The sequence below is a fragment of the Megalobrama amblycephala genome, linkage group LG7 (assembly GCF_018812025.1).
Source record: "Megalobrama amblycephala isolate DHTTF-2021 linkage group LG7, ASM1881202v1, whole genome shotgun sequence".
In the NCBI taxonomy this organism is placed as follows: domain Eukaryota; kingdom Metazoa; phylum Chordata; class Actinopteri; order Cypriniformes; family Xenocyprididae; genus Megalobrama; species Megalobrama amblycephala.
Window position 1 is genome coordinate 36,434,139 of NC_063050.1, and position 72,089 is coordinate 36,506,227.

The following is a 72,089-nucleotide window of genomic DNA, read 5'->3' on the forward strand; positions in this document are numbered from 1 at the left end:
TATCTGATCAATCTGATTTTTGTTTATTAGGTTTAGGTTTTTTAGTTTATTTGCACAAATATAAAATATATACAATAAACAACAAAAGTGCAATCCATATACTGTGCAGGGAGAGGCAAAAAAAACATATTTATACAATTTTTCCAATAAAATATAATGATTAACTGTACATTTGTTTTTGTGAATTGTCTGGACATTCCTATAGGCATAATGGTTTTTATACTGTACAAACCGTATTTTCTATCGCCCTACACCAACCCTACACCTAAACCTATCCATCACAGGAAACTGCACATTTTTACTTTCTCAAAAACAAACAAACAAACAAACAAACAAACAAAAACAACTCATTCTGTATGATTTATAAGTCTTTTGAAAAATGGGGACATGGGGTAATGTCCTCATAAGTCACCCTCTCCTAATACCTATGTCACAGGGGCGGAGCCAGGGGGTGGCCAGGGGTGGCCGTGGCCACCCCTTTGGCCACCCCGCTCACCCCTGTCTACTTTTGTTGTTGTTGTTGCTGACAAGAATTGCGTTTATTTAAATGCAGAATCGTCTCTTTAAGACCACAACTTCGCCTCAGCGCCAGGTGCAAGTCAAACGCTCGCGGAAACGATACAGGTGCCAAATGAGCTTCAGCAGAACAACAGTGAACGGCGAACATTATATATATCTATAGCTTACGTAAATGTTTCTGAACTGGTGGGTTGCAAGACCGCGCGCACTTTTCAATCATGTGCAAATATGACGCGCTGTATATTACTCTCTATAAATGCAACGTCGTAGTTCTGTTATCTATTAAGTCATGAAATAACCAAAAAAGGCGATTAAAGCTGCGTTAAAACTCCATGCATTTAGGCCTATATATGCGTCACATGTCTCCGGACTAAAATATTCTGCTATGTGAGATCACAATATAAGGCACAAGCTTATATGTAATTTTTTAATGCATAAATAAATGTGAGAACTGTGCATTTGTACTCGAAGATGCTAATTGTGCGTTAATTTATAAAGTACGAATAAAAATGTATCACATTTAAATGCATAATTAATTTTACATTCTGGCATTTATGTGCTGTTGACTTCCACATCAGCAAATTTGAATTCAAAAGAGAACACTTTTTTTCTTTTTCTTTGTAGGCCTACTGAGTTTAATTTTAAGTATGATAGAACTGTTGCAATTATTTATTTTGACAATATAGAAAGTTAAACATTTAGTGTTTATTTTTTTGGTTATTTTTTGAAACAGACAAACTCAGAATTGTCGAAGAGTTCATTGATTATACATAAAATTCAGTGAAGGTTGAATAATCTTTGAAGTACAGTATGTAGTTATCTGTCTCATCCATGAAAATGCAACAATGGAGAACAAGCTATTGGGGGTTCTGAGAACCAGAACTGACTGAACAAGTTGAAATTTAGCTATAGTATGAGCCCCTTTATTAATATGCCTGCAAGTGAGGAATGATTAAAAAAAAAAGGTTAAATTCACTCAGCATTCCATGATCTCAATTACAAGTAGGCTAAAAGAACTGTATTCAGTTGTGTTGTAGGCACAGTCCAGTAGCTACATTATAATCAGACGAATGTTTAAATAATGAAGATTTCTGTGCCACCCCAGACTAGCCACCCCTATGAAAAAATCCTGGCTCCGCCACTGCTATGTCATACCCATGTCATTATACAAATTTGTGTCCTGATATGTCACAAAAACACGCACACACACACACACACACACACACACACACACACACACACATACACTTTTTATCCTTTGAGATGGTATGTTTCTGAGCAAAAGTGTTTAAATGGTGGTGTATCAGGTGAATTGTATGCAAGGTCAGGTCCAGTTTAATTGAAGATTATTTTCTTATTTACTCAAGCACAGTCAGAGCTAAATACCCTGAATCAAAAAAGAGCAGACATTGTCAAACCCTGGGGTTCAGTGCTTCATGCAATTAGAGACTTATCCCTGACAGCAATTCCAATTATTTCACAGCTAAGCAAGAACTGGATGGAACACTCAAGCTTGTAGCTTCTCACTTAGACACTACATGAAGAGTAACAACAATTCTGGAAAAAAGTACATTAACAAAATTAGGATTATTAGCAGGATTACATTTTTGGCAAAATAAATGAGGAATCTTGGTATGCATGGCAATTCTCTGTTCTGCTTCAAATGCCCCTTCTTTCTTTGTCACTTACGCCCATGAGTTTTAGTGAATTTAGATATCAGTAGACAAATTAGTTTAGTCTCAATTTTTCCCGGGCCGCCGAGAAGGTCAGGCTCATGTGGAATCCTCCGCCATGCCCCGGCCCCTGTAAATTCTTGTCAGGACTGACGGAGAAAGCTTACAGAGCCTGCGGACAAGCTGCCTTCACCCTGCACGCCATGGCCCTTTTGCAGGTTTACCAGGCAAAAGCATTAATGGACATGCCCCAGGGGGGTCTTGATCAGCAGCTGCTCGGGGAGCTGCGTGCCGCCACTGACCTCACCCTCCGGGCGACTAAGGTGATGGCGCGCTCTGTTGGTCAAGCGATGGCCATGCTTGTGGTCCAGCAGCTCCATCAGTGGCTGACCCTGCCCGACATGAGGGAGACCTATAAATATCGGTTCCTGGACTCCCCCGTGTCGCAGGGCGGCCTATTCGGCGACGCGGTAGAGAGCGGTCCGCTGCCGCCTCCACCCCGCCGCCGGCTGCACAGCCTCAGTCTGCCCGTTGCCGAGGGCGCCCACCTGCATCATCCTCCGCCCCTGCTAAGTCGGCTAAGCAGCAGCCCACACCTGCCAAACAGCGGGGAGCTGGTCACGGACACGGTGCCCAGCCCGCTCAAGCCAAGCCAGGTGGCACGATCCTGAGACGGGTGACCTGGAGGGGAAGGATTCTGCTCTTCGGGAGAGAGTTCCAGCATCTCTCCCACCTCCAGAGGGGGCCGGGGGGAATCTGTATGTTTATCTGTTCCGCCGCTGGCTCTCCGGAGTCCAGTGGAACCCACTTCTCCACAAAAAGAGCAGTTTTCCAATCCTCCAGGTCACAAGAGGGCGCGGTTGGCAGTGTGCGAGGCCCTGCCTTGCCACTCGCAGCCCCCTCTCACATCGCCACCAGGTTCCAGTGTGATGGTCGAGGCCGCCTCCCATGTGCCGTCTCCCATGCACACTGCCACCTCGCGGAGTCTGACCCCACTTCGGGCTGCGATGCCGTCCGAGTCGGGTCCCAGCACTCTGCCTCGCTGCCCCACCCCTGGTATGTCTGTGGTGTCTTTGGTCCCACTGGCTCAGTGTCTGGAAGCCTGGATAGCGCTCCCCAGCCCGTCCCGCTGGCTCATTCGCACTATCAGACTTGGCTATGCGATTCAGTTCGCACGGCGTCCCCCTCACTCAGGTGTCACTGGACAATGCACCTGTTCTCCGGGCGGAGATTGCTGTCCTCCTGGCGAAGGATGCAATCGAGCCGGTCCCTCCAGCCGATATGAAGACAGGGTTTTACAGCCCCTACTTCATTGTACCCAAGAAGGGCAGTGGGCTACGGCCAATCCTGGATCTGCATGTCCTGAATCGTTTCCTTCACAGGCTGCCGTTCAAGATGCTTACGTAGAAGCGCATGTTCGAATGCATCCATCCCCAGGATTGATTTGCAGCGATCGACCTGAAGGACGCGTACTTTCATGTCTCGATTCTGCCTCGTCACAGACCCTTTCTACGGTTTGCGTTTGAGGGTCAGGCATATCAGTACAAAGTCCTACCCTTCAGGCTGGCCCTGTTGCCTCACGTCTTTACGAAAGTTGCGGAGGCGGCCATTGTTCCGCTAAAGGAACAGGGCGTTCGCATCCTCAACTACCTCAACGACTGGCTCATCCTGGCCAGCTCGCGAGAGCAGTTGTGTGAACGCAAGGACATGGTCTTAGCTCACCTCAGCTGGTTGGGTCTTCGGGTCAACTGGGACAAGAGCTAACTCGCCTCCGGGCAGAGGATCTCTTATCTTGGTATGAAACTGGACTCGGTCGCCCAGACAGCGCACCTCACAGAGGAGCGCGTCCAGTCAGTGTTAAACTGCCTGTGTACGCTCAAGCGCAGGACAACGGCCCCACTGAAACTCTTTCAGAGGCTCCTGGGGCATATGGCATTCCCAGCCGCAGTCACACCGCTCGGATTGCTTGTCACACCGCTCGGATATGAGGCCGTTTCAACACTGGCCCGGTCCCGAGATGGGCGTGGCAGCGCGGTACATTCCGTGTCCCCGTGACACTGAACTGCCGTCGCAGACAAGCATGTACTGGTCCACTCGGACAGCACCATGGCCCTTAGGAACATCAACCACCAGGGTGGTCTATGCTCCCGCCGCATGTCGCAACTCGCCCACCATCTCTTGCTATGGAGTCAGAAGCATCTGAGGTCGCTTCGTGCCATTCATGTCCTAGTCGTGCTCGCGACAGCCCCTCCCTGGCCCATTCCTCTGAGGAAGGACCTTCTGACCTTCTGTGGCACCCGCGTCCCGACCTGTGGAACCTCCACGTGTGGTCCCTGAATGGGATGCGGAGGTTCTGAGTGATCTCCCGCAAGCGGTCGTAGACACTATCACTTCCGCTAGAGCTCCTTCTACGAGGAACCTCTATGCATTGAAGTGCAACCTGTTCGTTGAATGGTGCTCCTCTCACTGAGAGGACCCCCGATCGGTCGGTCCTGCGCTCTCTTTCCTGCAAGAGGGCTTGGAGCAAAGGCTGTCTCCCTCCACCCTCAAAGTGTATGTTGCCGCCATCGCCGCACATCACTATGCAGTCGATGGTAAGTCTTTGGGGAAGCACGATCTGATCGTCAGGTTCCTGAGGGGGACGAGGAGACTAAATCCGCCTTGCCCTTCCTCTATACCCTCTTGGGATCTCACCCTGGTACTTACATCTCTCCAGGGTCATCCCTTCGAGCCTTTGCAATCAGTAGAGTTAAAAGTACTGTCCCTTAAGCCCGTCCTCCGGGTTGCATTGGCCTCGCTCAAGAGGGTATGGGACTTGCATGCATTTTCGGTTGACGAATCGTGCCTGGAATTCGTGCCTGTTACGGTCCTGAAAAAAAAGGGAAGGGAAAGGCTGTCTCCAAGCAGAGGATGGCCCACTGGATAGTGGATGCCATCGCCCTGGCGTATGAATCCCAGGGCGTGCCTTGCCTGCTCGGGTTGAGAGCCCACTCCACCAGAGGAGTGGCCTCTTCCTGGGCGCTGACGCATGGCGCCTCGCTGACAGATATCTGTAGAACTACGGGCTGGGCGACACCTAACACATTCGCTAGATTCTATAGCCTTTGTGTAGAACCGGTATCTTCCCGTGTACTCGCTTCCACCAGCCGGTAGACGCAAAGTGCCTGTTCTAAGTGTCAGCTTGCAATGCCACTCCCACCCCCTGGGCTGGATACATGCATCCTTTATTCCAGTCGAGTTCCCCGCTTGGCGAACCCTGTCGAGTTCCTCTGCCTCCCCTTTCGACTCGGACATTGCGAAGTGTCTGATGCCAGGCCAACGTCCGTCACCGACGTTGAGGTTGTCTGGGTTCCATATGTCGTGACCCCTCCACATGAGTGGTCCCATATGTATATTGTCCACGGTTAACTTCCCACAGTGAGCCCGTGTCTTCACCTGTCAGATGAGTCTCCCCTTTATCCAGGTGGAGCCATCCCAGGGACTCCATATACGTACTGCCCACGGCCAGTCCATATGTGTATTCTCCACGTAAACTCCTCCCCCGCAGGGTAGGTAGTGGTCTCCGCAGCTTCCCCTAGTTTGCTTCCCCAGTGTAGTCTAGTTTACTTAGTGGATATTTTGGAACGGCAGTAGACTCTTGGCTCTCTCGCCCCCTTCCCCGTCCCATTGGTGTGAAGGAGGGAATGGAGACGTATGTCCCGTCACCACCGTTTCTGTACCCTCACTGTAGTGCAAACTAGGTTGTCTCCTCAGCGAAAAACAGAGTGCGATTGTACCTGCTTCCTATTTATATACACCTGACAGAGGCGTTGCGCATTATGCAAATATCGCACGCCAATTCCATTGGCCTGTTTTAGTTCTCTCAAAGCTGATAGGGCTCTCTAGCGATATCCCAATTCATCGGTCACGTTCGACGTACGTCAGTAGTGACCGATGAATAGGGATCCCAAATAAACCGTTCCGAAATACCCACTAAGTAAAATAGTCTACACTAGGGAAGCGAAGACACTTAGAACAGGCACTTCGTGTCTACCAGCTGTTGGAAGCGAGTACACGGGAAGATAATGGTTCTACAGGAAGGCTATAGAATCTAGCGAAGGTGTTAGGTGTCGCCCAGCCCGCAGTTCTACAGATATCTGTCAGCGAGGTGCCATGCACCGGCGCCTAGGAAGAGGCCACTCCTCTGGTGGAGTGGGCTCTCGATCCGAGCGGGCAAGGCACGCCCTGGGATTCACTACTGACGTACATCTCCATTCCCTCCTTCAGGGAACGAGGGTTACATATGTAACCAAGACATTTGCATTGTCCTTAAGAGACTGGAGTAACAAACTTCATCCATCCAGATGTAATGCCACAGAAAATTTCATAACTTAAACAGTCCTAACTTCCTGTCTCTTTATAATGTAAGGGTGGTCTGCCTACAGTGCAGTACTGTAGGCACATAGGTAGAACATTATTATTATTATTATTATTTATTTATTTATTGCTTTGGTGCAATTTTCACAAGCAATTGGTAAATTTTCAAACCTTTTAGTACTAATATCACAGCAGATCATCATGTGCACTTTTTTCAAACATTTCAGCATGTTTTCAATTGTGTTAGTACAATATACAAAATCACAAAGTATCCTTTTCACAACACAAAATAAGTGTTTCATTTTTATAAATGTTTAATTCACAGAAACTGCCTTTCATAATGCTATTACTATCAAACTTTTGATTTTCATCTCTTCTCGTTCAGTCTAATACTTTTGATTATTTAATCCAACTGATCTTAATGGTTAATCAATGAATCATTTGGTACACCTATAGATTTCAAATGTAATGAATTCTTTTTATATTATAATTATTAAATTTATCTTAGATGATAACCACAATTTTCGAAGTGTATGTGTGTGGTCCTAGTAAACCCTGCATTGTGAACCAAATGTCCCCACAAGGATGGTAATAGCATTTTTTTGTTTTTTTGTTTGTCTTTTTTTTCCTGTTATGGGTAGGTTTAGAGTTTAGAGACAGAATACATTTTATTTAGTATAAAAATCTTTATGTCTTTGGAAAGTCCCCATAAAACATGGTAACCCAATTTGTGTGTGTGTGTGTGTGTGTGTGTGTGTGTGTGTGTGTGTGTGTGTGTGTGTGTGTGCGTGCGTGCGTGCGTGCGTGTGTGTGTTACTTTTTTTTTTTTTAATTCCTTACTTTAAATTTTCTTGCTTTAAATGTACATGTAAATGTACATGTTTTAAACAGATATTGCCTTTGGTGCATGACTTATTTTTCATGTATGACATATTTTACATTTTAGAATTGTCCTCTCTGTCTTTTATTTAAAATTTCAATAAAACTCTAACCTTTCAAAATAATTTAAAGAAAAAAATATTATCATAAAACAAACAAACAAACAAAAAAGTATGTGTATTCCATAATTATTGACACCCCTTCATTTAATACTTTGTGCATCTACTTCACAGTGGAGATGAAATACTTTTCTACATGGCATCTTTCTATCCCCACTTATCCCACCTCTGGTGTTTGTTTCCAAAAAGCTCTATTTTGGTCTCATCTAACCATAAAACCCAATCCCACTGAAAGTTACAGTAACTCCTGGCTAGGTTGATGACACCAAGGGATTGGGTTATACTTTATTTCTATTGAAGGCTGTGGATTTACAATCCCTCTTCTTGTATTATATAATAAATTGAAAATCATGTTCTGATATTTATGTTACAGGCAATGTCTGTATTTGGTATCTGAGAGGTGACTGAGGGTCTGACCCATGCCAGGAATGCATTATCAGTGTTTACTCAATTAGCCCGGCTTCCAGAATAAATATGTCCTTGTATTGTGAGTAATTAATTTACTCATACAACCACATCACGAGTCATGTTTTGAAAGAGAATTGTCAGTTTGAACTTTATTCTAATTCATTGTATTCTACTCTTCTCAAAGCTGTATGAGACATGTAAAGACAAATGTGTCTAAGGTCATGAAGGTCAATTAAGCACTACATATATCCACTAACACATATGCCTACCTAGCATGTGTAATTTTTTTAGGATTTATAGCACCATTTATCACTATATGTTAAACTATGACAGTGAATCATGTGAAAGTTTATATCAGTGCTCTTTGTGGATGTGGTTTTCATGTTCTGTTCCAGTGAAGTCCTGACAAAACTCAAGCTTGAAGGGAAAAGATATGTTTTATCTAATTGTGTTTGCAGGGGTTGTTTATTATTATCAGAGGCATGTGACCATGCCAAAGGAATAGTCTCCAGGAGAGTTTAACAGCGACCCAGATGACAGGTCCAAATGCAGTCCTCTTGGGCTGCCAGTTTGAGGACACACAACAGGAACAAGTGCAACTGGCAATGGAAGGCATTAACTGGTTTCATCACCAACTGGCAACCTGGAGTGTCTAAATACTATTGGGCAAATTGGCAGTGTTCAGGATAACACAGACCAAATCAAAAACAGACATTCCAACACAGAACACACATTTAAAATTAGAATAACTGTCTGTACCATTGTTTTTCTGAGAAACAAGTATGTGAACTTAGAATTGGTCCTAAATATCTGCAAACATATTGCGGTATTTGCAGTCAAAAAAAAAAAAAAAAACGATATACAGCTCCTTTAAAGCAGGGATAACTATAATTGTCTTACAGGTATGCTTAACTGTAATAGATAAATTTATCATATACTTTAAATTAAAGTAAATTAAATGTATCACCTACTGTCGTTCCAACTCTTTCTGTCACAGGCATCTCCAATCATCCTCACCATCTGAACGTTCACAGTGTGTTTGAATTTGCTGTGTTGATGTTTTTCCAACCTTGCCCTTTTTCTTGCTTTCTTTTTCAAGTCTTCCAGGTAAGTGTTCTTTCTCTACAGGTAAGTAGTCACATGGAAACAATACATCTCTGTGCAGTATTCTTGCTTTTCCTTTCCCGTTTTCAGGTCAAACTTAATATACTGGACAATCCTGTACTTCTTCTGGGTGACGACATGAACTTGTTCCTAAAATGATCAAAGCTTCCCAGGTCCACATTTCTCCTTGAAGTTACGGACAAGTACTCCCAGGGATCAGCTCAGCTCTGTGCACTTTCTTATCATACAAGCTTTTCCTCTTTCCTTCTCTTTGTGGATAACTCTTGAGGCTACCTTGTAAGCTTCCATCATTCTCTTTCTCCAGTCCTCAGCATAGTGATGGTATGAGGAGCTTTGGTCCTTCACTGATACATCGAACATAATATCAATGGGCAATCTGGGAGTACAGCCAAACGGGATTTAATAGGGTGAAAACCCCGTTGCCTCACTTTTTATACAGTTGTACACATTTACTGCCTTTGCAAGTGACGTCTTCCAGTTGGCTTTGGTGGTCTCAGGCAAGGTCCTAAGCATTGACAGCAAAGTTTGGTTAAACCACTCAATTTGACTATTCCCCTGCGAGTGATATAGTGTCGTATGGGAGCCTTGCAAACCACTGTACTCATGCAACTTTGCAAACAGCTTGTCAAATTCCTTGCCTTGATCAGAGTGCAGTTTCGTCACACATGCATATGCCCGAGCGAAGTGTGTAAAGTAGTCCATCACAAATAAAAAATATATTCCTAACCTCCTTTACACATTGCCAGATGCAGAAAATCAGTAGAGACCAGCTCAAAAGGATATGTGGTGGTGATGTTAGTCAGAGGAGCTCGAGTCACCTTGTTTGGACGTTTGCTTCTCAAGCAACTACAAACAAGCGTGACATAGTGTTCTACTTCTCTTTGCATGTGGGGCCAATAAAACCAATCTGTGATCAAGTTCAGCACCCTTTCTGCCCCTAGGTGACCCATGTCTTGATGTAACTCTTTATAAACAATGGGATCTACAAGGCAATACCAACTGGTGATGAGTTGCTGTTTTCCGGAACAAGCGACCATGCTCATCTAGGTATTTTCTAGCTCGTTCCCTCATCAGTCCCTGAACCTCTTTACCCTAGCTTCTGTTCATAGGCCTTGGTTTGGATTTGAGGTACGCCAAGACTTCTCTGATTTCAGGGTCTTCCTCTTGGCATTTTTCTCAGAAATTCCTTGGGAAATTGAGCAACTTCTCCTCCTATTCTCTCGACAACACTGTTTCAATGGTAAGTGGACACAACCATGGTCCTCACTCACTCTGTACCATTGCTGATAATGACGTCAGGGTGCACTTTGGAACAGGTTTTCATGTGCTGTTTCATCTGCAGTGGCATACGCAACAGGCCATTAGCATCCCCATTCGACTTTCCTGGGTGGAATTTGATGGTGAATCGAAAGTCAGCAAGTTCAGCTACCCATCAGTACGTTGTGGCATTTAGCTTGGCTGTTGACATCACATATGTGAGAGGGTTATTGTCCATGTACGCAATGAATGATGGGGCATGATAGACATAGTTCCTCACATATGGCCTACTTTGTGGCCAAAAAAACTCCAAATTTCCCAAGTTAAGAAGGTAGTTTTTCTTGGGAGGGGTTGGGGTTCTTGATCTGGACACTTTCACCACTAATTTGCCTCTTTGTCTTTGATACAGCACTGCACCAAGGCCTTCCTGTGAAGCGTCGAAGTGGAGTACAAAGGGTTCATTTAGATCTGAATATCCCAGCACTGGTGGATTGGATAAGTAATCACAGAGGACGTTTTGATGTTCATCTGTCCATGTGACAATGTGACAATGCAAGCTGTCCTTGGCAATTTTTCCCCTTGCACTTCCACTTCCACTTTGGTTGTACTTTCCCCTTTGGTGTCTTCATTTCGGCGAGCAGCATGTGAAGAGGTGTGGCCTTGTGAGAAAAGTTCTCAACGTATGACTGGTACTAGGAGAAAAATCCAACTGTCTTAGGGGTCCTCTCCTTCAGCGCTTGGACTGAAGCAATGTCAGCCATGTCCATCATGTACCTGTCTTTGGTCACCAGCCTCCCTAGGAATTAGAGGTCTGCAAGCCCGGCTGAGTCCATTCGGGCCGGGCTTGGGCCATTTTTTTTTTTAAGATCGGGCTTGGGTCGGACTCAGGCTCATTTAGCTTCTCTCATTTTATTGTGCCCATATAGTATGCACAGAGCACACATAGACTACTGTATGAAATAGTGTTAAATTATTATATTATTTTATTATATATAATATTACATATTATATTCGATTATACATCGCATTGCCTAAGCAACGCATATACGCACACATGATACAGGTGACAGTTGACCATGCAGAGCATCAGGGAGAAGTTGGAGCGTGGGGAGTTATTAAAAGTTCCCAATCCTTCGGGAAAAGCTGCATTTTGGAAGAGTTTTGATTTGATTACCACGAAAAACAATGAGCCAATTGGTCCAATTGGTCATGTGCAGAATCTGCAAACATATCCTTGCATATGACAGCAAAAAAACAGGAACATCTCATCTACAATGGCATATCGATCGCGGCTGCGCTACAGCTAACTCTGCTAGCACAAGCAGATAGTTATCAATGTCCAAGTTCTTCTTGAAGCCAGTGCCACCTTATACCCGATCCCAAGTCACCGAGAAGTGTGTGGATTTCTGTTGCGAAGACATACGGCCATTCCAAATGGTGGCTGGAGGATGATTTATAAAGTTAGCCCAGGAACTAATAAACATCAGAGCAGCCTATGGTCGCCTGTCTGCTGAAAAGTTGCTGCCTGACCCCATGACTATTTCCCGCATGTTAGGTTTTTGCTCCTAATTCGTGCCTCATCCCAGACCTCTTAATTGGCAATTGAATGAGCAATCACTCAGCGCTGAGGGAGAATATAATCTCATTTTATTGATAAGAAAAGAGAGAATATATAGAAAGAGTACAAGGGGTGTAGTATAGGTTCAGCCAATGAGAGAGAGAATACATCATATGTGATACATATAGAAAAACAAGTCTAAATATGGTCATCTCCCGGTTAACTATCCAGGAGTTCCTTGCTATCCCAAAGACCTTCTCCTATGCTTTGTAATACAAAAAGCAAGGGACCATTCCCTGTCTCCCATTCTATCCTAGTAGAGCCTTGTTCCTTATATGGGAATGGTTCCGGTACATAAAGAAAACCATATGTGAAAACATAGGATAGCTTCAACCGAGGACAAAGGAGCCTCTGTCCACTTTCCTTCAATGCTGAGACTAACATAAAATCTATCACCGCAGATGCCAGGAAAAGGCAACAACGAAAAGAGAAGCGATTGTTGCTGTGATAAAAGAGGTGATGCATTCAATTAATGTTAGGATGACCACAGACATGTGGACTGATGACTACCACAAGGTCAGTTACATGGCGATCACATGTCACTTCATAACATAAGATTTCAAGTTAAAGTGTAATGTACTCACCACTGCCATGTTCCCTCACGATGAGGCCAAAACAGCTGAAAATATTCGCAAGGAATTGCAGAAGCAGCTTGTGTCAGTTCTCAAGTTTGAGCCCTCTGTAATGAGCAAGGCGGTGTGGGTAACAGATCAAGGTTCGAATATCGTTGCTGCATTACAACCATACCGGCGCTTAGACTGTCAGGGCCACATCTACAACACGGTCCTCCGACATGCTTTGGACATCACCGAGCTGTCAGTAACAGTCCCAGAGGTTGCTGGAACGTTGCTGGCTGTAAAAAAAGTAGTCCGGTTCGTGAAAAGCCAGTTATCTAAGACCGTTCTGCAAATGGGAGAGACACGTTACAGCACTGTATTTCTCACGCTCAAGTCTGTCTGTCTGTCGTGATCTTTTCGTCGACTGAGAAACCAAAGACTGTTACTGAGTTTTTGAAATGAGCGCATGCGTAAGAACAACCCCCCTCCTTCACAGCTCATTTCAAGAGAACGCCTCCCAAAACTCGTGCACGAGTATTGGAACACGAGTGTTTACCACCGGCATTCGCTGTGTTGTGTTTGTGGATTCATTATGTCGGACTCACCGCAGGTAACTCATAATCTGCAGTTGTTTCTCCTGTCTCCTGAAAAAAACATTGCATGCGGCGCCTGTGGAGTGTGGAAAGTTACTGGAGCACGCAGCCGCGCTCATCTCTCACAAGGAACGTCATGGCAGTGATTGACAAGCCAGAGGGCCAATCGTTTACGCGATGATCGCGTAAACGATTGGCTAATGTTTTTAAGGCCCTACCTCGTGCACAGATGATGTATATTAATATTATTACTTTCAGTGCACCTAATAAATAGTCTTTTATCAGTTAGTAAAGACAGTTTCAAGTAATACTGCAAAAATGTATAAAACAAAACATCCTTTAAAGTGGTATTGATGTTGATCTTGGTTCGGGTCGGGTTCGGGCTGAAAAATTGCAGACATTGTCGGGCTGGGGCTGGGTTAGGGCTTGAACACCACGGGCCTGCGCCGGGTTAGGGCTGGAATTTTTGGCCCGTGCAGGGCTCTACTAGGAATCATATGTTATTTTGGAACACTTCACATTTTCAAGGTATTAGCTTGACACCATGTTTCTGATAACACTGCAACGCTTTTTTAATCTTTTGTCCTGAAGATGATTCTCAAATGACTTTGAATATCTTAAATGTCTTTGAATGAAGTTATGATCTAAATATGGTCGACATACCTCATCATGCAGTTCTCTCTGGCACACCTCCATGCTCACTTGGAATTTGGCAGGTGCATTTGACAATCCAACCCTCACCCATTCATATAATCCCATATATTATGAAGGTGGTGAGAGGTCGGCTGGATTCCTCTACAAACCCCTGGTGATAAGATTTGCCTTGGTCAAGGACCGAAAACCAGGTGCTGCCTGCCAAGCTGTCAAGCATGCAAGAATGTCCTTTATATGGGGGATAGGGTGTCTATATGGAATGGATTTCTTGTTTAACTCCTGGTAGTCACAGCAGAGGCAGAGAGTTCCATCTTTCTTATGCAAGCAGACTACAGGTAAAGAGTGTGGTGACTTGGATTTAGTAAGCCATCCCTTGTTCAACAGATCCTCCAGGTATTCTTTAACCTCTTTGCGCAGTGGCTTTGGGACAGACATGTACGTGTGCTTCACGGGTGTGGCATTGAGGCAAATTTTTAGCTGGAGAGATGGAATACATCCCACATCGCTGTCAACACCACTCTCCTCCCTTAAAAGATGCTTCACTTTCTGCTGCTGTTCGGGTGTTAGATGATCGACACAGACAGGAGGGTCCCATAAGTCTTCCTTTTGCATCGCTAACATCGCATCAACATTTTCTGTAGATTGGGTGATTCGTTCACTGTCTTTATTGAACAGGCTTTGGGTGCTGTATGCAGCAGTCTCCTGCTGGGCTATAACCGGCCTCTCATCTCAGCGGGGTAGATGGCTTTTACTCACTGTATATGGCCCAGAACTGCCCGTGGAGGAAGGTTGATGTCATGAACAGTATCATTAATCACAGCAATGCAGATACGTGAACAGGTCACTCTCTGGAGGTGGATAATGTTTTCCTCCACCCTCAATCCATCTGGCCACTTCGCTCACTCATCCGGCAAAAAAAGAGCATCTTGGTCAGATAATAAAGGGCTCGTTTTGATGCAACAAACTCTAGCCTGTTTGGCTGGAATTTTTTTTACTGACCTTCCAGCTTTTGCTACTCCATCACTGCACCTGTCGTCTTGGCTTCTCACTAAGTTCAGCAATCATCTGCTTTCTTGCAGGTACAGGACAGTGCAGTACTCATGACTTTGGTCATTGTTTTGTTCACATGTTTGTGCAGCTTATGAGTGAGCACACTTAGTCACTGTTGAATTGCCTGAGGCAATTCGAGGGCAAGAGAGTGAACCTACTGAAATTATTTTAGAGGCTCCTGGGGCATATGGCATCTACAGCCGTAGCCCTGGTCTGTTATTATTGTGTTCTGGTAGCATAATGTGGGCAGCCACACTGAAAAAGCCACAACCATTTACACTGAAATGCATACCTGGAGTTTTCAAACTAAAATGGGGTCTGCAGCTTTTCGAAAGTCTCCATTTTCAAGTGTTGAAAATGCAGTAGTGTAAAGAACAGGCATAACCATTGAAAGTTATGTATTTTAAAATGAAAGCGCACTAGTGTTATATATTTATAGTGTTATCAGATTTTTCATGCTATAGTTAACAAATATGTGAAAATTTTGAATAAAAAGGCAAAATTAAATAAAAGCACTTCATCAGTCATACAGTGCTATTGTGTCACATGACAAGCAATGACGCATGGAAACAATAAAGTGATATATTCTAAATAATGGTTGCCTTGATTAATTCACGCTGGGGGGTCAATCAGAATATTTTAAACTTACAGTATGTGTGAAAGGGTTAAATGACCTAAACCACCCACTCTATCAAAATTTTTCCCCCTTCCATCTGGCTGTAGGTATAGATTACCCATGTGTAGAAAGGCCAGCTATAGTAAGAGTTTTGTTTCTGTAGCTATATGAGCTTTAAATACATAGGAAATCTGCCATTGATATCATCTTATGCTTTTTGCTTTTTTGTGATATGTCTGTGATTGTTTTGATTGTATTATAATAAGTTGATATGTTTACATGTTTCTTTTTGTTTTGTGTTGTGTTGTGTTTGAGCTATGTATGCATCTATGGTGAAAACAATTTTCCTCTTGAGGACAAATAAATGATCATTATTATCATTAACAGCCTCCAGACCATTTTAATTAATTTTTTACCATCATGATCTTTGGGAAAAGGTAAGTTATTATTTTCTTCCATTGTAGTGTTAGGTCTTTCAACTTCTTGCGTTGTTTCATTGACATGTCTTTCCCTTTCCAGAGTATCACCAAACCGCTCCTGACTAGGACCTTCAGCATTGGGTACTACTTCTTTATGACTGTTGTCTCAGTTCTTGGTTGGTTCACTCTTCACAGGAATAGACACTCTCCTTTCTTGGGGAACAGATCTCAGATTATGAGATTTTGGTAGCCTCCAAAGTTCTTCAAGGAACTGTAAAGGTATATATGTGTCAACATCCTCAGAATCTGAAGATCCTCATCCTCCTCATAATTGCCTTCCACAGGTATATCAGCTGTTCCTGCATCACTGTGATGAGTTTTGCAATGTGTCTGGGATCTTGTTGCTGGTCTCTGGGGTCCTTTCTTTTCATTTTTCTCCTCTGGCATTTTTACCAGGTATCCAAAAGGCAAAAGATAATTTTTATGCACTGTCTGGACATTTCCCTTTGCCTCTCAGGTTTTACTTGGTAGGCAGGCAAGTTTGGCATATTACTGATGACCACATATGGCAAGGAACTCCATTTGTTTCCCAGTTTGTTCTTTCCTGGACTCCTAGATTTCTTATCAGAACTCGATCACCTTCTTCAAGCATTTGATCTCGTACTCTCTTATCATGAAGTCTTGTGTTCTTCTGATGACTTTTGTCTGCGGCCTCTGAGGCTACTTGATAGGCAGGCTCTTTTTATGTCTGTTCTCTGCTTAGACACATATTGCTGGTAATTTTCTGCTTCACCTTCTCATGAAACAGAGAAACAGATATCAATTTGCTTCCCGCTCAAACATGAGGACATATAGGGGAATATCCGGTTGCATTTTTTCTTGTGCAATTATAAGCATGCACTAGTTGACTGACATGCTGGCTCCACTTTTGTTTCTGGGACTTGTCATGAGTCCCAAGCATTGACAGCAAAGTTCTGTTGAATCATTCTGGCTGCGCTTCACCCTGGGGATGGTATGGAGTCATGATTTTTGAACATCTTCAGCAGCTCATGGATTAACTTGCTTTTAAAGGTGTGTCCCTGATCCATGTGTATATGCACCAGTAATCCGTAATGAATAAAATACTTTTCACATAAAACTTTGGCTACCATGAGAGCTTTCTGGTCTTTAGTTGGAAAAGCTTGGGCATGCCTTGTGTAATGATCAGTGACTACAAGAATGTTAAACACTCCTTTGGAATCAGGCTCCAATGGCAGGACATTAATAAAAACAAGATCCATAGGACCATTGTTGGTGATATGCTTCAACGGTGCAACTCTTTGGGGTTATGTCTTACACTTTCCACAGTTCTTCACTTCTTCCACAGTCCTGACAACTTCGGCCAATAGAAACAATCTTTTATTAACACAATGGTCTTCTCTTCTCCTAAATGTCCAGTTTCATCATGCAGTGACTGTAAGACCATGTTGTATCTCTACCACCTGGAATAATAGACCTCTCTTTACGACAAGTTTGCATACTTCTTTCTGATGATAACAACAACTGCCCTTTCAACACACTTACTTGAGAAATAGCAGGGATTTCTTCCTGAGCTTTCATTAAGTCTTGGGAACTCAACTACTCAAGTAAACCAATGTCCAGTCTGTTGGAAATGTATAGCATTCAGATATGAATTCAGATGACACTCCCAGCTGCTCTATAAACTTTTGAATATTCACTGTCTTGCAAAGTGCTTTAATACCAGAAGGTGGCATTTCTTTCCTGCCTTCTTGTTCTTCTTCATTTGAAAAGACATTGTGAGACAGGGCATCTGCATCAATGTTGCTTTTCCCAGGTCTATATTGTACACTGAAATTAAATGTGGACAGTGCAGCTAACCACCTGTGATCAGCTGCATTGAATTTCACAGTGGTAAGTATATAAGTAAGTAGGTTGTTGTCTGTTCTTACTGTAAATCTTTCACCATACAAGTAATCAGGAAACTTGTCTACAACTGCCCACTTGAGTGCTAAAAACTCTAGTTGGTGGACAGGGTAATGCTGTTTGGATGCCTTCAGCTTCTGGCTGGCAAATTCCACAGCCCTTAACCCTTATGGGTACTCTTGGTTTAAAACGGCTCCCAAACCATTCAGGCTGGCGTCTACATGCAGAATGTGGGACTTCCGGAATGACTCTGTACATTCTTCCATTCATTCATCTGTACATTCATCTGTAACCAAAAACTTCAAACTCTTTGTAGTACATCCCTTTGTTCTTTAATGCTTTCTTACCATACTGAGGAGAATGATATCCCTTGATAAGTTCAGTAAGGGGTCTGACTATAGCAGAATAATTAACTTTGAAGCGTCTGTAGTACCCACAGAATCCTGAAGGATTTCAAATCAGTGGGTTGCTTCCAAATTGTTACCGCTTCAATTTTAGCTGGACCTGTGGCAATGCCTTTCTCGGATATTATGTGTCTCACATATTTTACCTAAGTTTGACAGAACTGGTACTTGTTGAGTACGATTTTTAATCCACTTTCTTCAAGTCTATCTAGGACGTTTAGCAGATTTTCCTCATATTCCTCCAGTGCTTTACCAAACACAATGTGATTGTCCAAGTACACTCCAAGTACACAAGTACTTCCAGCAAATTCATGTCCCCTAAGGCCTTTTCCAGTAATTTCTGGAGTGTGGCAGGTGCTCCAGAGATTTCTTGCGGCATCCTCTCAAACTGATAGAAACCAAGGGGGCATTTAAAAGCTTCCTTGTCCTGCCTCCACCATCTTGATCTAATAATACCCACTCTGTAGGTCTAAAACGGAGAACCACTTTGCTGCTCATAAGACAATCTAAATCTTCTTGAACTGAGTGTTCATTGAGTGTTCTTTAGTTAATATACATGTGCACAGTTCCATTCTTCTTCCTGCCCACCACAATGGGGGAAGCAGTGGACTTTTGGACTCTTTGAAGATTCCAGTGGCCAAGAACTCATGAGATAGTGGCATATGTCATCCATATCAGCAGGTGTAAGACTACGGGATCTCTCTGGAAATGGTGTTGTGTTCCACTCTTTTGGCGGATCCCATGTCCCATTCATGGAGTGAAAAGACTTTTGGCCTCTTAGACAGTTTAGATGGATCTAGGTGATCAACTTCTGTGGTCTATCCTTATGCAGTCACAGTACCAACAGGAATATTTCTTTCATACATTCCTTAACAGAACTGGAAATCTGTTCACTTGGATGGCTGATGAAGGAATGATAGTAGGCTTCACTAACACCTTAGCAGGACTACTTGAACTTGACTGTTGATCAACAACTAGGATACTCTTGACAATAGATTGCATCACCTTGACTTTGCAGGTAGCTTGACAGTCACTTCTTGGTGGGATAATGAGTGGATGTAGCCATGATAAGGGTAACTGGTGTAGCGAATTAACTCAAAGGGGAAATATTAATAATTATTCATAACTCATTATGATTATTAATTATGATTAATTATGAATATGTAGCTACATTAAGATTAACCAATTAACTGATTTACATATTCATAATTAATCATAATTATTAATCATAATGAGTTATGAATAATTATTAATATTTCCCCTTTGAGTTAATTCGCTACACTGGAATCACTTAAGCTGTAGGACAGATGCACTCAGCGCTTGTCATATATCACAACTATGCAGTGTTTTCAGCCACATAATGTTTTTTTTTTTAAGGTTTCAGACATTTAAATACACATAAGCACCAGTAAAACAATACATTTAGAGTTTGTAAAATACACACTGATGTCAGACATCAGTGGAAGCAGCAATAACAATCCATTCAAATATAATTACTGATGTTTATTCATATCAGACACACATAGTGGGCCTAAGTTCACCAGCCATTTACTTGCATGTATTTCGACAGAAACTGATGACTTGCTGTAAATTTGACTGACAGGACTCTGTGAACTGCGGCCAAACTATGATGGCGGCACACCCATCTCACATTATAAATCAAGATAAAGATCATTTATAAAGGTTTTTAAACAACAAAACACACTCACTTACACATATTTGAGAATCATAATATCAGATAGGTGATGAAATGGTAAGCAAGTTTGTGAATATTTTAAATAAAAAGGAAAAACCAAATAATAACAATACATCTGTCATACTGTGTTATTATGGCTGCGGTCTGTTACGTGACAAGCATGACACGTCGCCATGGAAACAATAAGGGCAAACGTTCTAAAATAACGGTCGACTAAAAAAAACTCACTCTGGGGGGGTCAGCCATAATATTTTAAACTTAAATCTGAAAGGGTTAAATAATCAGGATTATTGTGTAAAATATCCTTTAATACAAACTATAAGCTACGCAATCTTCTTCTTCCGCTCCTTCTCATGTCTTATCTTTCCTCTCTTCCCAAGCCACACCCTTTTTTGTCATCAACTGCATGTTACGTGAGCACGTAAACAAAACATTAAATATTAAATAATATTAAAACTATATACATATACATTAAATCACTGTAAAGGCACAGAATAAATAAAATAAACATAATATAATTAAAAATATTACAATCGTCTTTAGACACTTACTATAAGTGACTTTGCAACTACATGTCAAATAACTCTCATTAATTTACAACATTTCCACTAACTCATTAGAGTATTAGTAGACTGTTAGGTTAGGGTTAGGGTTAGTAGAATAAGTTGACATATAGTTGCAAAGTTACTTATAGTCAGTAAGTCTGTTGGGGGTCCATCAAAATAAAGTGTTAGCAGATATTAGGCAGACAGGCTTAATGTCTTAATCAGTCTCTTAATGACTGATAGTTGAGATGTAGTTGCAAAGTTACTTATAGTTAGCAGAATGTCTGAAGTGGTCTATCAAAATAAAGTGTTACGAGGAGTTTTTATGGCAACCTTCCTAAACAAGGTGAGGCTATATAGGTGAGGTCTGATCAAAGTTTTTATTTTCTGACCCCAAGACCAAATTAGCATCTGCATCCTGGTTTTCCAACTTCGATCCTTACATATTGTTTGACCACTTGAACTTAATTACTGTGTGTGGGGCCAATATAATTATTTCCTAGAAAATGGAAATAAACATTTGAACCACTGTTTTCTTATAGCCATTTCCTGATTTATGCAGCTCAGCAACCTTTTGTCACACATCATTACTGTTTTCTCTGGTCTTCCCATAATGATATCCCAAACAAATATATGTCAGTTCAATTTTTTCTCATTAGAATATGTACCAATAATTTTAGAGAAAAACATTTTATTTATTCCACATTAATATTTTCATAATTATACTTGTATTAATGGTTACATTTTTTAACATAAGAGGAGAAACTTTAATCTGTGCCACTCAGTATGACAGTGACATCACTATCATATCACCGTGATTTAGAATTATTACCACATCGCATTGAGGCTGAGAGAATCTTTTGGCTTTTGATTTCAAGCTTCAAATCTTTTGCTTGCTACACTAATGATGGTGTAGCTATTCCAGTTTACACATTAGCACAAGCCCTTTAACCTGACTATGTCAGTCCCATTTCCACAGAGATAATAAAGCCATCAAAGCATGCAAACATGCTTGTGCTGTGTCTCCATGATGAGCATGCAGTGAGGAGACAACTTTCCAGGCAGACTTGTTACTGATCTTAAAAGGCAAAGGCAACAACAGAACAGTGTGAGGCCAAATTACTGTGTCCTCACAGCAGTCATTTTAGTGTGGTAAATATGTTTCTATGAAGTTTCACACTGATATTAACATTGTTGAAAGGTTAATTGGGAATGATTTTAACTGGGAATGATTTTAGTTATAGGAACACCTTTTTACTTCAGAGTAGGGTTTAACCCAGCACAATAGGAACTAACTGTGATGTAAGTGCATGTTGATCAGCCAACACATGTGAAATACATTCACCTGCCATTTTTAAAAAGCAATGCACAGTAAACACAGTTTGTAGCCTTTACTCCATATATTTAGCCTATATATTTACTTCACGAACATGGAAAACAGTGATAGATGGACCAATGCTGACGTCCTGGCACTTCTCAACCTGTATGCTAAGGAGAAAATCCAACACGACTTTGAAGGGACCAAGCGAAACATGATATTTATATATATATTTCCAACCTGATCTCATGGCAATTCGTACATATTTTATGAGGTGGCTAATTCGTACGAATTCATGCAACCTCACTCATACGAGTTCATACATTTTTGCTAAATTGTACGTATTTTACAAGTTTACAAATTTGTATGAAATCATACGAATGACCTACCCCAAACCTCGCCCCTAAACCTACCCGTCACTGGGGTTTAGACAAATCGTACGAATTCATACGTGTTGTTACGGTGGGTATGTTGTTACTGGAGAGATGAAGCGTTCACGGAGATCCACAAACAATAGACTTTAATGAATATAGAACAGTGTAACATAATACACCATAAACACAACAAAGAACGGACAGGGAGTGAAGGGAGTGAGTCCATTATAAAGGCAGTGATGATGATTGAGTCCAGGTGAAGATGATGAGTGCTGATGGGGAGAAGACAAGGGAAGTGAGTGCAGGTGTGGAAACAGGAGGATCATGGGAGATGGAGTCCAGCAGACGAGGGAACTGTGACAGTACCTCCCCCTCCCGGTAGGCGCGTCCTCGCGCCGTAGATGGAACAACCGGGAGGGAGGGGTGGGTGCCCAGGTGCAGGGAGAGGAGCGGATGGACACTGAGGTCTCCAGGGCGGATCAGAGGTCGTGGACGACCATGGCGGGTCAGGGGTCTTGGCAGGCCACGGCGGGTCAGGGGCCGTGGGGCCGTGGGCGGCCACGGAGGGTCAGAGGCCGTGGGCGGCCACGGAGGGCAGCAGTAGGAGCTGGCTCGGCGGCTGAGACTGGAGATACTGGCTCGGCGGCTGAGACTGGAGATACTGGCTCGGCGGCTGAGACTGGAGATACTGGCTCGGCGGCTGAGACTGGAGATACTGGCTCGGCGGCTGAGACTGGAGATACTGGCTCGGCGGCTGAGACTGGAGATACTGGCTCGGCGGCTGAGACTGGAGATACTGGCTCGGCGGCTGAGACTGGAGATACTGGCTCGGCGGCTGAGACTGGAGATACTGGCTCGGCGGCGGGTTGAAGAGGGGTCCAATCCATCCCCTCATACATAATTAAAATCCCCACTGGCACCGGAGTGGGTTTAGCGGAGACTGGATAGGGCTCGCCGGAGACTGGAGAGGGCTTGGCCTTTTTCCTCTTCCTCCTCTTCTTCTGTCCTCTGGACCCAGCGGAAGTATGTGGGTCCAGCAGGACACAGGGGAACAATTCACTGGAGGGGTATGTGGAGGAGGACGGAGGCTGACGAACTGGCCAGGCCGCCCGTGTTTCTGGGGAGACTGGACGAGATAAGCACGGAAAATCCTGAACCTCTTCGACAATGAATTTGGAGCCATTTAAATACTAAATTAAATTAATAGTATCATTTAAGGAAACGTAATAGTCAGGTTCATCAAAACAGATTGTGCTCTCGTCCAGTCCGTCCAAAAACAGGGCGTTTAAACGAGCGTCTGACCAATTCGTCATATAAGCTAGCTCTACAAACTCCTCCACATACCTCTCCAGTGAACGTCCATACTGGAGGAGCCCAATTAGGCGGTCTGCCACCAACATAGGTGCGGGAGGCATGGGAGAAGCTGGAGCCTGGGAGATGAAGAATGGGTCCATCTTGTTGGGTGGATCTCCAGCGGTTTGGTCCGTTCTTCTGTTACGGTGGGTATGTGCTGGAGAGATGAAGCGTTCACGGAGATCCACAAACAATAGACTTTAATGACTATAGAACAGCGTAACACATAATACACCATAAACACAACAGAGAACAGACAGGGAGTGAAGGGAGTGAGTCCACTATAAAGGCAGTGATGATGATTGAGTCCAGGTGAAGATGATGAGTGCTGATGGGAAGAAGACGAGGGAAGTGAGTGCAGGTGTGGAAACAGGAGGATCATGGGAGATGGAGTCCAGGAGACGAGGGAACTGTGACACGTGTGAGGTCGTATGAATTCATACGAATTGGTCATGAGATAGCGTTGGTATTTCTGCTCAGCCAACATTGGGCATCACCACACGACAAACTCTATAACACTTTTTCGCAAACCACAAAAACTAGCCCGACAGACGCTCAGCAACGGCCCGATGGCAGACCATTGGCTTGGTGTTACTTTATATAGACTAAAAGAAATGGCTTTGAAACAATTTTCACTCAGATTGGTACATATTTGTTATATTAAACAAATAATTACCCACAAAACTGCGAGTAACACACTCAAATGTGAAATTTTTAAAAGACTGAAATAGTATTTTCTTGGGTCTATGTATGTGTGTTAATCAAATGTGAATGTTAATATATAAAGTGAATAAAAGCCTAAATTAAATCTGTTTGTCATATAAAGGATCATGTTTCTTCAGAAGACTTTAATTAAAATGACCGATTCATATGGAATACTTCTCCAATGTCTTTATGTACTTTTTGAAGCTTGAACATTTTAATTGTGTAGACTTATATTTTTATTAATATTAATATTATTGTTCAGTGTTAATTCATGTTCATATTCATTCATATTCATTATACATTAATGTGGAATAATATAGCTTTAAAAAAAATAGTAAACTGTAAAAAATGTTTTTTTTTAGAAAAACAGTTAGATTATTGAAGTATCAAATAAATTATTGGAGTATCAAATAATCGTAAACAGAAGCTGAAACATGCATTTTTGAGAGAACTATCCCTTTATGTAACATTTTAATGTTGTTGTAAAGTGTTACAGATGTCAGTGCTTCAAAAGAAAAATACAATAAATATTAATTATATTGCAGTTAATATGCAAAATCCTGGTATTTGTGTATTCATTCTTTGCAGCTTCAGTAGCCTCACACATAACATAAACGAGTAAACTGTTGCCCAATGTGTCATTATGTTTTGTAAACTGTGATACCATACAGGTAATATGTTATGTTACATGAAAATGTTATATGAAGAGACCAGAGACACAAAAATCTGACAGGTTTCAGCAGTTAAGCACAATTCATGCAGGCAGATCTGCTGTCTGATGCAACTCCCTAAGATAATGACATACTATATTTGGATTCACTCATGGCTTTTACAAGAAATATTCAGATGTGAATGGCTTAAAATAATTTGGTACTATATATATAAATATACAGTAATAATACCTAATTGTAATTTAGAATAATGGTCCGTCATTAATAGGTAACTATGCAGGTAGTAATGCAGTAATGTAGGACAAATGAGTAGCACTACATTAACACTTCAGCTATTACTATTAATTCATATGGAAACAAGCTTAACTAATCAAGTAATATCAAGTTTAGAACTAAGATAGTTCCTTATGTAGCGTCTGGACCAATCAGACACACAATTATTCATTATATTTAATGAATAATCCAGAAAACTTTCCCTCAAAAGTTCTGGGAACACATCCCCCAAAATTGCAACACACAGGCAGAACCAGGCGTCCTGTTATAGGACACAGGAACACTGATAAGAACCTTTTTATGATCAGAAAGAATTTGCAGAGGCTTGAGACTCTGACTCAATTCTTTCTAAGAAGGACAAATAAACCCTTTTAATTCTATATATTCTATTTATAACCACTTGAGAAATGTATAAACATGTATCCAATTTTCCCATCTCATGATTTTCCTTTTATAGGGTTTGGCCTATGTATTAATTTTCTCTTTTGAACTCTTTTGGTATTAATGTTTCAGAGTTGCATACTATGGTTAACTAAAATCACATGGGTAGCATGTTTGGTATTGATGGACTCTACTTCCGTTTCCTATTCAGTAATTAATGTTACATATTGCTAACTCTGCGACACATTAGTATTATAAGAATCTAGAAGGTTCTTCTCTCATTCATCCAATCCGATGTCTTATGCTAATATCCTGCCAAAGGGACAAAGACTTGTAAAGTTCCCTCTGAGGGGACAACTCCTTATTGGCTCAGACACCTCAAGAGGTTGTGACATCTTCACTTTAAAATTACTGATCACATGATCACAGCCCCCTTCCCTTCTTTTACTGAAAAATGCTGATGTGAAGATGATGCTGTGCTAGAAGCTTCTAAGGAACCCCAAGTTTGTGCCAGGCTTCGGCCTTGTCCTTCCATTCACCAAAGATCCTCTGAATCCAACTGGTTCTCTCTCATCAAGACAACATCAGCAAAGATCAACTGGAGCCTCAACAAATTGCATTAGGACAGTTCAATTTAAATGGGCGAGACATGCAAGTATCAAATTTGATACATTAACAATGAGACCAGGCTGAGCAGACTGGACTGGAGCAATGGCTTCATTTACACTGTAATAATAATTAACAGTATAACTGTTTTACTGCTTTTTTTTATTATTAAATAAATGCAGCCTTGCTGAGCATAAGAGATTTCTTTCAAAATCATTAAAAAAATCTTACAGACCTCAAACTTTTAAATGATGTAATAATAAAGTATTGTGGATGCACACATAAAAAGAAAAAAGGAGGTAAGATAAGATAATCATTTAAGGTAAGATAAGAAAAACATTTGCTACCAGGCACAATGCATGTTATCATTGCAGGACATTAAGTTTCTAAAGTAAGAAAAGTTTATTTTGTTTTATGTTTTTATCGTTTCTCCTATGTCTTTTCCTTTCTCCCTGATGTGCCACTCAACACAGCACTGTTCTGTCTTCCGCTTCTCTGCGTAATGTGCAGGGGTCAATGACAGCATTGAGGAATGTTCAGTGATCCAGAGAGAAAGATGGTATTGCACAGAGGAAATCTTTGGTTACTAAGTGTACGACTGACCAATAACCAGACCTTTGGTTGCCGTTAACTGCAAGGGCAACATTGTGTTTGTGTGTGTGAGAGAAAGAGAGCATCAGTGAGAAGAGATCTGCCAACAGACTGGTGGATAATCTGAAGACACTTTCACGAATATGGGTTGAGTGTAGCATTAATTAAAGGTGAGGAGTGGTGCAGGTGACAGAGAGCAGATTTAACTCTTTCTCTTTTTTTTAGGACAAAGGTGTGCAAAGTAAGGTACTGAGGGCATCTTAACAGCCTGTTATTTGTGCCCTCATGACCTTTTTCACTCTTTATTAAATATTTTGGATTTTTTTTCTTTTTCAAAATTAAACTTTAGAGCAGCGAGAGATGTGTATGAAAAAGGACAGAAAGAGATGGAGGGAGGGAGAGAGAGAGAGAGAGAGAGAGAGAAGAATAAGAATCCCCCCTCCCCTCGAGAGTGAGCACCTGTGTCATTGTTATGCTTGTTGCCTAGTAACAACATTCTTCACCGCCCACCACAGAAAGAGTGGAAGCCATGCATGAAGACAGGAACAAAGAATCTCATATTTCATGGACATTTAAAAAGAGTTTATGTTGGGGATGTGACTGCATGGTGTCTGCATTCATGTTTTAAATGTTTATGACTGTTATATATATTTTTTTATATATATATTTTTATATATATATATATATTTATATTTTTATACTTTAGCAATAAATAGATAAAATAAACATTTACAAAATAAATTTCCCACTTACCTAGACTTTCCTGCCCCCTCAGTCAAGATGAATGCGAAAAAGGATTTTAATAATGAAATAAAACAGACTATTTAAAAAACTCACAAGTACCATGTACATAGGCTTTCTAGCACAAATTTAAGGCTACTGTAGCAACATTTTAGTTAAGAACAGTTTCTCAAAGTCATATTTTGATTGGCACATTGGAACTTCCCGCACAACAAAGAATGCAGCTAAAGGTAAGATGGAATATTTAGAGAGCAAGATAACTGTTCGTAGTTAGTTGATTATTTCACTATATTGTTATTGTTTGTCACGGGTTGCAGTTCAGGCTGTTCTTTCTAACTTAACATAAAATTATGCATCTGTTAAATGGGTCACAATTAGTGTGTGTTACATGTTAGTGAAGCAGTTGCTGCGCCCCAATTCGCCTACTTATACTACGCTCTAAAACTATGTACTGTTTTTGTGAAGAAAAAGTACATACTTTTGAGTGTGTAGCAGAAGAGTATGCAAGCTTTGGGACATACTACTTCATCATAATTGCATCTTTAACGGATGTTCTGTCTCTTAGTTATGCAACCTGTAACCGTTTACAGTTTTTTTTATTCGCTTTGGTACTATTTTCACAAGTAAGGTGTACATTTTTAAAACTAATCTCACAACAGATAATCAAATCACTTTTTCAAACATTTCAGCATATTTTCAATTGTTTTAGTACAATACACAAAATCAGAAAGTATCCTTTTCACAACACAAAATAAGTATTTCATCCATATAAATGTTTCAGTCGCAGTAACTGCCTTTCATAATGCTATTACTATCAAACTTTTCATTTGCATCTCTTTTTGTTCAGTTTAATACATCTGTCTATTATTTAATCCAACCGAACAATGGTTAATCAATGGATCATTTGGTACACTTATAGATTTCTATAGACATTGATTCTATAGGCATAGTTTCAATAGAAATTATTTGCAATTTCCGATATGGATAATCAAATGTAATGAATTATAAGCAATTTATCTTAGACTTTCAATTTTCAAAGTGTGCGTGTGGTCCTGCAACACTGCATTGTTAACCAAATGTCCCAACAAGGATAATACCAGTTTTTTTATTCGCTTTGGTACTATTTTCACAAGTAAGGTGTACATTTTCAAAACTCTTAGTACAAAAATCCAAACTGATCACACTTGTAGCGCAGCTAGTCATTCTTTCAAAACTTGATGGAATGCTTTCAGTCAGTTGCACATGTTTTCAGTCCACATAATCATTGTTTCAAACACAAGATTATTGTAATATGTAATGGGAACATTTGGTTTAATCACCGAAACACAACAGTATGATCTTCTTTCAGTTTAGTACTTTTAACAATCAGTTCATCCAACAGCAAACAATGCAAGATACATGTTTCAAATCACCCTTTATGCTGAAATAATTATCATTATCATAGTTATCACAGGCTACAGATGCCACATTAGAAAAAAGACGTACATTACCTAAATTACATAATTGTCATAAAATCCATAACGTTTGTAATAATATCTATTCAGTATGCTATCAAAAGGTTTGATAAAGTATGACACAGTCATGAGGTTTTACAATTTTTTTTCAGTTGCTAACGTACTTTTGTCCAATCTGTAGTCACATTTTCAAAACTCTAAACACATTTAGCAGAACATCCGTCTGTTGTGGCCATACCATTAACACAATTCATGTCGTTTTCACACAAAATTCAGTCAATTAACACGTTTCTTAAATGCTTACATTTTCTTTTCATATAAGCTTACCCCATACAAAAATCACGGATCTTTCTCATCTAATTTGCAAATGCTTAAACACAGCAAGTCAGAAATGAAGACCTAATGTTCCAATCATTAAATATAGGATGAAACCTATACTTTTGCAACAACAGCAGTACAGGAAAAGGACTGGAAAATAAATATAAAACAAATACTGAAACAATTGATAAGCATTTTTAATTAGCAGATCACTTAAATAGTGAGAAATAGCAGATTCCAATCTCAGTTGGAGGAATAGTCAGGTGTTGAATTTATTTTCATTATATGGACATACAGTAAAATAGGACTCTTTGAATCGGATTTGTTCAGTGTGTATGAAGAACAACACAGAGGAGCAGAGAGAAAATAATATCTGGGTAAGGGAGAGGAATAGATGAAGGAGGAAAGGAGAAGTTGAATCAGGACAAGGGAGAAGAAGAGGTATAGGAGAGGAGGAAGAATGTGTGCTGGACTGTGCATCTGTGCATGGTTTTCACCCTTACATGTGGAACCTATGAAAGCTTATTTCTGCCATGAATAGAAAAAAAAAAAAAAAAAGGTAATTGTGACTTTTTATATTACAATTCTTACTTTTTTTCTCTCAATTCCTAGTTTATATCTCACAATTCTGAGGGAAAAAAAGTAAGAATTGTGAGATGTAAACTTAAAATTGCAAAATAAAAAAATATTTTTGATAAAAAGTCAAAAAAATTACCTTTTATGCTTTTTGATTCTGTGGTGGAAAAAAGCTTCCATAATAACCAAAGACCATGTATGTTGGATTTGTTGCTGATCAATGGCAGCAATTTCAGGTTTTCATTTCAGTAAAAGCTTTATACTCCAACAATTCCACTACCACTGTTCCATATTTACAAAATATGTGATCTGCATAGGGCACTAGCTACCAAGGGGACACCATCAACACCCTCTATGGGGGCAACATCAACACCACACACCCAACCCCAGAAAGAGATTTCAACCAAGGGGGCAACTTAAGTTCTGCATATATGGGGACTCATTTGACCAGTAGCTGCCCTGAGCAATTCTGTTACTTTCTTCTTCTCTTTTTCTACTGTACATTCTATAAAATAATGACTCACTTCTGTTGCCAAGAATGCACACATTCAACACTCAACCAAAAATATAGAATGGCTTACATGCAATATACTTTTACTGCAGTAAAAGGAAAGTGAATTTTAAAAATTATGAATTTCATATTTTCTGTTGGTTGAACTGAAACATGACAAGTAAATGCAGTTTCCCTTTCGAAGGGAACTCAACTCTGCGTTGCTACGCTTTGGGGAACGTCACACGTGACTCGGTGTCTGAAAAACCAACTATCCAACAACGCCAATGCTCATTGGCCGGCGACAGCCTATGACATCATAGGGGCACGACCCGGATGTATAAAAGCGCGCCCGCGGGAGCAGTCATTATCTTTTCGTCTTTCAGGGACTGCCTGTGTCTTGCCACTGTCTGATTTCTCTAATTTCGAAACTGTGAGTATCTTGAAAACTATGTCTGAGGGCAAAGGTTTTAGGAAGTGTGCGGATCCTTGTCCGAGGTTTCTGACCCCGGAGGATCCTCACACCCTATGTGTGTTTTGTCTGGGTGAAGAGCACGCACGGTCGGCGTTTGAGGACACTGGCTGTGAGCTGTGTGAGCATTTTCCCATGAGAACGCTCCGTTCCCGCCTGACGCTCTTCTCGAGGGGAGAGACGTCTACACCTGTGCCTGGAGGATCTGGTCCTGCTCGTGCTGAGGCAGAGCGGCGGCTGCATTCATGGGGGTCGCTGGTGGAGCTCGCCGCTAAGTTTGAGAGAGGTGTCACAGTCTCTCAACCTCAAGCAGTGGCTGGCGGGGATGAGCTTCTGGATGACGATGATGCCATCTCCTTGACATTAACTTGAATCCAGGAGCGAGTGCTCTTCTGGCTGAGAGCCCCCGAGAGCAGGAGATGGCGTTGGAAGAGGGAGAAGTGACTGAGGTTGCCTCTTTCTCTTCCAAGCCTCCCTGTCCAGCATATGTGGAATTATTGGAGGTTGTGGAACGCGCTGCGGGCAGGCTGCAGCTGCCATGGCAGCGTGTCAGGAAAGAGCCCGTTCGTGGCAGATTGGACGAACGGTTTCTCTCCGACCACAACCCTATAATTCCTGTGAGCCTTCCATTCCTTCCCGACCTACATGTTGAGGTGGGGAAGGCGTGGAAGAACCCATACTCGGCCAGGATTCATTTACATCAGCGGGGGAATTTCGCTGATGTGGAGGAATTGGGCCAGCATGGGTATGTGTCGATGCCCCCCATTGACGAGACGTTTGCTAACTATCTCGCCACAGGTAGCGCGCCGACACTGAAGGCTCCGGTTCTGCCGTCTAAACCCCTTAAGATGACATCCCGTTTGAACGGCAGAGCATATGCTGCTGCGGGCCAGGCTGGTGCTGCTTTGCACACAATGGCGGTGTTGCAAGCGTACCAGGCTGACCTGCTGAAGGACCTGGATCAGGGGCAGGGTTTGTCCCCTGATGCGGTGGCTGAGCTGCGCCAAACCACGGATTTGGCTCTCCGTGCCACTAAGCAAACGGCCGCCTCGATTGGAAGATCGATGGCGGCTATGGTGGCTACGGAGAGGCACCTTTGGTTGACCATGGCGGACATCGGGGAGAAAGAGAAGGGCTCTCTCCTCGATGCCCCGGTCTCGCCATCTGAACTTTTCGGCGGTTCCGTTGAGGCGGTCGTTGGAAAGTTTAGGGAGGCGAGGGCGCGCTCAGCAGCATTTAAGAAGTGCATACCGCTCAGGTCCGATTCTGGGCCCAGACAACCGGGAGGCTCTGGTCCGCCTCGAGCCGCTCGAGCACCTCCTCCACCTCGGAGTAAGTCTCAGAAGCGGCGGGATGCGAAGAAAAGGAGAGGTGATTTGAGAGAGGTGATCAATCAGCGGCGTGATCAACGCCACTGATTGCTCCCCTCTCTTGGCGAGGGAGGATTTGGTACTTTCCTTCGCCGCTTTTCTTCGTCCTCCCGGGATATGTTTTTAATTCTAATCTGTGCGCGTTCAGGATAACACCTTTGAACAGTCAGGCCGGTGGCCGGCCCATGATGAAACTTTTTCTGAAGGCCCGCCTTCTGGCTTGATAGTGAAAAGGTTCGCAGGCTTATGGAACCGGGGATATCTTTCTTCTCCTATGAAAGAACGTGGAAGGAATCTCTGGTCTTCGAGCCGCGGGAAGGTAAGACAAGGTCTGATTTAATCGCTTAAATGTTCGACCTTGTTTTTATTCCTGTATTGTTTCCTGAATGTGTAACAGTAAATATGTTAGGGTTTTTTTGGGCAAAAAACTGGAGTGTTGAGACTGACTGAGCGAGCCACAGAATGGCTGCTGTTCAGTTTTCTCTCTGTATGTTCTGCCGTTCAACTATTGTCAGTATAGTTTGAGCTGGCGCTCATCACTTCTGTTTATGCGTTTGTGGCAGTCCTAACCGGCCGCCCAGCGCGATGGCTGTGATCTTTGCTGTATTTCTTATCTGAAATTTCGAGGTAGAGATCAGGCTTATTATAGCGCCTGTTATTTTGAATAGGCCTTGTATATTGTTTGGCCAGGCTAGAACTAAGTGTATGTATGGTGTATGTATAAATATTCCCCATATGTATTTTAGTTTTTGGCCTTCTCCTGAGGGAGCGGCTGAATTTTTTGCCCAGATTATCCCATTGCTTATGTAGGTGCAACGATGAGTGTAACAGCTAGGTTTTAAACTGCTTTGTTAGAGACCTGATGCTGTTTCTCAGGTGGTAAGCCCTTATCTTTGCGTAGATAAGGTTATGCTATTAATATTGCTAGGCCCCACTCTCCAGAACATTCATGCTGAGAGGAAAGAATATTTTCTTCCGAGCCACTTGATATTTTCAAGTTTGAGTTGACTTGCCAGCTTTTTAGCTTTGTCCTCTAAGGCTTGGAACAGATTTGAGAATCTGTAGCAATGATTTTATTTTTTCTCTCTGTCAAATAGCATGTATTTCAAAGTTTCCTTTGAGTTCTAGACGTTTGCCCTACGTTTGGTATGTGAGCTTGATATGCTGCCACAGGTTGGCACCCGCTTATTATGGTAGGCCTTCTTAAAAAGCGGCCTCTATGTAAGTGCTGGTGAATCCTTTCCCCAGGGTTACTGAGTGCATCACCTGTTGGATTGCATACTCAGGGTAGCTAGATCACTTTTTGAGAAAAGTTAGTATCTGTCAGCTCCCTTTCAGTTATCTGTTTATCAGCTATATTGCATATAACGGTGATTGTAGGCTAGACTGTTCAGCCTCCTTCTAGTTAGCAATAGTTTTATACTCCTGTATAATAGATTTCAGTCTGCTCACATACTGTTTTGGATTTTACACTGCTTCAGGCCCTGCAGCATGTTGTTTGAGGTAGCAGGCTCAACTAGCCTCCCTTAAGCCATGTTGGTTATGTATGGTTCCCTTTAGTCACATAACTTAGGGTACTTTGCCTGTTTGGAAAGTGTAGCCTAGCACAGGTAGCAGTTAGCTTCCCATAGTTATTTGGGTTAGAGCTGGTTCCCTGTAGCTTGGTTCCCTGGAAATTCACGAACTGAAGCCATGTGTCATTGAATCGGTAGGTAGGTCCTTTTTAGTTTACATGTTGGCACAGATTGTGTTTTTCTGTGCGGCTTAGGATGAGATGACAGTAGTGAAACCTTACTGAGGTTTGGTTTAGCCTATTGTTGCCTCTCTGAGTCGATGATTCTAGTTGAGCTAAGAGCCACCTAGCGCCTAGGTTGGATCTTTAGGCTCCTGGAAACGGCCACGAGACTTACGCCATGTGTCCTGGAGGATGCTAAGCCTGCGGGCCGCCTTTTTTGGTCACATTGGTGTTTGTTGTGGGTGTATTTCTCTCTGAGAACTAGTCATATACACTTTCGCTGGCCAGGGGCCCAAGTGGTAGATTCAACCCCCTCTTTTGCAGGTTGTTTACCTGGCTTGGGACCTAAACACTACCACGAGCTGATGCCACGTGTTTGTTGAGGTTATAGGCCTTCCAGGCCTTCCTTAATACGTGTTGGCGTACGCTGTACTCCTCTTGTTTAAAGAGTAAAAAGTGTTTTTCACTGAGTACACTGCTTGTCGGATTGTGTTGGGTGGATTATTAAGGAGCACTGTGCAGCTTTCCTTGGCTGCCAAGGAAGTTATCTGTCTTTGTATGTTAGACAGGTGTTCAGAAAGGCGTTTTACCATAAAACGGGTCGTTTTCTGGAGTGTACTTCTGTTGTCATGTTGTAAGTCCCTCCCGGGCCTCCATGATTATGTGCTCTTGGCATAGTCTACCTGTTAGGTGAGCTCTGCGCTTCCCCCTTAGGGTTGGGTTTGTAATAGTGCTTAGCTCCCTAAGCTGATTATGATGGTTGGGCCTTCATCAGGCCCCATCTTAAGAATCAGCCCCAGGCAGGTTTGTGCTCCCCTTTCAGGGTTTTCAGCGCACAGCCTCCTCAGTGTGTTAATTAAGCACTGGGTAGATCCTAGGTAAGCGGATTATCTCCCCTCGATATGAGGGTTCATAGCATTCAGCTGAGTTCTGCTCTCCAGGATGCCCGTCTCTACGCGTGGGTCTGAGCTGGTTTCTGCCTTTCTGCAGTCACTCTTACCTATTTTCTTCTTCAAGAATGCATTCTAGAGGCTCTGTATTCAGACAGGGTTGGCCTGGACTAAGTCTGTTCCCCTAGAAGACCAGGTCGGCCGCCCTGGTGGCAATGAGGGTGACCGTTCCCCTCAAGAGTGGCTGGCCGAGGTTCCCTTTGGTTCCTTGGCCACATTCCCTTAAAAGGACCACTTTTCCTTCGGGAAAGTGAGTCCTGGACGCCTTAGCGATTTCTTTAGGCTCTATTTGTTAAAAGAGAAAGGTAGAAGCCTTTTGGAAGTTCAGCTTGGGCTGTTGGCCAAAGGGAATGCTGTCACCGACAGCCTGGTGTGACCCGAGGGGGAGTTGCTGAGCAGTTCGAGGACTGCTTTGAGACCTTTGTTTCAGCCATATTTTTGGCAGGCACTCTCCTCAATCATGGCGGCGTTGGTATATCGTTCCCCAAAGCGTGGCAACGCAGAGTTGAGTTCCCTTCGAAAGGGAACGTCTCAGGTTACTCATGTAACCATGGTTCCCTGAGAACAGGGAACGAGACTCTGCGTTTTCCTTGCCATGTTTCAGGCGGCCTGCTGGGCAGTCCCTTCAAGACGATGGATAATGACTGCTCCCGCGGGCGCGGTTTTATACATCCGGGTCGCGCCCCTATGACGTCATAGGCTGTCGCCGGCCAATGAGCATTGGCGTTGTTGGATAGTTGGTTTTTCAGACACAGAGTCACGTGTGACTTTCCCCAAAGCTTGGCAACGCAGAGTCTCGTTCCCTGTTCTCAGGGAACCATGGTTACATGAGTAACCTGAGACGTTTCGTAATGCCATCAACTGTTAGTATTTTGACAGTCATTGCACAATGATTGACTATATGTTCATGTTAGATAGAAAACTAGTGCTGTGTTTTGACAGAACGACTCAATTTTGAATCAGGTTTGCTGTATTTTGATAGAGTTAGTTTGTGTTGAAAAAGGTTTTTAGCATTTTGAAATGCAGAGTTTGTGTTTATTTAACAAAATATGGTTTTGGACAGAAAATTAACTATTTGGCTAATTGTGTGATGTAGGTGTGTTGCTGTGTTAAGAGTTTAGAAAAAGTACTTTACAGTTTTTTTTATTCGCTTTGGTACTATTTTCACAAGTAAGGTGTACATTTTCAAAACTCTTAGTACAAAAATCCAAACTGATCACACTTGTAACACAGCTAGTCATTCTTTCAAAACCTGATGGAATGCTTTCAGTCAGTTGCACATGTTTTTAGTCCACATAATCATTGTTTCAAACACAAGATTATTGTAATATGTAATGTGTATTGAGACTTGTCAATAGCACGCTAAACTAAACTTCAAAACACAAATGGTTTGGTTCTGAACATGCTGCGGATGTTAATCACTAGTGCTATTGACTATTTCCAATACCAGGTCATTCGGCTGTATTAATCACTTCTTTAAATCTTTGTATTGATTTGTAATCATAATAGCCATCCGCTATTAATTTTTATTAGTATTATTTCTTTCATCTATGTGATTTATTTACATTTTTCCTTTCTCCTCATGTGGTTTAATTTCCCCAATAGGACCACAAGTATCTAGACATACTTTCCTTCTTGATTTTGTTAATTTACAACAGTTGTTTCAATTTTACACTGTGTGCAGAATTATTAGGCAAGTTGATTTTCTGATCATATTTTTTTCCCAAGCACATTTTACCAATTCCAATCCACATCAATCTTAATAACTACTATTAATATTGTTTTTAATCATTTATAAGTGATATATAATTGTTCATGAAGGCTGGAAATGAAAAATGCCTTATATTCAGGTGTGCAGAATTATTAGGCAGGTTTTCTTTTACAGGCAAAATGAGCCAAAAAAGAGATTTAACTCAGACTGAAAAGTCAAAAATTATTAAATACTCATGAGAAGGACGCAATACTAATGCAATACTAGAAATTGCAAAGTTAAAGCATGACCAAGGGATAGCAAAATGCTCATTGGGTCAGCGGGGTCAGACAAAAACAGGTGGAAAAGAAAAGACACATGTTAACTGCAAAAGAATTAAGAATTAAGGCGAAGAATTAAGTGTGAAACCATCAGGAACCCTTTAGTCTCCAGCGCCACCATTTTCCAGAACTGCAACCTACCTGGAGTCTCCAGAAGTGCAAGGTGTTAGGATCTCAGAGACTTAGGTTAGCTAAAGAATCCTAAAAAATGACCCGCACTTAATAAGAATCACAAGCTGAAGTGTTATAAAATACATGAAGACTGGGTTTTTATAGGGCTTATAGACAGACAGCTTGAGAGTGACTCCTGAAGGACCAGCACCACATCCTCTTGAACCAGTTTATCCAGAATCTGGCAGTAAGGTGTTTGAGTTCACTTTTAGTCCATCTCTTATCCTGAAATGTCTGTCTTGCAGAGATGGACTAAAAATGATCTTCCAAAACTTACTGCCAGATTCTGGAAGATAAATTCTTCAAAGAGTGGTTCAAGAGGATGTGGTGCTGGTCCTTCAGGAGTCACTCTCAAGCTGTCTGTCTATAAGGCCTATAAAAACCCAGTCTTCATGTATTTTATAACACTTCAGCTTGTGATTCTTATCAAGTGCGGGTCATTTTTTAGGATTCTTTAGCTAACCTAAGTCTCTGAGATCCTGAGACCTTGCACTTCTGGAGACTCCAGGTAGGTTGCAGTTCTGGAAAATGGTGGCGCTGGAGACTAAAGGGTTCCTGATGGTTTCACACTTAATTCTTCACCTTAATTCTTAATTATTTTGCAGTTAACATGTGTCTTTTCTTTTCCACCTGTTTTTGTCTGACCCCGCTGACCCAATGAGCATTTTGCTGTCCCTTGGTCATGCTTTAACTTTGCAATTTCTAGTATTGCATTAGTATTGCGTCCTTCTCATGAGTATTTAATAATTTTTGACTTTTCAGTCTGAGTTAAATCTCTTTTTTGGCTCATTTTGCCTGTAAAAGAAAACCTGCCTAATAATTCTGCACACCTGAATATAAGGCATTTTTCATTTCCAGCCTTCATGAACAATTATATATCACTTATAAATGATTAAAAACAATATTAATAGTAGTTATTAAGATTGATGTGGATTGGAATTGGTAAAATGTGCTTGGAAAAAAAAATATGATCAGAAAATCAACTTGCCTAATAATTCTGTACACAGTGTATGAGCCAGTTACAAAAGTAATCTGAACGATTGCTATGGCATAATTTTGAGCACCACTAATGAACACAATCCAATGGGAAGCTCTCCTCCTCCTCTCCCTTTCTCTCTTCCATTCGTTCAGAAGTCGAGCCCGTTGTGAGCCATCAGTACGTTCTGATAAATAATTTGACATTAAGAACCATCTTAAGTCATTTATTAAACCTAGCTTTATACACCTGGCTGCTCACTGTGCCTTTAGCCCTAAATTCTGTTTGATCGTGCAGTAGTCTCTTGCCCTTACTCTCACCACAAGCGTGCCTAAATGTTGCAGATGCTCAGCCTAACTGCCCAAATGGCAGACCGAAAGGACTGGCTAGGTGTGGTGAGGAACACCCTCTTAACCAGGGCTGCTGATCACTTACAGCATCAGAGCCAAAAGCAACTGGACAAAGATGGGAGAGAAGTAAAGGCACAAATAGTCACTGTTAAAAATAGAAAATTCTGAACTCTAGGACAAAGATGACAGGATCAGGACCTGTGAACGTCCTCTGGATGTGTCCAGACCTGGGACTGAAGCTCTGACCCAGCAGCTGGACAACACCAAAGATGAACTTGACATGGCCCAAAGAGAACTGAGACTCTCTTGCCTGCAGCAGAAGAACCTCCCCCAGCCAAGCACAGAGGTACAGAGAGGGGAGCCAAAGCCTTCTGCTTGACACCTCATCAGCCAATTTCCTGAAATCCTCTAAAGCTACAGAAGGAGAAGGATTAATTCAGACAGACCCAGGCACCAGACCTACCACAGGGAGAAGCCATGGATGGAAACATCCTCTTCCTGCAGACACCGCATGATCTCCAACAGCAGGTAGCACAAGGGCGACTGGACATGCCTGCATCGAACCTGTAGGAGCTTCTAACGCTAGTAAGGAGCCCCATGAACAGTACTTACTTGAGAAGTACTCAGAAGCACAAGCTTCTGACCACTCACACAAGACAACTCAGACCTGCTCAAGTCGGCGCCGCCACCAGAGCAGAGGGACACAGCAAACTTCAGACTCCTTTGGACTGAGAGCAGAGGTAACAAACGCTTCTGTCATCAACCCTAGGTCAGTCTGAAACACTCTTCACACTACAAATCCCATAAACTCTTCCTGCAACCACCTGCTTCATGGGTGTCCGAATGACAGGTGACAATGTCATGGCACCTGCAACCTCGACACCTGCTGAGCAAGCTCAAAGACCTGAACCTTGCCACCAGCAAACGTCTCGCCCGCACTAACTGACTTTAGGGTGACAGGTGACACACCGTCAAGGCACTGGATGCGTTGATTCCTGCAGCACCAGCTCAGAGAACTTAGCTTGCCCACGGTCTGCATCAACGACCACCACTCCAGGAGACACATACAACCAGGGCCCATCACAGCCTTCCAACCTTGTGTGTCAGTGATGTGTCTGATCTTTCTGCACCTTCAATGTCGCTCACTGTTGCCATAAGAGAGACAACAACGAGCGAAAGGGGGGAAATTATGTAATGACTGAGACAAATCAGACACAATTATTTGTTAGTTCACCAATAGTTTTAAGCTCACTCTGGGATTTGACTGTCCCCATCCCCCGGGAAGTTTTCAGTTACAAGTTTATTGCGCTGAGGAATGTGGTTGCCGCATGGAGAGCAGAGAAGAGACAGAAAATCTGCATCTTCCCTGCATTTTCCACACAGAACACAGACTCTATGGCATTAATGTATAGACAGACTGTGCTATAAATGAATCCTTCTCAGGAAATGGTATCCATTATTACTGTTGTTGTATTGTACTCATTGTATTTACATGTTTGATGATTGTTAAATGTTATGACCTGCACGGTAACTTCAATTATGTCATGTTTGGTGTCTATGCATTCGTGTTGAGCAGATTTAAATGTCTGTGTATGAGGTATGTCCATACCTGCACAACACATAAGTGTTATAAGGATCTTTAATAGTACTTCTTCAAAGCTCAACCAGTTTAATCTTGCTCGGTCATAAAAGCCCCACCAAGGGGAGGTGTGTGTCACCCGGAAATACAACGACCTCATTGGCCCCATCATTCCTAAGAGGTGGGCTTTGACCAGAGGTTAAAAACGATTGAAAAGGGCCACTCCTTCTCTTTTTCTCCTTGCTTCTGAATGACCGAATCGATCTCCTTGCGGCCGGCCTAGGCCAGGCCTGCAAGGCCTGTAGGCCTCGGCCTACAAACGAGCCATGTGCTCATCCCACATGGAAAAGACTGGCAATAACTTCGGACTGAATCACCCAAGATCTCTCCTCAGATGGCAGAGCCGATGCTCCTCAGCCTAAGGGCATCTTGCAAGTATCGTACATTTTAACACTAAACAGCGAGTTAGTATTAATTTGTAAGACTTACCTTGCTATTGCTGAAGAAACTGATGATTCCTTTCCAGATTGCCTTTGACATTTCATGTAGCTCTAGTAACAGCATCTCTTCCAGTTCAACTCTATCATTACTCATTCTGACTTGCGTGTGTGTGTGTGTGTGTGTGACCCTTTATGTATGTTATGTTATGTGTTTGTTAGTTTAGTTATGTGTTTGTGAGTTAGTTAATAAAGATTGTGCACAATACACGTTTGGTTCTGACTCTGTCTGCTAATGAATTGCCTCTTAAGTGATAGATCCGGACTACGTGCTCTGAGTAGTACAGTACAATAAGAAATATTATTTTTCCATAACTTGGAAATTGACATTTCTTAGAATTAATAAACAATCAACACTGAGCGTTCACTGGACGAACAGGTTAACTGATTGTAATGTTAATTTTAATGTAGCTACGTCCAGTTAATCTGATTAACGGATTTGCATATTCATAATTAATCATAATTAATAATCATAATGAGTTATGAATAATTATTAATATTTCCCCTTTGAGTTAATTTTCGCTACAAATGAGAACATTTGGTTTAATCACCGAAACACAACAGTATGATTTTCTTTCAGTTTAGTACTTTAAACAATCAGTTCATCCAACAGCAAACAATGCAAGATACATGTTTCAAATCACCTTGATGCTGAAATAATTACAGTTACACGGGATACAGATGCCACATTAGAAAATACACTTACATTACCTAAATTACATAATTGACAAAAAAAAATCCATAATGTTTGTAATAATATCTATTCAGTGTGTTATCAAAAGGTGTGAAGTATGACACAGTCATGAGGTTTTGTGTAGAGCAGAGTGTGCTGACAATACAGTAAATGTTCTCGCTGTACCATATGACTGAATCTATACTGTAGTTGATCTTTACAGATGAAGGGTGAGTTACAATAATGAGGCAGTCTCTCTAATACCATAATGCCTCTAATCAGTCTGATGTTATATAGTCCTTACAGTCAATTGTACAGTCACTCTATCCTGCTCTGTTCACAAATTTCAACAACCCCCTCTCTCATAACTATATATTATATCCCCTAACTCTAAACCTACCATCACAGAAAACATTCTGCATTTTTACATTTTATAAAAATATAATTTTGTATGATTTAAAATATCTATAGAAAATCTATAGAAATCTATAGGTGTACCAAATGATCCACTGATTAACCATTAAGCTCAGTTGGCTTAAATAATAGACAAATGTATTAAACTGAATGAGAAGAGATGCAAATCAAAAGTTTGATAGTACAATTTTTTTTATTCGCTTTGGTGCAATTTTCACAAACAACTGGTAAATTTTCAAAACTCTTAGTACTAATATCACAACAGATCATCAAAAGTGCACTTTTTTCAAACATTACAGCATATTTTCAATTGTGTTAGTACAATACACAAAATCAGAAAGTATCGTTTTCACTTCTCAAAATAACTGTTTCATCTATACAAATGTTTCATTCACAGTAACTGCCTTTCATAATGCTATTACTATCAAACTTTTGATTTGCATCTCTTCTCATTCAGTTTAATACATTTGTCTATTATTTAAGCCAACTGAGCTTAATGGTTAATCAGTGGATCATTTGGTACACCTATAGATTTCTATAGATTTTCTATAGATATTTTAAATCATACAAAATTATATTTTTATAAAATGTAAAAATGCAGAATGTTTTCTGTGATGGTAGGTTTAGAGTTAGGGGATATAATATATAGTTATGAGAGAGGGGGTTGTTGAAATTTGTGAACAGAGCAGGATAGAGTGACTGTACAATTGACTGTAAGGACTATATAACATCAGACTGATTAGAGGCATTATGGTATTAGAGAGACTGCCTCATTATTGTAACTCACCCTTCATCTGTAAAGATCAACTACAGTATAGATTCAGTCATATGGTACAGCACACTCTGTTCTACACAAAACATCATGACGTGTTATACTTCATACCTTTTGATAAGGCACTGAATAGATATTATTACAAACATTATGGATTTTATGTCAATTATGTAATTTAGGTAATGTAGGTGTATTTTCTAATGTGGCATGTTTCCTGTGTAACTGTAATTATTTCAGCATCAAGGGTGATTTGAAACATGTATCTTGCATTGTTTGCTGTTGGATGAACTGGTTGTTTAAAGTACTAAACTGAAAGAAGATCATACTGTTGTCTTTCGGTGATTAAACCAAATGTTCTCATTACATATTACAAATAATCTTGTGTTTGAAACAATGATTATGTGGACTGAAAACATGTGCAACTGACTGAAAGCATTCCATCAGGTTTTGAAAGAATGACTAGCTGCGTTACAAGTGTGATCAGTTTGGATTTTTGTACTAAGAGTTTTGAAAATGTACACCTTAGATGTGAAAATAGTACCAAAGCGAATAAAAAAAACTGTAAGTATTGGTAAACGCTTGTTAGCAATTGAAAAAAACTGTATATAGAACAGAGTGTGCTGGCAATACAGTAAATGTTCCCTCTGTACCACATGACTGAATCTATACTGTAGTTGATCTTTATTGATGAAGGGTGAGTTACAGAAATGTGTCAGTCTCTGCCATGGTAATGCCTCTTTTTACAGCATCACCATGGCATTCTATAATGTCAAATGATGTTGGTTTGCCATGTTTTATGGGGACTTTCCATATACATGATGTTTTTTACTTTATAAATGCTATATTCTATCCCCTACCCATAAACCTACCTATCACAGAAAACTTTCTGCATTTTTACATTTTATAAAATTTTTATTTCATAAGATTTATAAGCTGTTTTCCTCATGGGGACATTTGGTTCACAACGCAGTGTTTACCAGGACCACAGACGCACACACATACACACATACACACACACACACACACACTTTGAAAATTGTGGTTATCATCTAGGTAAATCTGAGATAAATTGCTTATGTGAAAAGAATTTGTTACATTTGGTTATCCATAATGTAAATTGCAAATATGTTCTATAAAACTATGCCTACAAAATCAATATCTATAGAAATCTATAGGTGTACCAAATGATTCATTGATTAACCATTAAGTTCAGTTGGATTTAATAATAGACAAATGTATTAAACTGAACGAAAATAGATGCAAATCAAAAGTTTGATAGTAATAGCATTATGAAAGGCAGTTACTGTGAATGAAACATTTATATAGATGAAACACTTATTTTGTGTTGTGAAAAGGATACTTTCTGATTTTGTGTATTGTACTAACACAATTGAAAATATGCTGAAATGTTTGAAAAAAGTGCACTTTTGATGATCTGTTGTGATATTAGTACTAAGAGTTTTGAAAATTTACCAGTTACTTTTGAAAATTGCACCAAAGCAATTTAAAAAAACTGTAATACCAGTAATTTCAGACCGTTTGGACAATTTTTTTTTTTTTTTTTTTTTGTCCCCATGAGGAAAACAGCTTATAAATCATATGAAATAATATTTTTATAAAATTGTAAAAATGCAGAAAGTCTTGGGTAGGTTTAGGGGTAGGGTTAGTTTAGGCGATAAAATATACATTTTGTACATTTTGTAATTACGCCTATGGAGAGTCCCCGTAAACCACATATACCATTGCAACGTCTATAAGATCAGTTATAGATTCAGTCATATGGTACAGTGAGATCATTTACTGTATTGGCAGCAAACACTGTTCTACACAAAACCTCATGAGTGTGTCATACTTCACTCCTTTTGATAACACACTGAATAGATACTATTACAAACATTATGGATTTTATGTCAATTATGTAAGGTAATGTAAGTGTATTTTCTAATTGTGGCATCTGTAACCTGTGTAATTGTTTCAGCAACAAGGGTGATTTGAAACATGTATCTTGCATTGCTTGCTATTGGGTTAACTGATTGTTAAAAGTACTAAATTGAAAAAAGATCATACTGTTGTGTTTCGTCGATTAAATCAAATGTTCTCATTACATATCACAATGATCTTGTGTTTTGAAACAATGATAATGTAGAATGAAAATATATACAACTAGAATGAAAGCATGAGATCAGGTTTTGAAAGAAGCTGTGTTACAAGTGTGATCAGTTTGGAGCTTTGCACTAAGAGTTTTGAAAATGTACACCTTACTTGTGAAAATAGTATCTAAGCGAATTAAAAAAAAAAAAAAAAAAACTGTAAACTGCCCTGTCAATCATCCTGTCACAGTTAAAATCCTCCACATACAATTAAATTTAATTTCCTAACATTTGGGAGAGAAATGTAGAAATGCATTGATGTGGAGAACTCTCCTCATCTTTGCATAATTATGCATTTAAAAGTATGCAATTAAAAGTTGTCACAAAAGTTCACAATGCTGTTGCAGATGAAATATAATGTGGATAACATTTAATAAATATTTTTTTGTCAGGTTAGATACTGATTAGCCTGTTAGCCAGCACCCCCGCTTTCGGAAAATCCCAAAAAAATGACATACCCAAACTAAAACAGATACAGTTTATGAACCCTTTGCACTAAAAGCATAAGTAAGGTCTCATTTGAAAGCAGACACTTTGCAGTTTATGGTAAACTCATAATTAATTATTGTCACAATGAGGAAAATAGTTAAAAATAGCTTTGAAATTTTGAAAAGTTATTAGAAATTTATTTTTATGAAATATATTTATGAAAATAAAAGTGAAGTTGGCCTTGTGGCAATCTAGAAATGCACTGCAGCTAAAGCCACATGTCTGACCATGTTATATTTCAAATCTGAAGATGATAGGTTTAAAACTCTGAGTTTTATTACATGTTTTTCAAGACCATGTCATGAGACTTTATTTAGAAAGGACTCTAAAATGTTAACTGATATTTATCGTCATCTATTCAAGGGTATTGTCTATATTGTGTTTGTGGTGCTAACAGCCCCATTCAGTTTCAGTCTCCCCTGAACACATTCACACCTCTCCAGCCATCTTATGGCTCTTATCTTTTCTTTTGTCTCTATTATAATTACTGATGTTCTATTCAAGATTATTTAATCCCTCATTTCATTCACCAAACTTCTCACTTCACCTTCTTTCAAACTGTATCTAATGCCCTTCTTGGAAAAAAGAGAGAAAAAAAGTGAGCTTTACGATTAAAAATTATTTATTTACATTATAGCTCAGAACAGGTGCATCTCTGGGCTTGTTAGCATGTTAGCTTAGCACACCATCAAAACACGACAATTTATAAGATTAAAACCATCTCCAAACTTACTAGTCGATTGTTTTAAATAACCTTCTTTGATGTGACATGGCTTTGGATCAAAAATCAGACAGAAAATATATCATTTTAGGCTATTCTGCACAATGAGAAAAGCTATCTCGATTAGCATTGCATTATAAATATAATCTACTATTATGAATACCTGACATGGCGTGAAGAACACAGATAAACCACATATCGTCACATTTATTACTTTCAAAAGTGACGTTCTGTATGTTTATATCAATGATTATAGCGATGTCTGGTAGCCTCTGTTAGGTCCGTGTATGTCACATGACTGCCTCTTGTTCATGATGTATTATTTGTGAACTAAAGGTGCACAGAGCGCCCTCCGGCTACTGGTATGGTTTGAACACACAGTAGTCAGTGTATTCAGCGCTCATATAATGACAACAGCGTGTTTTGGGTAAAAATTTAATAAATATTAATCCTCTGTATAGCAAATTGACATAAACGTATGACAGTCCATCAATATTTCTCCAAATGTGCATGCTTTTAAGCTAAAAGCCCCGAGGGATGTTATTTTGTGGAATTTTTTTCATGATGATCGTACATGATGAGTTTTTTTCTCAATGGCTGAAGCTGACGCTCATATTTCAATGAAAAGGTAACGACTCCGTTTCTCATATTCATAACTCCCGACGCATATTAACAAATAACGGTCACTATACGATGTTGAGAGTAAAATAAAGATTAAAAATTGAAGCTCGAGTCTTAGATCTTTTTAATGATGTATAGTTTGTCAAGGTAATTACATTAAATCTAACAGTAAATTTGAGCTAATTTAAACAAAGAAGCTTCGGTGCGTCGGCGTGCCACTGCTGGTTAACAGGTCATTTAAACCCCTTTATCTCAACCGCCCTGCTTAACCGTCGGTCTTGCACATCCATCATGTTTGTAGCTTTTTAACACTTTTTATTCGTGTTTGTAATTCTAATCAAATCCTCGTCCACAGCACAATGGGTTGTGGCCGATATTAGCCGTTAGGAGAGTGCACGGATCTGCACTTCGGATTTTAACCAAAAGTAGAACATCCGGGTATCTTTGGAATACTCAACATGCTTGGGACACACTAATTTTATTTTCGAATACTATTTAGGACGGATAGTATGTAAATTGGGACACAGCAAGTGTGTTTTATAGTAAAGCAGACACAATTAATTACTTTTGGTGGTGGTGGTATCATGGTAATTGTCTGTCATGGTAAAAAGGCTGAAATTGTGTATCATATTTACAGTGTCCTCCACAAATATTGGCACCCTTAATAAATATGAGCAAAGGCGGCTGTGAAAATAAATCTGTATTGTTTATCTTTTTGATCTTTCATTAAAAAAATTCACAAAATTCTAACCTTTCATTGAAGGAAAAGAATTGAAAATGGGTGGAAAAGCTCATTGTTTTTCTCTAAATGTTTTTCTCTAGTTCATGTTGGCCACAATTATTGGCACCCAATTATTGCGATGTCCTTTTCCCAAGATAACAGCTCTGAGTCTTCTTCTATAATGCCCGATGAGTTTGGAGAACACCTGAGGAGAGATCAGAGACCATTCCTCCATATAGAATCTCACCAGATCCTTCAGATTCCAGCTCCATGTTGGTGCTTCTTCTTTTCAGTTCACTCCACTCATTTTCTTTAGGTTTCAGGTCAGGGAACTGGGATGGCCATGGCAGAAGCTTCATTTTGTGCTCAGTGACACATTTTTGTGTTGGTTTTGATGTTTGTTTTGGATCATTGTCCTGATGGACGATCCAACCATTGCCCATTGTTGGATTTCTAGCAGAAGTGGTCAGGTTTTGATTTTTTATCTGTTAGTATTTGATAGAATCCATGATGCCATATATCTGAACAAGATGTCCAGGACCTCCAGCAGAAAAATAGGCTCACAGCATTAAAGATCCAGCAGCATATTTAACCGTGGGCATGGGGTACTTTTTATCCATGTGTGCACCAAACCCATCTGGTGGGTTTGCTGCCAAAAAGCTATTTTTTTAGTTTAATCTTACCACAGATGCCAGTCCCATTTGAAATTCCAGTCTTGTCTGACAACTGAATATGCTGGTGTTTGTTTTTGGATGAGCAAAGAAGGATTTTTCTTGAAACTCTCCCGAACAACTTGTGGGGATGTAAGTGCCGTTTGGTGATTTTTTTTTTTAGGCTTTCTGAGACTCAAGACTCAACTAATTTCTGCAGTTTTCCAGCTGTGATCCTTGAAGAGTCTTTGGCCACTCAAACTTTCCTCCTCACCGTGCATTAGGACGATTTAGACACACGTCCTCTTCCAGGCAGATTTGTAACATCTTTAGTTGAAACTTCTTAATTATTTCCCTGATGGTGGAAATGGGGATTTTCAATGCATTAGCTTTTTTTCTTATACCCATTTTCTATTTTGTGAAGCTTAACGATCTTTTGCTGCACATCAGGGGCTGTATTCACAAAACATTTTATCTTACCACTAAGAGTTCTCCTAAATAGCAGTAAAAGTTCTTAGCTAAGAGTTTTCTCTTAAAACCTATTCACAAAGCTGCTGAGACAAACTTTTACTAAGGAATAGAGAGAAGTCTTAAGCTAAGAGTAAGGGCGGGGTTGACCTCATTGCTATGGACTATACACAGTGATTGGCTGATGGGGGAGGAGTCAGCGATTTAATCATAGAAATATTGTAGAATGAGGTGTCATGTTTCCATATTAAAATAAAGGTTTTAAAATACAAATGTTGCCCTATTCAAATAAATATTTTTTAATAAAAATGTTGCCATAGTCAAAATAAAATGTTGCCATATTGTTGCCATAAAGGTTTCAAAATGTAGGCTAAGTGTCACTAATTAAACTAGTATATACAGTTAATTGTCCACCTCTTGGATGTTTTTATCTCAAGAGAATGCAGAATTCAAGTGACAAATTATGTTTTATAAACAAAGTTTGGGAGAAACACATTCAAATGGCTCGAATCTAATCAGCTCGAGAGGAGGAATATATACACAGCCAAGAGTCGACTTGCCTAGTTACTTCGACGGTTTTCTGCATCCCTCCGCTACACCGCTCCTCACTCTCAGCTGGGGATATGGAGAGAACTTTGGGTTTGGGCTAAATTCCAAGCCATTTTTAGTATATTCAATCATTTGTAAGTGTGAACTCATGAAAACCTCTGCCACAGGTAATCAGACAATATTTATTTACTTGTTAAAGTTTTTTTTTTTTTTTTTTTTTTTTTTTTGGCGTCTCATCGTAGATTCAAATCTATAAATCAAAATGTATTGCATTTATGAAGAAAAGGTTCAGCACCCAAGGCTCAATCGCTATTGCCTCAATGGTGTACAGTGTCTTTGGGTGGATTAGAACTGTTTGTGATTTGGTCTTAGTGACTCCTAACGTTTCACAGACTTAGGAGCTAGTTTTAGCGTTAAAATGCTTTGTGAAATACTCTTAGAGCAAAAATTTAGGACTCCTAAAATTAGGACTGACACGCCCATTATTTTTAAGAGTTTGTCCTAAATCGGCAAGTTAGGAGCTACTTTTAGCCTTAAGATGTTTTGTGAATATGGCCCCAGAACTATATTATTTGTTTTTCTCATTGTGATGAATGATTAAGGGGATTTGGCCTTTGTGTTTACACATATTTGTACTTCTGTGGAACAGGAAGTCATGGCTGCACAATTTCATGCTCCTAGTCACCCTGGTGTGCTAAAAAATGTAAATGTGAATGGGAATATACTTCAGAGATATTTTACTCAGAAGAATTTCTAGGGATGCCAATAATTGTGGCAAACATGTATTGGAGAAAAACATTTATTTCATAATGAGCTTTTTCCCCCCATTTTCAATTCTTTTCCTTCAATGAAAGGTTAGAATTTTGTGAATTTTTTGAATGAAAGATCAAAAAGATAAACAATGCAGATTTTTTTTCACAGCCACCTTTGCTCATATTTACTAAGCGTGCGAATATTTGTGGAGGGCACTGTATATCTGGTGGTCTAAAACTTATTTTTATTTCATGGATATCTATGAGTCGAATCTTCGAATATGTTGGCCTTAGCAATTTTCCTTTTTATTTTATGTAGTAGGCCTAATATTCTTCAGTGCTCCAACATTTGCTCAGTAGCTTTTAGTTTCATAGATGTGAAGGATGATTTTTTACGTCAATAATGTGAGTGAAGTACAAAGCTTACATAATAAATAATAGTTTAGCCTAGCATACGTTGTGAAAATAGAAACAATTGGATTTGTGCTGAATGACAAAGGTATGGCTTCAGATTCACTTTAAATTAATTTGTTTTGCATCTTATTTAGTTTTATTTCTAATAAATAAACATGTTTCTCATCTTGAATATAAGCTGGAATGGCATTAAAAAATAAAAGAATTTTTTTTATTTGTTTTGGCTTGACTTTTATATAGCCTGAATAGGCCTACTGTTAACTTTACAGGTTTTGTTGTGAAGTGCATAAGGGGAAGTAAAATAGGACAGTTTTGTTCAAAATTTCTGTTTACAAATTTTATAAACAAAGCTATGCTATTTGTAAACATTGTACTTTATTTACGGGTAATTTACATTATTTCTGAATGTAATAATAAAATATGACGTATATGCGACTTATCTTTTTTCCTCTCACGAGTAGCGTATTTTTAATCAAGCAGCAGACATTTTAAAATATATTGAAAAAATACTTTAATTTATAAACCGTTGATAGTTTTTTCTTTTGTTTAATTGGCTTACATTTGGACAGAATCTTGTTATAAAAGATAATTGTATATGCTAAGATGGCAAATACAAGACTCTCTTTGTTTTTGAATAAAGAAAATGCTGTACATATTATTATTAGTATTATTATAATTAGGCTACATGCAAATGTAGCATATGCACATGTATCAGGATAATCAATAAACTTTGGAATGTTCAGAACGCTTTTAGCTTTTTGGACTGGGTTGTAAAACCATCTCGGCTCCGAACAGTCTGCCAAAGATGAGCCCACTTGACACCTTTGTGGACCCGTGAGGGTAAACAGAAAACTCCAACTTCCTCACTTTGGTGACTTCAAAAGGAGTTGAAGTCACCAAAGTGAGGAAGCCCCCCCCAGAGACTGACCAGATCCACATTCCAACACCCACACACACAGGCACACACAAAAAACACAGACACATACAGAAACACACAAACATACATTTTTGACTGTATATGTAAAATACAACTATGCCAACATATACCCATCCTGTATTTTGAAGCGTATGCATGTTTTCTAGTGTTTAAATGAGTGTATTTGTGCTAGTGTTAGTTGTAATAAGGGAATTTTGTCTGTAAACCATAACTTCTTGTATATGCCTTTCTGATCTATCGAGTTTGATCTCGTTTTAAAGCTCCGGACTCGAGCTATTCACTGAGAGATGTCACATAGCTGACAAATGCATTTTTCTATGTGTTTAATGATATTGTGAAGAAAGCACTCCATCTCGAAATCCGATCTGATAGTCGTAAAGTATGCAAATTCATCTAGGAGACCAAACAAAGAAGGACCTTGCCCGCCAACTTTGCATCAATGTCATTGGCCATTCCACCTCAAGGAGGTGTGTCGGCCTATTTGTCATAAAAAGGAACACCAGGATTCTCCTGTGTGTGCTCCCGACGGCCCTGAATCATTCACGTGGGTGTTCTCCTGATTGTCTCACGAGCACCTCATGCACGTCTCTCTCGGATGTCTCCGGTGACCACGTGCTGCCATCGCGCTCAGCTTCGGGACCGCCATCTTCCAGCGAAACTCACTCTCAAGTCCTCAGTTCAAACCTTCCCGGGGAACGGAAGAAGCGAACGAACCGCACCAGCGCTAAACTGAAATTCGACACGCACAACCAATGCAAGTATACTGCCGTTTCTCAATCTTAGATGATGAAACTGATTTCCGTGCTGGCTTAGGACTGTTTGTAAGTTTGCTACTTGCCTTCTCTCTTTCCTTCTCTACTTCCACTCTTGTACATAGGTGTGTATATTCTTGTATATATATTTAGACGTATAACCTCTGTATTCGTAGTTTGCATATATTAAAACATTATTCACGCTCGATTGTTCTGTTTGTTCTTTCAACTGAAGACCAAGTCACTTTAACGTTTTTCGATCGTTTTATGCTTTGATGCTATAATAGCAAGTTGTTCTCATGGCCAGAGAATAACTCCGTTCATAATATTCTATGAGAAGCAGCGGTTTGCTGGACGAGCTGGTAGTTTCTCTAAATAATTATTGAACCTGAACTAATCACATATGTAATCAATTATAATTCGTTGTAATTGATTCACAATATATGTTTAATTCCCCCTTGGGTCGGTATGTGCATAATGATTCATAAAACCTTATGAATTATTATATTCATATTCCACCCATAAATTGATTAATAACCGCTACATCGTTACACAAAAAAAAAAAAAAAAAGTTAAAAAATAAAGTTATTAACCGGTACTTCTGTCTAATCAAACTGGTTTCGGAACGTTAATTCGGAACGTTAATACAGAAAGAACGCAGGAACAGAAACATTAAAATACTGATTCTGCTCTGAATTAACCATTTTTTTTTCTTTGTTATTAACCCTTTCGCACGTAAGTTTCAAATATTCTGGCTGACCTCCCAGCGTGAGTTTTTTTTAAGGTGACCGTTATTTAGAATGTATCACTTTATGGTTTCCATGGTGACGCGTCATTGCTTGTTACGTGACACACCGCAGCACTGTATGAATGATGATCTCCTTTCATTTAATTTTCCCTTTTTTATTCAAAATATTCACAAATTTGTTAACTATAGCATGAAATATCTAATATTTCGATTGCCAAATATGTGCAAGTGGATGTGTTTTGCTGTTTAAACACCTTTATAACAATCATGTTAGATGAGCCATATGCGCAATGGGCGCCGCCATGTTAGTTTGCGCCGCACAGAGAATCGGATCTGTTGGATTTACAACACGTTAATTTATCCACTTCTCCCGAAATACATGAAAGTAAGTGAGTCGGTGAACTGGGGAAGAATAGAGTAAGCTTTAAAGTTACTTTCATGTGTATCTGATATGAATAAAACGTGTTGTCTAATTATGATGGGAAGGGTTGTTATTTCCGCTTCTATAGACATCATTGTGTAGTTTACAAACTCTAAATATATTGTTTTGTTAGTACTCATGTGTATTTAAATGTCTGAAACTTAAAATAAACATTATTTAGACATAATTGAGAAGAGAAATATCTGAGAGAAAAAGAGTCAAAACTGAGACCATGCTGGAAGAAAGATAGAACACATCTTTGTTGTCTTGCTGTAATCTCTTTCAAGAGTCCATTATAGGAATATTTTATTGCTCAGAGAGAGACTTAGTTCGGATTCACATATATCTCTCATTTTAGTATCAACAGTTTTTTCAGATTTGTTCCCCCTAAAATTCCTTAGGAAAAATAAAGTAAACACATCCGAGACAGAAAGATGTTGTGAAGTTGTTGAGATCTCTTCCAAAACTTAGGAGGAGACAAAAATGAGACCACCAGAGTCTTTAATTTAGAAGAAAAATCTGAGCACAGTGTGTGATGTTGTTGAGGTCTCGTCTGAAACTTAGGATGATACAACTATGAAACCACCAGAGTCTTTAGTTTAGGAGAAAAATGTGTGTGACGTTGAAGTCCCTTCTAAAAATTTAAAGAAGACCTTTGTAAGAGTGTAAGGCCTGCCTAATGGGTCCAATGACGGTTTCCCACAGGACGGGGAAGGTTAACGCGTGTATGCCTTTTCAGCGCCTCTATTAAGTTCACTTAATTTCACTCGCTTAATCTGACTCCAATTTCAAATGATTCTTATTCTAAGGGTTGTGTCTCCAATTAGAAATTAATCATTTGTTATGTATTAATTTAGATATTCGATTATTCTGATTACCTTATATCTTCAATTATTTCGTTCACTGCAGTCCCGGTATCGCTTTAGAAGAGTCACTTTGGCCAACTTGCTCTTCCCGGACACAAACTCGTCAGTCTGACCTTAAACATTGGATGCAGGGTAAATATCTACCTTTAAGTCGGTCGCGCTCTGCTTACTCGTAACAAAAAGCATAGTTTTGATATATTTACGAAAACTGCAACTTATTTAAGGCAGTGATTGTCAGAAATCGAAATGGACTTAATTGACGTGCCCCATGCTCCATCTATTAAACCTTTCGTATGAACAATCCTGAACACAGATTTGAGGTAATACCTTCGCTTTGATCTACTAGAAATAATGGATTAAGAATAATACAGAATCAACCAAATATAACCTTTTATTTGTCAAGTAAAAATATATCATGCCAATTACATTACAATTAGACAATTAGAAGCCAATTCAGAAATGATAAATGCATAATATCGATTACTCAAAGAAATGCATATATACACAGGGATGGGTGAATGTCTGAAGACATTCACCCATCTCTGGGGGGCCTCTTCTACAGATGATCCCCCCTGACTGCTTTGCTCTTTACCTTTTATACCAGAACCAGAACAAAAGGGTTGTAAATATTTACTATACCAGCACCTGTTTTGGGGGGAGAGAAGTGGGTTTTCACAAAAGGCACCACCCAAAAGAGGACAGAATTTTCCTTAGTTTTCAATCTTCTTCATAATTCTAGTGACTGCTGTGAAATTGAGACCGTTTTACAAATCGCACTGAGACAAATTAAATGATACCAAACATGAAAAAGGAAAAACAATAGATACACAAGTTACATTATATGTTTTGAATAACTTTCAGTGACTTGAGGCAGGGGGAAGGAGAGTTTGTGTGTGTGTGTGTGTGGGGGGGGGGGGGGCGTTGTCCTTTTGGAGTGGGGGCAAGGCATTGTCCATTGCTACTTCTTTGAGATCTTCTTTCCAGATTAAAGTTTTATTACTTTGCTTTATCTCAGTTTTTGTTTAGCAGGAAAATCAAGCCTTACAAGAGTGTTAGAGTTTTTGTCTCAGGAGACAACCCAGCTAACAGAATTGTGTTATAAGAACGTTCTCTAAATATTCAGTGTTGGTTCTGGGAACGTTAACTCCCTCGGGTCGGCGGTCATGCCAGCGATACCACCTTGGTTTTTTTCTTACCAGTGTGAAAGAGACTCAAAATACTCTGTCAATGTTGCACATAGAATTAAGAGTTATACACCGTTTTAATCTGTGGAATATCTTCTTTTATTTGTGTACACTCGGAGTAAAAACAAAATGTTGTGCTTTTTGCAAAATAAAGAAAACTAACATGATGCATGATCTGTCGTCTCCCTCTGAACGAAGTCCAATCTGATAGTTCTCAGAAAATTAAGTGTAACTTAGTGAATACTAATCACAAAAAAATTAGACTTATGTCTAAAGAAACATTGAAATGTCAGATTTTAAATCATGTAAGTCAAATCAAAAACAAAAATTCTGTGTTTATGTAATCTGTATGAAAAGAGACACAAGTCAAATGCCTGTGACCGCTAATGCGGCTATGCCCACGGAGCCAGCGCTATTCAGACGCAAATTCGGAGGCAATACATGTATACATCGTTTCAATCGTGTATTTATTGTCTTGAAAAGTGTTTATCTGGATGTTATAGCGATCTCTGGCCTCTGTTAGTTCCTGGATTGTCACATGGCCTGTTCTTCTTTAGGAGGCATTTGTGGACTAAAGGTGCACAGAGCGCCCTCCGGCTGCAAGTATGAATTGAAAACACAGTATCCAGCACTCATAGTGATGACAGTAAATACTGAATAAATATTATTCCTCTGTATAAAAAATTGACATAAATATATGAGAATCCATCAATATTTCTCCAAATGTGCATGCTTTTAAGCTAAAAGGCTATATGAAATGCCATAGAGGTAACATAATTGTTCAGACACTTTGCATCACAGAAATACTTTATATTTTAAAGTATATAATAGAATATCATTATTTTAAATTGTAATAATATTTCACAGTATTGCTGTTTTTTCTGTATGTTTGATATACACCATGATGAGCTTGAGACATGACCACAGAGGGTTTTTCACATAGTCTACCTGACTGAAAGGCCTCATTATTATGCATGTCATTACAGCTTATTATGCGATTATTTTGTCTTCTCAGGTGTGAATCACCCATTATTCATGATGATTCACACCTCCACGCTGTGTTTCTTGACAAAAAGTGTCTTACAAAAACTAAATCAATATATTGTTATATATGAATGAGTAGGCAGGATAATTTTTTACATCATTTTGAAAGAAAAAACTCTAGTCTACAACCTTCAATACCCAGAAGTCTTGTGAACACAGATTTAATATATATTTTTTGGCTTTATTTCAGTGACTTAAGTTTTTTTTTTTTTTTTTTTTTTAATAACCACGCATAAATGATTTTATAAATGATCACGCATTTTGATTTAAAGTTCATCATTGTAGGAACGTTGATTTGTAACATTCCAAGAACATAAAATGTACAGTTTCCTTAATGTTAGTAGAATGTTATTTGAAGGTTAGTGTGATGTTCCTGAAACATTATTTCAATCATTCAAACACCTGCTGTGAACAAACACAAAGAAAGAGAAATAAAAACACAAACTAACTTTCTTCAGCCACAGCCTTAGAGGGACTGAAGATACAATACTTTAAATCTCTGTAGATCTGATTAATCAACTCCTCAAACAGCATTACCAGCTTCACTTATTACTAACCAGACTGACTTTATTTGCTCATTGCTTGAGGTCCAGTGTAAAGTTTCCACAGTCAGTGATGGTTTGGGGTGCCATGTCATCTGCTGGTGTTGGTCCACTGTGTTTTCTGAGGTCCAAGGTCAACGCAGCCATACACCAGGAAGTTTTAGAGCATTTCATGCTTCCTGCTGCTGACCAACTTTATGGAGATGCAGATTTCATTTTCCAACAGGACTTGGCACCTGCACACAGTGCCAAAGCTACCAGTACCTGGTTTAAGGACCATGGTATCCCTGTTCTTAATTGGCCAGCAAACTCGCCTGACCTTAACCCCATAGAAAATCTATGGGGTATTGTGAAGAGGAGCAATTGTGAATACTTTTCAGTTGACTAAGATTTCTAAAAATCCTTTCTTTGTATTGGTCTTAAGTAATATTCTAATTTTCTGAGATACTGAATTTGTGATTTTCCTTAGTTGTCAGTTATAATCATCAAAATTAAAATAAATAAACATTTGAAATACATCAGTCTGTGTGTAATGAATGAATATAATGTACAAGTTTCACTTTTTTAATTGAATTAGTGAAATTAACTTTTTGATGATATTCTAATTATATGACTAGCACCTGTGTGTGTGTGTGTATATATATATATATATATATATATATATATATATATATATATATATAGTCAATGTTTAAATAAATGCAGCTGGTCCAAAATGCAGCAGCTAGAGTTCTTACTAGAACCAGGAAGTATGATCATATTAGTTCTGTCAACACTGCATTGGCTCCTCATTAAATCCTATTAAAATCGCATACATTTTAAAATCTTGCTAATTACTTACAAAGCACTAAATGGTTTCGCTCCCCAGTACTTGAGCAAGCTCTTAACACATTATAGTCCTTCACGTCTATTGTGATCTCAAAACTGGCCAGTTGATAATACCTAGAATATCAAAATTGACCGCAGGTGGTAGATCCTTTTCCTACTTAGCACCTAAACTTTGAAACAGTCTTCCTAGCATTGTTCGGGAAGCAGACACATTTTGTCAGTTTAAATCTAGACTAAGACATCCTTCTTGTTTTCTGTCTCTGAATTTTAACAGTTACGCCATCTGGATTAATGTGGATCAGGTGGGATTCACGTTTAAAACTGTTTTTGTACAGTTAACTTTTATAAGTTAATTTGCCATTCTACAGTTTTGTTTTTTTTATTCGCTTTGGTACTATTTTCACATCTAAGGTGTACATTTTCAAAACTCTTAGTAGAAAAATCCAAACTGATCATACTTGTAACACAGCTAGTCATTCTTTCAAAACTTGATCTCATGCTTTCATTCTAGTTGTACATATTTTCATTCTACTCAATCACTGTCTCAAAACACAAGATCATTGTGATATTTAATGAGAAAATTTGGTTTAATCACTGAAACACAACAGTATGTTCTTCTTTCAGTTTAGTACTTTTAACAATGAGTTAATTCAATAGCAAACAATGCAAGACACATGTTTCAAATCATCGTTGTTGCTGAAATAATTACACAGGCTACAGATGCCACAATTAGAAAATACACTTATATTATCTAAATGACATAATTGACATAAAATCAATAATGTTTGTAATGTTATCTATTCAGTGTGTTGTATAACCTGATTTTGCTGAGTTCAACATGTTCCTGGGTCAACATTTTTGTTGATCCTGGAACAACATTCAAATCAACCAATCAGATTTGAGGGACAAGTTTACAGATTATGTCAAGTTTAGGCTTAAAATAATGAACTGGTGCTTCTACATAAGTGTTGTTCATCTATCATTTCCTTCTGATTTTGGGGATAACTTATGGGTAGGGTTAGGTTTAGGGGTAGGAATAGGGTTAAGGCAAAAATTTCAGACTGTAATGTTGTTCCAGGATCAACAAAATATGTTGACCCAGGAATGCATCTAACTCAGCAATATCAGGACGTGCCAGTGTGTTATCAAATGGTGTAAAGTATGACACAGTCATGATGTTTTGTGTAGAACAGTGTTTGCTGCCAATACAGTAAATTATCTCACTGTATATGACTGAATCTATACTGCAGTTGATCTTTACAGATGAAGGGCGAGTTACAGTAATGTGGCAGTTTCTACTATACAGTTTTTTTTATTCGCTTTGGTGCAATTTTCACAAGCAACTGGTAAATTTTCAAAACTCTTAGTACTAATATCACAACAGATCATCAAAAGTGCACTTTTTTCAAACATTTCAGCATATTTTCAATTGTGTTAGTACAATACACAAAATCAGAAAGTATCGTTTTCACAACACAAAATAAGTGTTTCATAAATGTTTCATTCACAGTAACTGCCTTTCATAATGCAATTACTATCAAACTTTTGATTTGCATCTCTTCTCTTTCAGTTTAATACATTTGTCTATTATTAAATCCAACTGGACTTAATGGTTAATCAATGGATCATTTGGTACACCTATAGATTTCTATAGATATTGATTCTATAGGCATAGTTTCTATAGAAATTATTTGCATTTTTCAATATGGATAACCAAATGTAATGAATTCTTTTTACATTATAAGCAATTTATCTTAGATGATGACCACAATTGTCAGAGTGAGTGTGTTGGGTCATGGTAAACCCTGCGTTGTGAACCAAATGTCCCCACTAGGTCTAAAATTACTGGTATTACCATCCTTTTGGTTTGGACATTTCATTTGGTTCACAACACAGGGTGTACCATGACTTTTTTTTTTTTTTTTTTTGGTCCCCATGAGGAAAACTGCTTATAAATTATACAGAATTATATTTTTATAAAATGTGATGGGTAGATTTAGAATTAGGGGATATAACATTCAGTCATGTGGTACAGTGGGAACATTTACTGTATTACAGCACACTCTGTTCTACACAAAACCTCATGACTGTGTCATACTTCACACCTTTTGATAACACACTGAATAGATATTATTACAAACATTATGGATTTTATGTCAATTATGTAATTTAGGTAATGTAAGTGTGTTTTCTAATGTGTCATCTGTAGCCTGTGTAACTGTAATTATTTCAGCATCAAGGGTGATTTGAAACATGTATCTTGCATTGTTTGCTATTGAATTAAGTGAATGTTAAAAGTACTAAACTGAAAGAAGATCATCCTGTTGTGTTTCGGTGATTAAACCAAATGTTCCCATTATATATTACAATAATCTTGTGTTTGAAACAATGATTATGTGGACTGAAAACATGTGCAACTGACTGAAAGCATGTGATCAAGTTTTGAAAGAATGACTAGCTGCGTTACAAGTGTGATCAGTTTGGATTTTTGTACTAAGAGTTTTGAAAATGTGCTCCTTACTTGTGAAAATAGTACCAAAGCGAATAAAAAAAACTGTAGTAATCTGTTTACAATATTACATGGCATACTATAATGTAAAATGATGCCATCTGTCTTCTGATGCATCTCTGATCAATCCCTTACTTTCCCTTACTCTGTCCTGTTCTATAGAAACTATGCCTATAGAATCTGTATCTATAGAAATCTGTACCAAATGATTAATTGATTAACCATTAAGCTCACTTGGATTTAATAATAGACAAATGTATTCAACTGAAGGAAAAGAGATGCAAATCAAAAGTTTGATAGTAATAGCATTATGAAAGGCAGTTACTGAGAATGAAACATTTATATTGATGAAACACTTATTTTGTGTAGTAAAAAGGATACATTGTGATTTTGTGTATTGTACTAACACAATTGAAATTATGCTGAAATGTTTGGAAAAAAGTGCACTTTTGATGATTTGTTGTGATATTAGTACTAAGAGTTAAAATAAAACTAAAATTTACCAACTGTTTGTGAAAATTGCACCAAAGCAATTAAAAAAAAAAAAAACCTGTAAACTAACGTCCAGCATCCTCGTGGTTTAAACACACAAACAGTAACTTACACAAACAGTAACTCAGTAACTCGTATATATCACGTTCAGATCGCACGCACAGTCGCGGACAGAATCATTATGAAACTTAATGTCATCACTGTCCTGCGATTTATCAACAAAATCGCTTTGAAACTTAAAGTTAGAGTATATATGTATTTCTGTTTTGAATTAACTTCAACCCACAGCTTCACTGTTGGTAAAGAGAAGCAGCACAGACTGGTAGGACAATTCTTACACGCAATCGTTCTTTTACTAATGCATTTAAATTATTCTTACCGTTCATCTTAAGCCGCGGTCTCACTACTTTGAACATTGTCATGATATGACGTCACGGTCTATAGTGTCTTTTTTATAAACGTGAATTCAACATAGTAATACATTCAAATGTAAAATTATACAACCTACTCGACTGAATAAATTCAAGATGCACATTTTTATTTTGCAAAGCTCTTTGTCTTTTTACATAAATGAGTCTCTTTTGATCTTTACTAAAAGAAGGTGCATGTGACTCAAATCAGCAACTGTCAAAGAATAAATGATCATCTAAATTAGACTGTACTTTGCTGTTTGATCATTCAAAATCCAACTATTATAATATGAAACTGATGTGTTGGAGGTAAATATATGCAGGTCATAATGCGTTTTTAGGCTTCTTCTGAGAAAATAAGAATATGTACAAAGTTTAATAATCGATCTCTCAGCACAGTTTTCACTGAGCTCAGGTTTCCAATCGCCTTGGATAAAACCATGGGTCCAGCTATGTCCATTGAATTTCTGGGCTTTGACTTGAATACATCTAACTTCCAGGCCTCACTGCATAACGAATCAATAGGATATTTCTGTTAGCTTCCACCTTCCTAGAGAGTCAAATCTGTTCTAAAAAGGAACTGTTATCTTTGCTCAGCTACTTAAACTTAATGATGCACATAATCCCGCAAGGCCGCTCTTTCATCTCACATCTCTCTTGCCTCTTCGATTCATGCATTAGAAGACAAACGTCAGGTCACGGCAGCAGCAAGCCTGGGCCGTGCACCAGATTCCCTACTCTCCTCCTCCCTCCGCTTAGCCGTACACCACGGCTTTCCCTGGCGCCGCACCCCATTCAACAATGCCCGCCCCTCTCGGCGAATGCCTTCCCTTCTAGCATGAGAATGCCTCTGCTAGCAGAGCAAGCTCAACCGTCTCAGCCATTTCATTTCACCGCCTCTCACCCTACCCATTGTCTGTGGCCTGTGGTCAGCAGGCCCAGTCATCAGTATCAAACTCACTTTATGTCATTGTTCTACAGTTCAACCGTGGACCCTAGCGTGAGGTTACCTCCGCTAGCGGTGAAGGCCCAGATGCCTTATTTTCCTCCCCAGCTTCCCTCTTTTTCTACCCTTCTTGTTCCTTCCCAGGCTCCAAGGGCCAACTAGTGTATGAGGCTGCCTCCACTAGGGGAACATGCCCAGATGCCTTATTTTCCTCCCCAGCTTCCCCTTTTTTTCTACCCTCCTTGTGTTTCCCCAGGCTCCAGGGGCCAGCCCGCGAGTGGCCTCAGTCCCAGCCATTCTTTCAGCCAGCCTTTTCCCGATTTTTCTCTTCTCAACATTACTTTATTTATATCTCATGTAAACAGCATTAAGAACCTTCAAGCTGGCTCTATTAACGGTTACCTACGCAGAATCCAATTATCCATAAACATATTTTCAGCCCACACTCCTCTGAAATAGCCCATTCACAAACATCCATTTTTATCAAAGGCATCCAAAGAACCCAACCCACCTGCCAAGATGCCAGTAAATAGGGCTGGGCGATATATCGCATGCGATTGTCAAGCGCATTTCGTCAGTAAAGCCGGTTCCCTGATTACCGCTAAATCGCCATCACCTGCTTTCAAATGGAGCGGCATTTAATAGACAGAGCCGTAGATCACTGACAAGCTACGCAATATCGCGTTCATTATCGAAGGCGATTCATCTGCGATATGAACGCGATATTGCGTAGCTTGTCAGTGATCTACGGTTCTGTCTATTAGCCCTACCAGTAAACCCATAACTCTAGACATCCTCACCAAATGCATCTCCACTCTCCGCCGAGGCTACTAGTGCATTTATACAGCTGGCACTCTTGACGCAACGTTTATACTGGCTTTTTTGGCTTTCTCAGATGTTCAGAACACATCATTACATCCAGCTTCAACCCAAAGTTCCATCACTCAATTACAGACTTATCAGTGTAAGACTACGACACCATCTCTAACTTCATTAAACAAAGACAGACAAATGAAAAAATGCCATTTCACTCATTTCAGCCTATTTAAGGGGTTGCACACCGGACACGAAGCTCAGCGCCGTGCCACGTCTTTAAAATTCGAACGCTCTCATACATAACCGCACACAGGCGGTGACATTCGACAGCCCAACTACGACTCAGGAAGTTGTTCAAAATACTGCCGCGCCACAGTGTGCCATTTACATTGTTTTACGTTAAATTTATATTATAAAATGAAATCATTGAAATCATTGTTAAAGGTGCCCTCGAATGAAAAATGTAATTTATCTTGGCATTGTTAAATAACAAGAGTTCAGTACATGGAAATGACATACAGTGAGTCTCAAACTCCATTGTTTCCTCCTTTTTATATAAATCTCATTTGTTTAAAAGACCTCCGAAGAACAGGCGAATCTCAACATAACACCGACTGTTACGTAACAGTCGGGATCATTAATATGTACGCCCCCAATATTTGCATATGCCAGCCCACGTTTCCAACATTATGAAAGGCATTAGACAAGGGCAGCCAGTATTAACGTCTGGATGTGCACAACCAAATCATCAGACTAGGTAAGCAAGCAAGAACAATAGCGAAAAATGGCAGATGGAGCAATAATAACTGGCATGATCCATGATAACATGATATTTTTAGTGATATTTGTAAACTGTTTTTCTAAATATTTCGTTAGCATGTTGCTAATGTACTGTTAAATATGGTTAAAGTTACCATCGGTTATTACTGTATTCACGGAGACAAGAGAGCCGTCGCTATTTTCATTTTTAAACACTTGCAGTCTGTATAATGCATAAACACAACTTCATTCTTTATAAATCTCTCCAACAGAGTAGCATTAGCCGTTAGCCAAGGAGCACTATCAAACTCATTCAAAATCAGAAGTAAACAATATAACAGTATACAATACTCACATAATCCGACGCATGCATGACGAACACTTTGTAAAGATCCATTTTGAGGGTTATATTAGCTGTGTAAACTTTGTTAAGGCACTGTTCAAGGCAAGCGCGAGCTCTGTGGGTGTGGACCACGGGATTTAAAGGGGCCGCAGCATAAAATCGGCGCGTTTATAATGATGCCCCAAAATAGGCAGTTAAAAAAATTTATAAAAAAAAATCTATAGGGTATTTTGATCTGAAACTTCACAGACACATTCAGGGGACACCTTAGACTTATATTACATCTTTTAAAAACATAATCTAGGGCACCTTTAATGTACTGACTTCACCCTGTGCTGCGAGAAACATTAGTTTTACATTCTTAGTTTAACCCTTTACAATCACACCGTTGTGATCAGTCTTGGCTGGTCCCTGGAGCGTACGATCACACCAGTGTGATTAGAACGTTCAGTGCATCATGTGATCAACTGCCAAATTCAAATATGCTTGTGCGCTTTGGCTGGCGCTAAACCAGAGACAGAAGCGCTCGGCGCTTTTCATATATCACAAATATGCAGTGTTTTCAACCACATAATGTTTACTTTAGGTTTCAGACATTTAAATACACATAAGTACAAACAAAACAATACATCTAGAGTTTGTAAAATACACACTGATGTCAATAGAAGTGGCAATAACAATTCTTTCCATTATAATTAGACAACACATTCATATAAGATACACATTGTGTAAGTAACTGTAAAGTTTACTCTATCCTTCCCCAGTTCACCAGCTTACTTACTTTCATGTATTTCGGGAGAAGTGGATGAATTCACGTGTTGTATCCAACAGAACCTGTGGCACAAACTAACATGACAGCGCCCATAATGTGTATCGCTCAACTAACGGGATCATTATAAAGGTGTTTCAATAGCAAAACACATCCACTTCCTCATATTTGACAATCGGAATATCAGATATTTCATGTTATAGCTGAAAAATGTGTGAATATTTTGAATAAAAAATTAAATAAAAACAGATTATTAGTCATACAGCGCTGCTGTGTGTGATGTAACAAGCAATGATGTGTCACCATGGAAACATTAAAGTGATACGTTCTAAATAATGGTTGCCTTAAAAAACTCATGCTGGGGGGGTCAGCCAGAATATTTTAAACTTATGTGCAAAAGGGTTAACCACTTGAATAAAGTCTAAAAATGTATAATAAACATAGCCTTTTCATTCATTTTGCTCTGTTGTGCCATTTTTCCATGTACACTAACCTCAGTGTGAAATATTAAAGCATAGGAATAATGTTTCCCTGTTGACGTAAAACTCTCCCATTGTGCAGCTCTTCTATCAGCGTGGTGCTGAGCTTCTCGTTTGGTGTGTGACCCCCTTTACGCTTAATAAATGCTCAGGTCAAATTTCCATCGGACCCACTCTTCGTCAATGATTCCAACCGTCCTGTTTGGTTCCAAAAACACCTTAAATCCATCTTGATTCAATCCGGCCCCCCAGCAAACCACTTTTCCAGTCATTTGTTCTGCTTAGGAGCAGCAACCACAGCTGCCCAAAAAGGCCTTTCCCAGCATCAGATTCAAACACTTGCTCTCTGGTTATCAGAAGCTTTTTAAGAACTACACCCGATCAAATCGCTTCCACATTAAAGAAGCCCAATGAACACTTATCAGCCAAGTGTTCAGCTCCAGCTTTTTCTCTCATACATAACCGCAAGCCCACCATATCTGACTCAACTAATACCATCATTTCAGTAAAGAGGAATAGTCTATTTCATTGCTGCAGCAGTGATGTCACCTCGGCTCCCACAAGAGCTCTGTTCTTCTGGCTATTCTCTCCACTGCCACAGCAGTGATGTTGCCTCGGCTCCTGCAGGAGCTCAGTTCTTCAGGCTAATTTCCCCCCTGCTGCAGCAGTGATGTCACCTCTGCTCCCGCAGGAGCTCAGTTCTTCTGGCCAATTTCTGCACTGCCACAGCAGTGATGTCCCCTCAGCTACCGCAATGCTCAGTTCTTCTGGCTATTCTCTCCACTGCCACAGCAGTGATGTTCCCTCGTCTCCCGCAGGAGCGCAGTTCTTCTGGCTAATTTTCTCCACTGCCGCAGCAGTGATGTCGCCTTGGCTCCCGCAGGAGCTCAGTTCTTCTGGCTATTCTCTCCATTGCTGCAGCAGTGATGTCACCTCAGCACCCACAGGAGCTCAGTTCTTCTGGCTATTCTCTCCACTGCTGCAGCAGTGATGTCACCTCAGCACCCACAGGAGCTCAGTTCTTCTGGCTGTTCTCTCCACTGCCGCAGCAGTGATGTCGCCTTGGCTCCCGCAGGAGCTCAGTTTCTTCTGGCCAGTTTCTCCACTGCCACAGCAGTGATGTCGCTTGGCTCCCACAGGAGCTCAGAGTCTTCCGGGTAGAACTTCGGCTAAAAGCCCATTTCCCATTTCTTCTGGCTATTCTCTTCACTGCCACAGCACTGATATCACCTCGGCTCCCGCAGGAGCCCAGCTCTGCCTAAACTCACCCTCAGTGCTGCAGCAGTAATGTCTTCATTCAGTGTTGTGAGAAATCTCCTTTAACTAACCCTTCAAACAGCACGATCAACCTGTGCATTGCAATTTTTTGGGGGTCATCATTAATGTTCCTGGCTGCTGTCCTGCATTGGTTTTTGAGGAGTGCTCTGAGTTTAGGCCAAATACCAAGCTCGGAGCCCTCTTCTTGGACAGAACACCAAATACGCATACTATTACACATACTATTTACTATCTTATTATTTGTTAGTGTGAACTCATGAAATGATGTTGTATTAACAAAATTCAGAAGGAGCAATGTTCAAATAATCTGACTAATCCTTTTATCCTAGTTGTATTATATAGACAAAATAATATGATCTTTCTATCCTCTGTTTTGTTTGAAATTAAGGTCCTATGGTGTAAGGGATAATGTACATCCAGCTTGTTACTTTATAATCCATTACAATGTACAAAACAATTGTCCTGGCAACATGAGTATTCATTTTCAATACAGTCGCTGTTAAAGGTGCTACAGAGGATGTTTTGTTTTATACATTTTTGCAATATTACTTGAAACTGTCTTTACTAACTGATAAAAGACAATTTATTAGGTGCTCTGAAAGGAATAATATTAATATACATCATCTGTGCACAAGATAGGCCCTTAAAAACATCAGCCAATCGTTTACGCGATCATCGCGTAAACGATTGGCCCTCTGGCTTGTCAATCACTGCCATGACGTCCCTTGTGAGAGACGTGCGCGGCTGCGCACCCCAGTAACTTTCCACACTCCACAGCCGCCGCATGCAATGTTTTTGTCAGTAGACAGGAGTAACAACTGCAGATTATGAGTTACCTGCGGTGAGTCCGACATAATGAATCCACAAACACGACACAGCGAATGCCGGTGGTAAACACTCGTGTTCCAATACTCGTGCACGAGTTTTGGGAGGCGTTCCCTCGAAATGAGCTGTGAAGGAGGGGGTTGTTCTTACGCATGCGCTCATTTCAAAAACTCAGTAACAGTCTTTGGTTTCTCAGTCGACGAAAAGATCCTCTGTATCACCTTTAAGGACACACATTAAGAAAGAGAAAAGCTGCATATACTACGAAAAGATTGATAAAACATAGTGCTAGGTTTAAAGGCTAGATTTTTTTTGTTTTGTTTATATTTTAACAGCCTAGCCAGGCTGAGCCATGCAGCTACACCACTGTGTGAGTTAAAGTGACTAACCTTTGTGGATGCGATGTCTCATAAAATTTGATGTTGTCATTCAGATGTCTTTAATTGTTTTCCCACATTCTGTGCATCTAGCTGATCTGATATGTTTATAAACCCAAATGAAAGGCATGGTGGCTCCCGTCATGTTTCATGGGACTCTTATGACATTTCAGAGTTTACACGCAATACACAGACATATGTAATCAAATTCTATGACAAGAGTACGATCTACCACAACACGTAGGGAAATATATGTGATGCAGATATTATAAAACCATTCAAACACAACACAAATTCTTTATTTATTATATCAGTAAATACGTGTAAAAGACTTGAGTTGTTTTTAAAATATTCACAAGTCTTTTGTGTTGAGTCAAGTCTGAAGTCATTTCAGGTCGAGTCCGAGTCAAGTCTGAAGTCTATTAAAATGCGACTTGAGTGCGACTCGAGTCCAAGTCACTAACTCAAGTGCCCATCTCTACCTGGCATACACATAGCACGTTATCAATTTCTGTTATTCAAATCAGTTAAATGATTGTTAGGCTGCATAAATTAGGTCAGCTGGAACCAGGAACACTTCCTATAACCCCGATGTACTTGTTACATCGTAAGAACAATGGCATCTACAATAATATTGGTCTCTCTGTTTATCCCAAGGTTTACCGTAGTCAGCCGGATCTGGGCCGTATCCAGATTAGATGGAGGATCGGCACCTAGACACAACCACAATGCATCCCTGAAGTGTCAACAGAGATTGTGTCAACTAGACTATCCCCTGTGAAGGCCTCACTGACATGACAGCCAGTGGCAGATACTGAAACTAAATTAAATATTTTGGAAGATTCCTATCCAATCTGACTTCTGACCTGTTGCTGCCTGAATCATAATCATGCACTGTTTGTTTGTTGACCAGAAGAGAACTGGCCCCCCAACTGAGCCTGGTTTCTCCCAAGGTTTTTTGTCCATTTTGTCACCTGGTGGAGTTTGGGTTCCTTGCACCTCTGGCTTGCTTCATTTGGGATGCCCTGTTAACTGTCACCGGTGCGCTGACGCCCCGAAGCTTCTTTGTTTAAATTAGCTCAGATTTACTGTTAAATGTAATGTAATTACCTTGACAAACTATACATCATTAAAAAGATTTAAGACTCGAGCTTCAAATTTTAATCTTTATTTTACTCTCAACATCGTATAGTTACTGTTATTTGTTATTTGGAATTATGAATATGAATATGAGTCGTTACCTTTTCATTGAAATATGAGCGTCAGCCTCAGCCATTGAGAAAAAACTCTTGTGAGATCATCATGAAAAAACTCTACAAAATAACATCCCTCAGGGCTTTTAGCTTAAAAGCATTCACATTTGGAGAAATTTTGATGGATTCTCATACATTTATGTGAATTTTCTATACAGAGGAGTAATATTTATTAAATTTTTACCCAAAACGCACCGTTATATTCATATTAACGCTGTATACACAGACTACTGTGTTTTTAACTCATACCTGCAGCCGGAGGGTGCTCTGTGCACATTTAGTCCACAAATGACACATGATGAAGGAGAGGCATCATGTGACCTTCCAGGAACAGTCTTCCAGACATCGCTATAATCATATGCTATAATCATGAGTATTACGTGCAAATCGACACTTTTGAAAGTAATAAATACATGATTGTGATGATATGTGGTTTATCTGTGTTCTTCTCGCCATGTCAGGTATTCATAATAGTATAGTAATGCTATATTTTCTGTCTGATTTTTGATCCGAAGCCACATCACAGTAGGTTATTTAAAAAACTCGACTTGTACATTTGTAGAAAAAATGTGGTTTTAATCTTATACATTTTCATGTTTTGTTGATAAGCTAACATGCTAACGAGCCCAGAGATGCACCTGTTCTGAGCTAATGCAAATAAATAATTTTGAATTGTACAGCTCACTGATTTTTTTTTTTTTTTCTTTTTTTCAAGAAGGGCATTAGATACAGTTAAGAAGGTGAAGTGAGAAGTTTTATGAAAGAAATGAGGGATTAAATCTTCTTGAATAGAACATCAGTAATTATAATAAAGACAAAAGAAAAGAATAATTACAGCCATAAGCAGGCCGGAGAGGTGTGAATGTGTTCAGGGGAGACTGAAACTAAATGGGGCAGTTAGCACCACAAAACAATATAGATAATACACTTCAATAGATGACAATAAACATCAATTAACATTTTAGAGTCTTTTCTAAATAAAATCACATGACATGGTCTTGAAAAACATTTAATAAAACTCAGAGTTTTAAACTTATCATCTTCAGATTTGAAATGTAACATGGTCAGACATGTGGCTTCAGCTGCAGTGCATTTCTAGATTGCTAAAAGGCCAACTTCATTTTTATTTCCATAAAGATATTTCATAAAAATACATTTCTAATAACTTTTCAAAACTTTGAAGCTATTTAACTATTTTCTTCATTGTGACAATAATTCATTATGACTTAAATGACATAAACTGCAAAGTGTCTGCTTTCAAATGAGACCTTACTTATGCTTTTAGTGCAAAGGGTTCATGAACTGTATCTGTTTTAGTTTGGGTATGCAATTTCTTGGGATTTTCCAAAAGCGGGGGTGCAGCTTAATATTCAACAATATTGAAGCAAACAGAGAAAATGATAGACTCACTTAAACGGTTTAGGCTTTTTTATTAATGTGAGCACCTGTATGGCCAATGCTCCTGCCTCACAGACAGTGAACAAACTTATGGAACTTTCCCCAGAACCCCACCCACATGTAACACCTCACCCAGATCCTACTCGCCCCGCTCTGTGCGGGCCTTGAACCTGGGTCTCCGGCGTGGGAGTCGGACGCTCTAACGAGGAGGCTAAAGGCTGTGACCTCTAGTGTCAGTTGCTAGAACATCTCTTGAGATCAGAGGAGTGAGGTTTACTTGCACAGCGACTACTAGCTGGCCTCCTTTACACACACATCACTGCATAGGCTCTTTCTTCAGAAGAACACCCCACCCCTTAAAGCCCTACAAAATCAGAACACATATCACAGGAAAAGAACATATATGCACTTAGATTATACCTGAATAAAACATAAAACACTCTTTAGACTTGTTACAATATTATTGATCTGTCTGCATTGACACCATTGCATGAGAACTGAACTGAGCTGGATGATGACATCACTGTTTTCTCCAGAGCTGCTGTATAGATAAATGAACTAAGTTAATAACTTTTTTTACAATGGAAATGAATCACCACTGAACTTACTTAAGCTGGACAATGACACTATTTTCTTCTAGTGCTGCTGTACAGCCAAAACAAACTTTGTTGCATTATTTTCCTGTTATCACTGTAAATCTGCCTTGAAACAATCTGTATTGTAAAAAGCGTTATATAAATAAATAAAAAACATGCAAGGGGCTCCATACCCTCACTTTATCCCCTTCCTGGAAACAAGAAATGTGAGCACCCCGCTTAGCATCAGTGAAAGTTTTTCATTTAGTGTTTCAGCCGCATAACCCTTCAGCAGGCAGTCATGTCAGTTGGCAGGTGCACAAGAGCAGCTGGAAAAATAGACAGCCTTGTTCGCATTTGCCTGCCATAGAGGAGTTGAAAGGGTGAAGTACCAGTTGCAGCATGTGGAGTGGCATGGTGCAAGAAGACAGTTACCACAGGTTTCCATGGCTGATGTTGCTAGATGGCCATTTGGACAGTGTGTTTGAGCACACAGTTGAACCTCTTTACAGCACCATTACAGCAGCTCCTAGGTAGTAGAGAGAGGAACAATGGTGATGAATATTCTTTCCTTCCAGAAAAACAGAGAAAGTAGCAGATGTAAACTGAGCAGGTAAGGGCAAATGTGACAGATAATCAGCAGGAGCATTTTAAATCCTCTGTACATGTGATTTAACAGGAAGAAGACCCTCCATTGAAACAGTATGACCTAAGAACAGCAGGCTGGTTTGCTGGAAGTGACACTTTTTATTGAGCTGCAAGCCAGCAGCTTCTAGTCGTTGTGAGACAACTTGAAGTTCTTTGTTATGCATAGACGTCACATCTGTGGCTGATTTAACTGGGAGGCCTCGACTGTCTGACCAGACTTAGGGAGTTAAGTACTCTAAGACAACCCTCAGATGAGGGGAGTATCAAGCTTGACCTGATAGGTAGACCAGGTTGTAGGCTAGAATTAATGGGGCTCTCAGAGGGGGCCAGCAGCAGAAAAGTGATCCTCTTTAGCCATGCTAGGATGTGTATTTGCTCTCAAGGAGGCCTGCTAAGGCCAGCTACCTGATAGCAAGCATCCACTAACTGCCAGAACCCAGTATCCTGATAGCAAAATCAACAACCTGAAAGCAATATCAACTACCTGATAGCAAAATTTTGCTGGCTGACACACACCCACATTGTTGGGGGCCTGCCTTCAGGGCAGCCTGCTAGGGCCAGCCATCTGATAGCAAGTCATTGCTAGCTGCTCGGTACCCAACATGTTGGGGACACACTCTCAGAATGGCCTGCTAAGGACAACTATCTGATAGCGAGTCTATTCTGCCTGCCAAATATCCAAACTGCTGGGAACTTGCTCTCAGGGAGGCTTGCTGAGGCCAGCTACCTGACAGAACGTTCCTACTAAAAAGTACCCACACTGCTGGGGACTCACCCTTAGGAGGCCTGCTACAGCCAGCTACCTGTTAGAAAGCCATTGCTAGCTGCCAAGCACCCAATTGTTGGGGACACACTCTCCAGGGAGGCCTGCTAAGGCCAACTACCTGATAGCAAGTCTCACTGGATGCTATGTACCCAAGCGTTGGGGACTCGCCCTCAGGGAAGCCTGCTAAGGCCAGCTACCCAATAGCAAGCCTTGCTGCTCAAAATACCTACACTATAGGGGACTTTGCCCTCAGTGTGGCCTGCTAAGGCTTTCTTGTCTGATCGCAAGTCATTGTCAAACTATAAGTCAAACTATTGGAAACCCACCAACAGGGAGG